This window comes from Mauremys mutica, chromosome 5, assembly GCF_020497125.1.
Source record: "Mauremys mutica isolate MM-2020 ecotype Southern chromosome 5, ASM2049712v1, whole genome shotgun sequence".
In the NCBI taxonomy this organism is placed as follows: domain Eukaryota; kingdom Metazoa; phylum Chordata; order Testudines; family Geoemydidae; genus Mauremys; species Mauremys mutica.
In genome coordinates, this window is record NC_059076.1 from 76,082,329 (window position 1) to 76,154,417 (window position 72,089).

The window sequence follows — 72,089 nt, forward strand, 5'->3', positions numbered from 1 at the left end:
CTGCTTTTTCCTGTAGACTACTTTTTTTTTTGGCCTGATTTACTTGGTGATATGACCAATCTGCAGTTTTTTTGAAGTGCCGAGCTCTGACCTCACTAGGGGATATCATCAGAAAGTGATCTGTGGCTTCTGAGCAATAGCACTGGCATTAAAATATATAAAAAAGTTAACTTCTGCTCCTCTGATATCTTCAGCCACATTGCTCATACTCTCTCACATGATGTCATTTTCTACATCACTATTTTTATTATTTTGCTTTTTATTTTAATATCCATGTTTCTCTGATTTTGTCCAGGGAATGGAAATATTCTCTGAACCCAGTGGCCTCACCTTCGCCTCCTCCCCAGCTCATCACCAAAGTCCCATCCCTTTATGCTGGGATAGGCATGGTGGGAATGAAATCTGCCTTGCATGCCTGTTCTGCAGCTGTTTCCTCCCTCTGCATTAGAGACATGACTCTGAGTGACTGATGCATGTTGCATCCTCTCTTCCTCTTGATGAATTTCTGGGGTTGCTTTCTTTTAAAGTGACTGGTTGTTCAATGTCTTGTGCAGTGCCAGGTGGCGAGGAGCCTGCAAGTGTGCCTGTAAATTCCCTGATCTCTGGTCTGCCAAGCAGTGGTTTTGTCATGAGCAGTATCTTAGAGCAGACTTAGTGCCATACTGGCAGTCATGATTTACCAGATCATGCGAGAACTCTAGCCATGTTCCCCATGTTGGGGACTGCAAACCGGGGGGAGGATGTCTATAAAAGGCAACTTTGTGGCAGTGTGGGAGTCCTCTTTTGAACTATGTTTCTTAAAATAATGTATTTTTTTTAGAACAAAATCCTAAGAGTGTTTCATTAAACTGTTTATAGACAGTTAGGCCTTGATTATGCAAACGTTTATGCATGTGAATAGTTCCACTGAGGTTAAGGTGATTGTTCACAGTTGGGCAGTCAGTTAAGGCCATACAGTCTATAGAATATTTACCATTTCCTATTAAATTCAGTCTGAATTTCCCATAAGGGAAATTCAACCATCCCATTTGGGCCTTGCTCCCTTGAAGACAATTGGTGAGGTGGCATTGATATCACTGGGAGGAGGACTGAGCTTTAAATGTGGGTCTAATCTGCAAAGGAATCTACAAATGGCCCAAAATGTAAACATTACAGGATCTGATATATATTTGCAAAACGTGCTTAGCAGAAGTCTTAAAACTGAATGTATTTTAACATAGGATCATCTTTGTGATAAAGAGAAGTCTAGCTTGCACAAATCAGAGGATAGCAAGGGTACTAAGTGGCCATTTTAATGTTTCTAAAGAGAAGCAGATGGTTAGCTTAACCCATTTATTTGATTTTGAGATTATAGAACATAAAATAATAGGGAATTGCAATTAAGGTTCAAGCTGAGTTTTTTTAAAGTGTTACCCAAATCTAATGACTCCTTTGTATAAATTACTCCCAGATGCTGACCTGCATGAAAAACTATGGGATATTATAACCCGATATTTAACCAGCACCTGTAACAGGTAAGATACTTCAGAACTATAGCTGAGGAATTTCGGTTGTATTTTTCTAACAAAATACTGGGAGGGGAGGAGTGGAAAGAGACAAGATAAAAGCCTAAATCTTGCCCAGTCTACTCCTTTGAGTTATCCCTCAGAAGTCAATAAGAGTATTTACATACTGGGTACATAGTCAAATGTAAGCACCTTTGTATCTATTAAATGCTAATTTTAATGCCGCATTTTCAATTTATAACAACAACAAAGAAATGGCAGTAATTGAACCCTGAATGTTGCAGTTTTCTTTTTGCTTCACTTTCCAGTTAATTTTGTTTGATAAACTGTGGCAGCATCACAGTTTCAAAGCACAAATCTCCTTGTGCTGAATTAATTTTGCCTGAGTTCTATTGATTCTGAAAAAGATTATCCTCACATAATGAAAAAAAATCAGAATGATTTCTTCAGAGGTCAGGAATTAGTTGTTAACACCTCACCTTGTCAGAAATATATGACATGCAATTTATTTTGTACACAATGACTAATAACTGATATTGGAGAGCATGCTTGCAGTAAGACACATTTTTTTTCCAGAGGCCAACAACACCAAGGATGCTAGGGCAAAAAAGCTCATTACTTTCCAGGGTGCTTATTTCTCATTTTTCACTTCTGTTTGTAATCGCTGTCATCTTTGTTTCTTATGCTTTGGCTAAAAAAGGTGATTCTTATATTTATTAGAACTGGGTTTCAACAAACATTATGCAATATGGTAGACCCAGGAATGATTTATTGATAATTTGTCACTTATATTTATGGAAGTGTAGACCCCGGAGCCCCAGAGCTGGTAAATCACATTATACAGCTACAATTTTTTTATTCTTTGCTGCCAAAAGGGCACCATGTAAACTGACTGCGTTCCCTCCCCACCAAGGGTCTGATAATGATGCACTTGCTAATACAAAAGGATGTGGGGGGAGTTTGGGGAGAAGACAACTAATTATGAGTTTATTTTTGTTTGAATAGGTTTGCAGTTTAAGCTAGAGTTGCATAAACAATAGATTGATAAAATATAATTAGAAGCAAGATTACAGCTTAACAAGGGGAAAGATTGGGAAAGAATGTAAATGGAGCAGTAGGCTGTGCAGAATTTTAAGCTGTTTATTTTTGTACAGCTGTACAACACTTTCACATAGTTCCCAGATGGAAGCAGCTGTTTGAACTTCTTTTTTTCCCTTATAGCAAAGGCCTTAGTTCATTTTTATTCACTTGTTCCAGATTAGTTATGTTCGATATGACACTTCACTAACTCACAACCAGCAACCACATCCGAGGTTGTCAAGATGGGCACCCTGTGTTCATTTGCCACTTTACCACTCACTTATCTCATCTGGCAACCTCTCAAACAACAAGCTGTTCCACTCCTTGTAATATGTTTATCTCCCATAGTGATGTCAGCAGAACTCGGCAAATCTAATATTCATGCTCAAACAGATTTGTTGGTGCTCTTTGTTTATGAGAAAAGGCTCTATATCACCCTTGCAGCTGCTTCCTCTTGACCAAGCTTTGTTTTTGTACGGTGCTCTTCAGATAGCACTTGGGAGATGTACAAAGCATATGCCCATCTGACTTTACCCTATTTTTGTTTTTCATAAAAAAAAAACCTCATATCTATTTTTCCACAGGCATGTTACGTAACCTACATTTCCCCCCAGTTTGTCAAGAGCTCCTATGCAAGAGAGGACATAAAAGTCAAAGAGAAGACTTTCTTCTTTAAAAAACAATCACTGGGAAAGAAAAAAATATGTAGACTTGCAAGAATAAATGATATAGATGTAGAAGAACATTTATCTTTCAGGGTGTATGTAGTTCAGCATTATGGGCCAGGATCTCCATTGCCCTGAACTGTATGTAGGTATTTACATCAGTGCAAAGTGCATGTAAATCATTAACCTGCCCATTTAGATAGACACTCTGCACTGGTATAAATGACTGTATAAGGTGCAAGGCACCATAGTATCTGGCCCTGTATCTGCAATATTTATACATTTCTAGTTTCCCATTTTATGACACATGGGAGTTTCAGCTGTTTACAAAGGAGCTCTTTAAGCAGGTTTGTACCAATTGTATTTCCATGGTATGTTATTTGTGATAAATCTCTTAGCTAAGCTGAGGGCACAATGTTCCATTTATTTATGACAAATCCCTAGCAATATTTGTGAACACAGTCTTTAAGGCCATTAAGAGATATACTGATTTTTTTCTATTTTGATTATATTTTTGCTATTGCTATACATTTTTTGCTGTTCACTCACACATTCAAATATGAAGGGACTTTAAGAGCCCAAGTCTGCAATTTGTTTTCCCTATGTGGAACAAGTTTCAGGATTGGGTCCTAACTAGGCAGCAAAGATGGCACTAATTACCTTATCTTGTCTTCCTACAAACTTTTCAAACAGTCTTGTCCCAAACCTCTTTGATAAGAGCATCTTTAAAAATATTGGTTGTAATCCTGGCCCCATTAAAGTCAATGGAACTTTTGCTACTGACTTCAGTGAGACCTCTGTTTCACTCATGGTTTCCAAAAATCCCTCCAAAGTGACGCACTTTTTAAATTTTTTTTATAGTTTATGAAATTCCTAGAAACAGAATTTTTCTGTGTATCCCTAGAAAAGATATAGCATAAGAAACAGCAGTAAAAAAAAAACAAAAGAACTCAAACTTCCCTATCAATGGGCCACCCACACTCCTGGATTTGGAACCACCTCTAGGCTATGAGAGAAGCTGTTCAGTCTCCATTCCTATACAGTCGTTGGCTAGTCTGCTGACAGGGATGCCAATTAGTGCCAATTATGGTGGGGAGTTTTATGATCTGGACACCTGTCTGGTTGGAGTTGGACTGAGACCACCAAGTCATTTCTCATCTATCTCAAACAGGCATCTGATGGCTAAATACAAGAAGTGCTGCTCCCATAGCATAAAAGCAGACGATTTAATGTGTTATATGTGGGGTCTTATTGACTGCTCACGTAGGCTGGATGGCTGCTGAGTATTTGTGAAAGTTTAATGTATTTTAATATGATCGATTGTTCATTCACAAATCTGAAGCAGAAGTGCAGGCCGTTAGGCAAACAAAAGAAGTGTGGTACTGTGGAGAGGCATGAAAAGTAACCGTGACAAGGTTTTAGACCAAAATAAACTAATACATATCACAACAACTAGGAATCCTGCCTCATATTTATAGACACATTTTGGTCTCATTTTTTTTAAACTTACCATTGTTAAAACATTTCAAAGTACTATTACCAAGAAAGATTAAAGAAAATGTGTCTTTTTTCTAGTTTTATTACTTTGTGTATCTGATAGTATTTTGTGTAGAGATATTTTCTCTGTTTCCCTTTTAATCAGTCAGTCCTTTTTCATCCTTTTGGGTGGATGGGTGGGTGGGTGTGGTTTGTCACACAGCAAAGAGGAGACAAAAACATTTAGGGTGGGTTTCTTCAGAAATGCTCAGCACTGGCCTAAATCTGACCCCACTGAGTTCAATGCTTCTGAAAATCCCACCCTTAAAAAAATTTAGGAAAATGTGACTGTTAAAAACTATTAAAACTGGCACGAGAATTCAGATATAGTTGAAGCACCTGAAATTACTTTTAAAATCTTTTTTTTTAAATTGATAAAGTTATTGGCATCCCTTTTACACACCAACATGGATGCAGCAAAAACCCTAGACCCCAGACGGACTCATGTATTTTCCATCAGACAACATAATATAATAATCCATTCTAAAAAAAAGTGTCAACAATGGGATTATATGTTTTTTAAAATACATAAAAGCAAATTATCGGTATATTCTATATAAAGTCAGAGGACTAATTGTTAATGCCTACCTCCCAGCCATGTCTCCTGACCCTCCTTTATACCAGACCAAAAAGTCTCATATACACAAAGACTGGGTCTGATGTCATAATTTGGAACCAATCCTTCCTTGCACAAGATAACATTGAAATTTACTGTGTCCTCTTTGCTGTTGTTTTGTCATTCCTCAAAGAACATCTCTATTTCTTTTTCTGCCCTATCTGCCTGTGTTTTTCCACTTGTCTCTTTCCCACTCTATGTTCCCTCATGTTCTGTCATGCTGTTCCCTATTCTGTTCTCTCTATTAGTGGTATGATTGCTCAGAGCTCCAGTATGAAACTGGAGAAAAGCCTGTTGAGAGTCTTTGGGTTAAGTTTAGAAGAGAGAGCAACAAGGATGATGTCATGGTGGGCATGTGCTATAGACCACCAGACCAGGAGGATGAGGTAGACGAGGCTTTCTTTGGAAAACTAACTGAAGTTTCCAGATCACAGGCCTTGGTTCTAATTGGGGACTTCAGTCACCCTGACATCTGCTGGGAGAGCAATACAGCAATGCACAGACAATCCAGGAAGTTTTTGGAGAGTGTTGGGGACAACTTCCTAGTACAAGTGCTGGAGGAAGCAACTACGGTCCATGCTCCTCTTGACCTGCTGCTTACAAACAGGAAGAATTGGTAGGGGAAGTAGAAGTGGGTGGCAACCTAGGAAGCAGTGACCATGAGATGGTTGAGTTCAGTTCGTCCTTCTGACAAAAGGAAGAAAGGAGAGTAGCAAAATACAGACCCTGGACTTCAGAAAAGTAGATTTACATTCCCTTAGGGAACTGATGGGCAGGATCCCCTGAGAGGCTAATATGAGAGGACAAGGAGTCTAGAAGAGCTGACTGTATTTTAAAGAAGACTTATTGAGGGCACAGGAACAAACCATCCAGATGTGCAGAAAGAATAGCAAATATGGCAGACGACAAGCTTGGCTTAACAGTGAAATCTTCGGTGAGATTAAACTCAAAAAGGAAGTTTACAAGATATGGAAATTTGGACAGATAACTAGGGAGGAGTATTAAAATATTGCTAGAGCGTGCAGGGATGTAATCTGGGAGGCCAAGGCACAATTGGAGTTGCACCTAGCAAGGGATATGAAGGGTAACAAGAAGGGTTTCTACAGGTATGTTGGCAACAAGAAGGTGGTCAGGGAAAGTATGGGACCCTTACTGAATGAGGGAGGCAACAGTGAAAGATGAGGTGGAAAAAGCAGAAGTACTCAATGTTCTTTTTACGTCAGTCTTCATAGACAAGGTCAGCTCCCAGACTGCTGCACTGGGCAACACAGTATGGGGAGGAGGTGAGCAGCCCTCAGTGGTGAAAGAAGAGCTTAAGGACTACTTAGAAAAGCTGGACACGCACAAGTCCCTGGGTGCAGATCTAATGCATCCAAGGACGCTGAGGGAGTTGGCTGATGTGATTGCAGAGCCATTGGCTATTATCTTTAAAAATTTGTGGCGATTGCAGGAGGTCCCAGATGATTGGAAAAAGGCAAATATAGTGCCCATATTTAAAAAAGGGAAGAAAGAGAACCCGGGGAACTACAGACCAGTCAGCTTCACTTCAGTCCCTCACAAAATCATGGAGCAGGTCCTCAAAGAATCCATTTTGAAGCTCTTGGAGGAGAGGAAGGTGATCAGAAACAGTCAACATGGATTCACCAAGGGTAAGTCATGCCTGACGAACCTGATTACCTTCTGTGATGAGATAACTGGCTCTGTGGATATGAGGAAAGCAGTGGATGTGATATATATTGAGCTTTGATACAGTCTCCCACAGTATTCTTACCAACAAGCTAAAGAAATACGGATTGGATGAATGGACTATATGGTATCAAGCGGAGTGCCCCAGGGATTGGTTCTAGGGCTGTTTCCCCCCCCCAACATCTTTATTAATGATCTGGATGATGGGATTAATTGCACCCTCAGCAAGTTCACAGATGACACTAAGCTGGGGGAAGAAGTAGATATGCTGGAGGGTAGGGATAGGGTCCAGAGTGACCTAGACAAATTGGAGAATTGGGCCAAAAGAAATCTAATGAGGTTCAACAAGGACAAGGGCAGAGTTCTGCACTTAGGACGGAAGAATCCCATGCACCACTACAGTCTTGGGACTGACTGGCTAAGAAGCAGTTCTGCAGAAAAGGACCTGGGGATTACAGTGGATGAGAAGCTGGATATGAGTCAGCAGTGTGCCCTTGTTGCCAAGAAGGCCAATGGCATATTGGTCTGTATTAGTAGGAGCACTGCCAGCAGATTGAGGGAAGTGATTATTCTCCTCTATTCGGCACTGCTGAGGCCACACCTGGAGTATTGCATCCAGTTTTGGTCCCCCCACTACAGAAGGGATGTGGACAAATTGGAGAGAGTCCAGCAGAGGGCAATGAAAATGATTAGGGGGCTGGGGCACATGACTTATGAGGAGAGACTGAGGGAACTGGGCTTGTTCAGTCTGCAGAAGAGAAGGGTGAGGGGGGATTTGATAGCAGCCTTCAGCTACCTGAAGGGGGGTTCCAAAGAGGATGGAGCTAGGCTGTTCTCAGTGGTGGCAGATGACAGAACAAGAAGCAATGGTCTCAAGCTGCAGTGGGGGAGGTCTAGGTTGGATATTAGGAAAAAAACTATTTCACTAGGAGGGTGGTGAAGCACTGGAATGGGTTACTTAGGGAGGGGGTGGAATCTCCATCCTTAGAAGTTTTTAAGGGCTGGCTTGACAAAGCCCTGGCTGGGATGATTTAGTTGGTGTTGGTCCTGCTTTGAGCAGGGGATTGGACGAGATGACCCCCTGAGGTCTCTTCCAACCCTACTAGCCTATGATTCTATTCAAGATCTCCTGCTTTATTTAGCATTTCTCTCTTGCCGTTTGTCCAGGGTACTTTCACTTCTCTTGCTCTTTCCCTCTGTTTCTTTCCCATTTTCCCCTCAATCCCATCTTCTGCACTCCTGCTCCAATAATCTATCTTGGGCCTGTCCCACTACCCAAACCTAATCTCTGCCAACATTCATCCTGTTTACCCAATTCTTCCGAATGAATTCTCAGACCCTAAATAAATACAATTCCCCAGTATCCTCTTTTCAGCCCCCAATCCAGTGGTGCACAACCTTATTACACAAGAGACCCACATACATCTAATCACAACCTTGTGTGGGGCAAACAGATTCTACATATTTTAACAAGATTTAAAGTCACCTGTGTTGATTTATATTTTAAGTTCAGCTTGTTTTGAATGTATTTAGATAGGCTGTTTCTATGTACAGCATTGTCTATTTACACACTTATGTAAATTAAAATCATGTAAACATGATGACAGAATACTAATGAATCAGCTGTTAGTATATTGTGTTGAAGCAGGGCCCTGGGCCTTATTAAATGCTTTGGTGGGTAGTTTACGGCCTGTGGGCCTTAGGTTGGGCACCCACTCCATCAATCCATCCTGTGATGCTGACCCCACTCCCCAGCAAAGCACAGTCCTCTTCAGGCCACAAGTTGACTGTTGAAAGTTAAAACTGGTAAGGAAGTATCTGAAAATATTGCTTCCAGTTAAGGCAGCAGCTAATGCACATTTTCATAGCAAGGGATGTTATTAGATGGAGCCATGGGTAGAGCATCAGACCAGCTATGAGCCCTGGGTTGTCAGTGAAGATGACCCATATTTAATGTGTGGAGCCACGGTAGCTCTGTACTCTTGGACAAGTGACTCAATTTCTCCTTGCCTTTGTTTCCCCAGGTGTAAAACTTCTGGTAACTTGCATGGTGTGCTGGGCTGAGAAAATGCAGTATTTGCCCTTTTAAAAATGAAAGACATATAATCAAATGTATTATTACAAATAAATGATACCCAGGTGCATCTGGGAAGGCCCCCTTCCCTTTTTTCACTGATATAGACACATAAAACTGAATTGCCAAATCATCTAGGATTCTAGTTAAAGTATTATATGAAACTTGTAATTGCTAGATTGATTTCCTCTCTTACTCATGCATGAAGAGTTGTGAGATGAAACACAGGAAATATTAAGTCTTTAGGAATTACTTTTGCTCTCAGTTACACTCTTGCAACATGGGGCTAGTTGAAGGAGGGGAAAATTTGCCCCATAACATTTCAGATTCAAGTGGAGCAAATTTGATCTATCTCAATGGTCCTCAGCCAGGGTACACGTACCCCTGGGGATACACAGAGGTCTTCCAGGGAGTACATCAACTCATCTAGATATTTGCCTAGTTTTACAACAGGCTACATACAAAGCGCTAGAAGAGTCACTACAAACTAAAATTTCATACAGACAATGACATGTTCATACTGTTCTGTATACTATACACTGAAATGTAAGTACAATATTTATATTCCAACTGATTTATTTTATAATTATATGGTAAAAAGGAGAAAGTAAGTAATATTTCAGTAATAGTGTGCTGTGACACTTTGTATTTTTATGTCTGATTTTGTAAGCAAGTAGTTTTTAAGTGAGGTGAAACTTAGGGGTACACAAGACAAATCAGATTCCTGAAAGGGGTACAGTAGTCTGAAAAGTTTAGAGCCACTGATCTATCTAACCATGTTGCATACTCTGGTGAGGGAGTGTTGAAAGACTATAGTTTTGCTTTGTTACACTAGTGTAATACTTTTGAAGTCATAGATTTCAAGGCTAGAAAGGACCATTATGATAATCTAGTCTACCTTCCTGCATAACAGAGGCCCAAAAAATTAGCCCAACATTTTCTGCATTGACTCTTTAACGTCTGTTTGACCTACAGCATATCTTTCAGAAAGATACCAGTCTTGAGTTAAAGATGGCCAATGATGGAGAATCCAGCATGTCCTGATGTAGTCAATAGAGTTACTCTTGATTTGACCATAAGGCAAGCTTCTAGTTTAGGTAGGTTTAATCATATGACGAGAGAGTGTGAGAAATATGTAGGTTTACAATAAGCCAGAGAGGTTTCTAAAACACTTGTTATTGCCTTTCTAAACATTTCACTAGAACCTTAGGCTTTGTGAACTTGAGCCAATACTGACAGATGATGAACATCAGCTGTAAGGCAGGGATCAGCCGGATATGCCTTTGATAAGGGAATAATAAAGGAGAAAATGGGGACAGGATCCAGTAAAATACCTTGGAAAATAGCCTCCTTCTAAACCAGAAGTCAAGTAGGTCTTAATATTTTTAATGTGTGAAACACTTGCATATTAGGTTTATTTATATAAAAATATTTATATATGAAAGAATTTCAGTCTTGCACCAGCATGAGTAGAGTAGATCACCTGTTAGTCATTTTAAATGCTTCCACACTAATCCAAACAAACAAACAAACCTCCACCATGCAACCATATAAAAAGTCATAACGGTTTCAAAACTCACCAGAAATGAAGATTTTCTTAACGTTTTCTTCTAAAGAGCCTGAATATCTGCCACTTGGCCTCAAGGCCATTTAGAACCCTGGAGTAAGCTGATATTTACCACCTCATAAAAATGCTTGTGTACACCTGAGTAGAGGGGAAAAAGTGACATTTTCTGGGAGTTTATAGGGTGGATCAGATTACCTTTCTTAAAAGTAAGAGAAAGATCTTCATTTCTGCATTTTGGGTTGGGAGAAAATAGTGCCTGAAATTTTTTTTTTTTTTTTAAATCGGGGAGGATGGCTGCAGAAAACAGCTTTTAAAAATAGCTTTGAACAATATAAAACAACCTTACTGACTTGTAAAATCCTCTCTTGGAAAAAAAAAGTATGTGTTTTGACTTTTATTTTCAATCAAAGGCTCTCCCGTGCATTCTTGAGAAAAGTAATAGCCACTCTATACTTCCCTTTATGCCAGTTTGGGGTTCTTTCAACTGCCATGTACTAAGAAATGTCTCAAAGATCTCTGAACGCTTTGTGTAGCATGCATGTGCTCTTAATGTCAGATTAGGAATCTATGTGTTGTATACCGTCTCTGCTCTACTCTCTGTTTTCCTCAAATGAATTATGATTTTAAATGTAAGCACAAAATTAGCACCAAATATTTAAAATATTTTATAGTTGCAGAGTTTTTCCACAGTGTCAGTTTGTTTTCCATTCCCTCCATGACATCTCACAACTCTAAGTGCTCAATGACAGCCTGTAGAGGTTTTGCCATAATCCACCTTTATCCATTAACAGACACTCAATCACTAAAGTGCTTACTAGACTAAACATATTTATCCAACCAAATCACACTTTACAATGCAAAACTGCCAATCAGACCCCAGCTATTAACGAGGAACTGCTTTAAGGGGATTTTGGTGTTTGTGCTGTGAAGAGCATGCTTACCTCCAACAAACCACTAAACCAAATTAACATAGCTGTATCCTCATAAAAGAAACCAGATATCCTGTTGTGAAAATAGAAAGCTTGGTAGGACAGGCCTCCTTTGATGGCTAACAGCGTGGCAGACGAAGGCTTCAGACTACAAATCTGGTTACCACAGGCTCATTACAAAACTCTAGCATTAAGCTTTTGCTAACTTTAAAAGCAAAATAAAAATGTATCATTTGGGTAACTCAGTAAGTCGTCAACTTACTAAGTTACTATAATAATTGCAATAAGTGCTGTAATTGTTGGATAAGGCTCCTTAATTCTAATTGCTCCTTTGTCCAAGATCATGTTGTAAAAACTCTTGCATTAGCCAAAATAAAATCCAAGAGACACAAATGTGGTAGTAATAATAATTCTTTTTATTAGCCTGGCAAAGAGGAAGAGAACAAAGCTTTAAAAAGACTTCAAAGTTCTGACCAGGGGGAAAAAAAAAAGTCTAGAATCGGAGAAACACGCATACTCTTTGCCCTTTTATTAGTCTCATACAAACTAAGTGCCATCACCACAACTTAGAGCTTGACAGCATTTCTTTCCCTGGCAGCAGGAAAAGTTACACCATCCATGTTGCAGAGCTAATTTAAGTTCTCTGTCAAAAACTACATAAAACAGTCCTGTATATTCTCACTAAGAAGCCTTAATAGTTTTAGACTTATTGGTATTATGCCTCCTTTAAATACCAATATTTTAAAGCTGGGTTTGACATTTGCTGGGACTTGGTGTATTTCCTCCCCCCACCACTTAACCACAGCAAAAAATAAAGTTTAACTCTAAGTAAAGTGGCTGATGGAGTAAGTTGAAATTCATGTTATTTTAAAAAATAGATTTTATCCATTAAAAAAAATCCTTTCCCTTTCCACTCTATTCCAAAATATTTCTGGCTTTGTGATTAAAATATGTATTTCAATCCTTTTTTATTTATCAAAAATAATGAGCGCTTTTCTTTTTTACTAGCTTTTATAAACACTTCTGGGGAAAATTTTATGAGCAGCTAGAACAAGTTTTACTTTTTGGAGCGCAAACTTCATGTTGGAATCATTTACAAAATGAGTAAACCACAACATGCACAGATTTTCCAAAGATCCGTAGAGCATGCTTTGTAAATTAGAGTTGAAACATATAAAGTACAAATTAAGTTGTCATGTAGCAGAAAATAACATAGTTTAGTGTGCTAGAGTTAGACAGCATACTCCAGAATAGTGACATTGGATGCATGCTACTATGTCTTTAGTCTACATGTGTTTTGAACAGTTAAATTTAGCTTAATATGTTAAATCTAAAATTAAATCGAAGTCCTAGTTGTATGTGGGTGAATATTAGCGTATGTTTTTCAGCTGAGGAAAACTAATGCAATGTTAAAATGTAATGATATAGCATTTGCCAGAGAGTTGTGTGTACATAAAGCAATGGTAAAAAATCTTTGAAAAACCCAAATACAGGGTAAAATATTAAAAAGGGAACAAAAGAACAGATGTTTTATAAATCTAGACTCAGTGTTGTTGATATAACATATAATACATTCTGGCATACCTGTAAATACACACTTGTATTTTATATTATACATTTTGTATATATTTAGTGAAAACGTTCAATGAAAAATTCTAAATCACAGTGCTAATAATGTCTGTTTTCCTAAAACACTGTTTTCCTAATTAAATTAACCAAGAAGGCTTCACCCATGTATACAATGTTGCCAGTTTTGTTCTGTACTACTGCTTTTGAACTCTTCATTGTTCCATGCAACATGGACTGCTCACTGCTTATTTTTAATTAGCGTTTTCTTTTTAAAGGTAACACATTTAGCGAAACACTGAAACTTTTCTATCAACAGAAAGTGGGGAGAAAATAGAGAGAAGTGATTCTGTAATATTTTGGAATGATTATTTAAATGAAAAACTACAACAACATGAAAACATTTTCTTCTAATCATCAAACTAATGTGTTATGGTTAGCCACTAGAGGTTTCAGTCAAATACAGGTAAACTGTATAAAAACCCAAGGCCCAAACAACAACCACATACACACAAAAGACCAGAATCTCCGTTGAGTTACTTGAGGCAACTCTATTCAAGTCAATGGGTTTTTGTAGGAGTAACATGAGAATCTGGCCCACAGTTCCTACTCTAAGTACCATCCCCCCAGTTTTATTTACAAGCACAGCACTACACCTAATCAGCTGAGTTCTGAAAAATGTCAAACTTTCCTCTTATTTTCTACTCGCTTCTTTAAATAGACATTCTTTATCCCTCAACATAACACATCCATCCAAATTCTCTTTATTTTCCACCATACGGCAGCACCAGTTGGCTTGTCTTTTAGAAACTATACGACTTACTCTTCAGGTATAATCCACCAAAAAGTTTCTTACAAATGCCACTTAGGCTGTGTGTACACTGCTTACCTTAGAGTGGCACAGCTGTGCAGATATAGACATGTTGCTGTAAGGTACGCAGTATAGCCACTCTTTGCTGGCAGGAGAGAGCTCTCCTGCCACCAATAAAACCACCCCCAATGATGGGCAGTAGTTTTGTCAGCAGGAGAACATCTCGCACTGACAAAGCGCTGTCCACACTGGTGCTTTTTGTTGTTAAAACTTTTGTCAGTCAGGGGTGTGCTTTTTCACCCCCCTGACTGACAAAAGTTTTAATGACAAAGTGCAGGGTAGACATAGCATCAGTGTTAGTATGGTTTGAAAGGGATGTAAGTTAGTAAATAAGTAATTTTTTAACTGTCTTTAAGCATCTTAGATTGACCTTTAACAGAAAGCATCCACTAGCTTTAAAGTATCATCCACATTAAGCAATTTTAAAACTCCACATCCTTTAGGAATCTGGCTAATTTGCCACAAATTATGTTACTCTAAAGGAAAACAAACGAGCTGTTTTCCCTCTTAAATTCTTTACAGTGATAATTAGCCAAAGCAGGTTTTGTAATCATTTATCTGAAGAGGGGTTCTAGAAGGCAATGACTATTATTGAGAGGTAATGTCTGTCCTACCATAAGCAGATATTTTACACAGGAATGAAAAACTTCAAACTTTCCTTTTTCTGTGCTGAAATTGGGAGAATATGTACAAACAGAATAAACAAACATCTAGGGATAAACTTAATATTGCCCCTGTTCCTTCTTAGTTTTCTACTGGACAGGCCCGCCCAGAGGATTCAGGGGGCCTGGGGCAAAGCAATTTCAGGGACCCCTTCCATAAGAAAAAGTTGCAATACTATAGAATACTATATTCTTGTGGGGGCCCCTGCAGGGCCCGGGGCAAATTGCGCCACTTGCCCCCTGCTCTGGGCGGCCCTGCTACTGGATCTAAAGGAGGTGTACAGACTTCCCCCAACAGTTCGATAGCAAATTGAATTGGAAGTAAACAGTGTTTTACATCAGCAGGATGTTCTGTCCTTACAAAGATAGAGTTTGTGTCCCTCCACTCTTTCTTCTAGCTAAGCTTTCTAGGAAACCAATTGAAGGAGAAATTCAACTGCTAAAATGAAATCTTTGTGCTAGACTATGTGCAGATATTTTTTGTGGATATTTGCTTAGACATGTGAGAACGTGTAAAACACGTTCATTTGTTCTGTGCTTAAGATAATTCAGTGTGATGCTGAAAGGATACAAATTGGAATCCACAAATACATTACCTAAAATGATCTCGTTTTAATTCAGTAACTATATTTTGTTTACTAACATGATACGGGTTACATTTTTTCCTCATATAAATAAGTGTGAAAAGCTTTGGAGTCAAATTTCAAATGTATTCTGAGTTGTACGCAGCATTGTTGTAGCCATGTCAGTCCCAGGATATTAGAGACTAAAGGTGGGTGAGGTAAAGTTTGTCTCTCTCACCAATAGAAGTTGCTCTAATAAAAGATATTACCTCACCCACTTCCTCAATCATTTTGGCTAGATACAATAAAATAAGGCAAGTTGTGGTATATTTTCTGTACTCCTCATTGACTGGGCCTAGTCCATGTGATCAGGAGGATCAACAGAAGCTATATCAATTGGTTTTTCAGAGGGGCTGTGTTTAAGTCTAAGTCCTGATCCAGACAGAACAGTCTTTGCCCCTCAAAATTAAAAAAAAAAATATTATATATATATATATATATATATCCTAATCTGTGTCTGACTCTAGCAAGCAATGGTCTAGGTTAGCACATTATTATTCTTAATTCCATTATTTTGCAGAAACTTGTTCTTTAACCTTATATGAAATATGTAACATGACTTTGCATCAGAAGAATTTCCTGATTCAGAATCCTTCCTCACCAAGTCACCAGCAACTGTTTGGACGCAATCTTCCTTCAGTCCCAACAACTTTGTGCAGCAGATGTCTTCACAAAAACCACATACTTGTTCATAACAAAAATATTAATGTCAGGAGAACCCTGCAGCTCAAACACCCATTTATAGCACTGTCACATAGCTGTTTTCCTTACTTGCTTCCATGGACCATAATAGTTCACATCTTTGTGGCAGTGATTGTATTAAATGTACACTTGGTATACCCTGGACATGATTTGTACCTACAGATGTTATTGCACATCCCTCCCTCCTCCATAATCTTTCCCTGTTCTCCACAGTTTTCCTCTTCATCTACTTCACACTCCTGTTCTCCATATTTATTTTAGAAAGTGACAGGATTTTTTTTATATGTTCTCTACTGTCTTCAAAAGATGTCCCCTCTATCCCTTCACAAAGACAAAATCCTCAGTTCCTGGCTGTGTGAAACCATACTACCTGAAATTTGTGTACTGGTTCAAGCAATGCAAACATGGACCTTTCTGAACATGTGCTGATGCATGTGACCTGGTTTTTACTCTCAGTTTATTTGTTCATGCAAAGCTTTATCTAGTTGATTGTTTCAAAATCCTCTACTGAAAGGTCAAAAGATGGAAAAAATCTGGCATCTGAATGTAACAGCCAACCACATCAAATTCTCACAGTTTCCTCCCACTATATGCAGTATTTGTCTGACACTGATTACACATATCAATGAATATATATGTATATATTAGTACATTTCTTACTGAAACGTCATGGGTAATGAATCACAATGACTAAGAGGAATAGGATTACCTTTTAAAATAAATTTGCAGTAATCTCTTCTTTAAAAAAAACAAATGAATTATTACCCATGATGTTTGCTGCACACAGAGCTCTGAAACAAACCCATTTATGAATGCAGGGTGAGTCATTATTACCCTGATTAAGAGAGGGGAGGATTACTTTTTCATACATTTATCATGCTCTTCATCTGTTGTGCATTTATTTTGGAACCCAATTCCACCTACAATACAGGATCTGTGGTTGCAGATACCAATGGAAACATACTGTACTACAATTTATACAATACTTCAGGAGGGAGGAGGGGAGGGAAAAGGAGAATAAGTCAGGCTATCAAGAAAAGGTAGGGTTTAAGATGGGATTTAAAGAAAAGAATGTTTCAGGAGCCTAGAAATTGGAAATTTCAGATAGATGAGACAGTGCAAATAAAAGGATGGGTCCCCAAAATCCCAAATGGGGAAGGCCGTAGAGGAGTAATATAGAAGTTTTCAAGACTGGAGAAGCTGATTCAGCTGGCAGGATATGGGACTAGTTCTCTGCTTCATTTCCTAGTGAAGACATCCTAAATTCTGCATATTTTCACATTTTCCCTTTGGTAATTATTGTTGCCCCTATTTGACAGACAGGGAAACTGAAATGGCTACAGAGGAACATGATACTAAATAAAGAGTTTTCACAGAGCTCTGAATCCCCACTCCACCAGCGATTGAGGAAGCAAGTTAGGAACCATACTCCCATCTCCTGCATAGCACCACATTTCTTTGTCACCAAATTCTCACACTGCCTCAGAAAATGATATTCAGAAAAATGCTAGTAGTTAATATAATGCCTAAAACTTTTTTTTCTACAAGTCAAAAGCCTTTGGGAAATCCTGGACTATTTATTTAAGGCAAATACAATTTTACTGTAGGAAATAAATGATGCACATGAGCCATCTCACCTTTCAGTGCAAACATTTGATACTGCAGCAGCTCCTTTTTGTTTTTATGAATGGTTATTAGTATAAAGTTATAATTTAACATATGGTTAAACAGGAAGAGAATTAGCAGTGGATTTGTTAATAGACTAGTGAGATCTCTCTCGTTCATTATTATTACACCCCCAAGTGCTTATCCGTGTAACAAAAATTGGCTCAAGTGCTAGGCAAACTAACTTTTGTGAGAAAAGCTCAAATGTACTAAAAAAGTATAACATGGCCAGACAGTACTAAGGGAGGATTAGTAACTGTGTACAAGTATTTGCAGGGTGTAAATACAAGTAAAAAGGAATTACATTGGTTGGCACATAAGGGTATAGCTAGAATTATGGAGATAAAATTAATCAAAGGAATATTTAGGTGGAATGCCAAAGACATTTCCTAACAGTGAAGATATTAGAATAGACTCCCACAGGAAGTAAAAGCTCTACCTCTCAAATCATAGGCAGAAGGGGAAAAAAACACAACAGAAGTTAAGAATGCTTACCAGCTGGAAGTGAGGGATATGCAGCAGACTGTTACAAAATGATCACACTAGGTTACAGCTGCTTGGTGCTGCCAAATTTAAAGGGACAGCCTCCAGAAAAGCATGCTGGGAAATTATGGGACTACTCTGTCCTAATAGTGGATCTGAGCAAAGAATTAACTTGAAAAAGTTTATTTTGACAAAAATATATCTAATCTGAAGAGTTCAGAACTTTCTCTACTATCTAGCCATTTGGGAAAAGATGCAAGATGGTGTTTGTGTATCCCCTTGATAAGAAGAGCATGGTTTAATTTAGTTAACTGAGTATACGTATAGAGACACCTTTTCACTTCAAATTTAAAATGTACAAGTGTAAATTTTCAAGCAGAATCATTTCCCGCCCCCCAATTGTTTACCTGCTTCTATTTTCAATCTTCTAAAATGTTGTGGGGAAAATATTGAACGTTCAAAATGCAAAATCATGGCAAATGAACCAGTGAAAAATTCTTCATCAGTTTTTATTAACTAATAGTATCTTTCCCCATTTCTAATTTTGATTTCAATGTTGCTTAACCACAATGCTGCCTTTTTAATATCAAAAAAAGTATTTGGACCATCTCCTGAATAATTTACATCCTATGTAACTTCAAAAATTAGTTTCACTTTGTGGAAGCAATGCCTTTCCTCTGGACTTTTTATTTCTGAAAGACACACAGAATAATGCATGTATAACAGGGCAATTGGCCACACAATCAGCAAAAGTGTAACAGTAAAACACCTAACATGAAGCAAAGAATGACCATTCGTGGATATAAAACTTGGAACATCTTCTAAAAAAGTGAAAGCTGCCTCATTACAGTTTTAAATCATACCAAACTAACCACATTTATTTCACATATAATCTATAAAATTACTAACCTTGGCAGCCTTATGGGTGACACATTATTTAAGAATAGCATTTTGTCAAATTCTCCACTGTATTAAGCACAGATTTCTGCCATTCTTTCTCTGAATACAGGCATTTTGATAACTTCTCATTCCATTACTATTTTCCATTTCATGTAAATAATACAAAGAAACCATTCATTTTTCATTTTACTTTGAATTCCTCTCTGCCTCTAACAAGTCTCACTTGAACCAAATTTGATTTCAAAGACAGAGAATCTAGTAATGTTTAGGAACTTACTATTTGCACTTCCAGTGTCCTCTCTTATGCACTAAATTTCCCTTATTTATTCTTGGAGAGGGAAAGTTCCTTCAAATATCCATTGAGTTAGAGAGTGCAGTGGATTCAGCACCTGAGGTGTTGTAGTGCAGCAGAATTATCAAATTTCTGTTCATATTTTTAATCGGAAAAGAAATAATTTCCTGACCAGCTAGTTCTGTTTTTAAAGAATTGCCTTGTGCAAAGATGCACAGCAGAAAAACATCACACAATGTGAAAGTAAATCTACATGTGTCTTCTGTGTTTTAACACAAATCAGTTCTAAAGTATAGCTGCCTTCGGTTTCATTAGCTGACATGTTTAGTATTTTGAATGGAGCATCATGAAGTTAAACACAGTACTCACAGGACTGTGGGACTTTTCATTCCTTCTTAACATTATTCATAAAGCAAGATTACTTTCTTTCAAATGCTTAATGGTTTTATGAAGTCCACATAGGGCCAAACCCTCTACCCAGGGCTTGATCCAAAATCCACTGGGGTCAATGGGAATAATTCTGTTGACTTCAAAGGGATGCAGATTTAGATTTTAGGGTGCATATTGACAGACCAGCTGTGGGACTTCATGGGCTTGGGTAAACCTCCTGCTCTTTCCCAACATGTCCTCAACTTCCCTGCATGAAACGGTGGAGGGAAAACCTGTAGAGAGCTGAATATGGCACCTCAGTACAGGAAACCCAACTCCTGCATCTCTTTCTACAGCACAGTAACAAAAATTTTAATGGGTAAGATCCATCCATGGGAATGGACAAAATCTGGACTTTATTTAGTAAAGAAACAATTAAACAATTAATTCCTTTCATTTTTTTTCAGTGTTTAAACTCAATTATTCAATCACATTTCTTTAAAAGTTCTTTAAGGCAGTAAAACAACTGCAACTGCTTATTGCACTGGCCCAATTAAAACCAGGTCCAATTATTGCAAACTTTAAATAAATCCAAAACACATTTAGAGTTGGAGAACATGTACTATCAATGAGCACTGCAAAAATTACAGCTAAATGTTTTTGATTATATTAGCTTAGTATTTTTGCTGAAAGTCACTCACTGGATAAGTCTACATGTGGCATTTCCTTTTAGGAAGTTAACAGATTCTGTTTCTAATACAAATCGGAAGGCTTCCAGCCTATGCTTTCATACTGTGACTCCTGCCATCAGAGTGAGAGTTGTGGGTGCATATCTTTGTGACATATATTGTGCCACATTTTGTTAGAGACATTTTTATAGCACTGGCATAAAAACAGTTCATATCTAGGCCCCCAGTCCCACAAGCTGTTCTCTGGGGATGGACCCCTGCACCTGCACAAAGACCCAGAGGGTCAATTTGTTCCCTATGAAGGAAAATATCACAAAATAGACAGGGAACTCTGAGAGTTCCGATTCTGAGTCAGAACCACACTCTGGTACTTTGTGATTCAGAGTTAACTAACCTCAAGGAAGTGGGAATTTGAGACAGACAGGTAGGAAGAAGGGGTGCAATCCACAAAGGTACTTAAGTGCCTAAGTCCTGTTTTGTTGTTGCCTAACTTTGTAGGCACCTAAACTCACTCAGTGCCTAAGTTTTTGCCTCTGGCTATGTGCACTGCAGCCTCACTCCAGACACCTGGGTGCCTCTCTCCTACCTGAGCATATGCACTGATCATAGATGTCTTATGAGAGGTGTCCAAATGCCAATCTCCAACCTATGCCCCAGTGTGATTACCAGGAACGATAGGCATTGGAGGGTCTGATCCATTAGACTTGCTCAGGGGCCACCTAGCAGGTCGGGCTCTTCTGGTGAGTTCACACAAAACAGCTGGGGGAAAAGCTGGCTTACCTTATGAACTTTAGGCTAGGATATAGGAGTCCCCCCCCTTCTCTTGAGGGGGAGAAAAGATTTGAAGAATGAACTGTTATCTCTCAGGTGAGTGCTTGAATCCCATGTCTGTAGAGTCATTCTAACTCTTTCTCTAGGCCTATTAATATTTATCCAATTAGTTAATTAAAGAGGAACATCTTTAATAAGAGAGATTGAAATATTCTGATGTGGGTTACTTCATAGGCTGGTGGCTAGGGCATTCACCGAAGAGCTGGCTGAGTCCTGTTCAAATCCCCTCTCCTTTCTTGGGACAGGGGGGAGGGAGGATTTGAACTGGGGGGGGCCTTTAACATTCTGGGTGAGTACCCTGCCCACTTGGTTGAAATTTATAAGGGATATCCTCTTTCTCCCCCTGCCTGCAACATAGGCAGCCAAAACACCTATCTTCCCCCAGTTTGTGGATCGCAAGCAGAGATGGATGCAACTCTTCAGCCCAGACTTTGTCACTTATCTCCATGAGAAGAGTGGGGGTTAGCGCATACACCCCTCTGATCAGCATCTCCCATTGGCTAGCTTAGGTGGCTCCTTGCTTAGTGTGCTGGCATTCTAGATTGCTTTGTAAGGCATCTATCTCTCCCCCTTCATTAGCCTAGGTGCCTAACTCAGGCTTTGGGGATTGCATTAGTGTTCTTGTGATTTTCTAGGTGCCACAACCCAGGTCACTAGTCCATTCTCTGTCGCCTCTTGTCAAAGGCTGGAATTGTCAACATATCCCAACTCTAACGCCTAGCCTCTCCAAGCCATGAGAGAGCCATCTGTGCTCTCATTCCTCTCAGCCCAGTTAATAAAGGGAATCACCTGGGTGTTCCTTAGCTTACTTCTTGGAGACACCAGTATAGTAGCTCTTTTAACTATCCATGAACAGGTTATCTCCCACTCACATCCAAATATAGTCAGTTTCTTTGCTTGGTCTAAATCACATATGCTGAGTCTTTCCTAGAGAAGCAAATGTGTATTTTTAACCCTTAGAAAGATAAGGTTGGGGAGGTAATATCTTTTATTGTACCAACTTCCACTGGTGAGAGAGACAAGCTTTTGAATTTACACACAGCTCTTTGAATTGGAATAAAACCAAATTTCAAAATACTCCATGAAACAGAATTAGTTTTTCCACCCCGTTCTTCAGTTGTATACACAACACACATTCCAAAATCATAGCCACAGTGGCTGAAAAGGTTTGCTGTATCCAGTCCAGTTGATGCACCACACCCAGCCAAATGGAACAGTTCTGGAGGAACACTAGAGACCAGGGTCTTTCTTTTATGTTATTTATTATCTATCTTGGCTCTTCTTCAATAGTTTCATCATCTTCACGGGGATTGTATTTCCCTTCAGTGTTTTTCACCATCCATAGGGACCATTAAACATTTATGCCTGCACTCAACAGGAGAAATTAAAGATATTGTACGTGACCCTGAAGCTGATTTCTAAGGTCATGGATTACTGAGGAAGTCATGAAGTTTTGGCAGGTTTGCATATTTTACTTCTAAGGGGAGCTATGACATTACCAAAACCATGCACTCATGCTCATATGTATCCACATCAACCAACGGACTGAATCAAATCTCTCTGTATATATAGTATATTAGGTGTGTATCTAATCAATTGAACAATTATTTATATAGCACCACTGATGTGCATGGAATTTTACTGATTGTCAGCATACAGGTCCCTGCCATGAAGAAGTTATGGCCTGAGGGCTTATTGCATAGTGCCCACTTTTCTTGACCCTTACTCACATTGGTCAAAACTTTCAAAAGTGACTGGTGATATGTGGGGAGGGAGCAAACAGACATCTGAGAGAGGCCTAATTTCCAGAAGGCAGGTGATCAGTGCTTTCTAAATATTACGCCCCTTTAAGGTGTCACAAGTTGGCACCCCAAAAATCACCAGTCACATCTGAAAATCTTGGCCACTGAGCAGTACCTTATTCCACTAATGGTCCCATTGAAGTCAGATCAATGTAAGCACTTTTTCATTAATGAATGACTTTTTCTGAAAGGAACAGGAGCTTTTGTTAATAAGCAAATTTCACAAGTGACAGTCCCAAGTAAATCCTACATTATATTTCTTCCCTGATGCCCAGTTCCTAAAGAAAATGTGTCTCCTGTCATAGTCAACACTAAGCTCCAGACTGCAATTTTCCCCCTTACCTACTGCAGTGTAGTTGCTCTTTCATGTATAGTACTTGAAGATAAAAATGGGTCTGATAACATTTTCTTGTCAATTAAATGACAAATTTAGTAGCACAGCAGCCTCTCTTACATCATGTAAAACATGCATTTACACATGCAAATCAAGGCATTGAAAATGCAGTTGCCCGTTTAGAACATGCAATAATCTGTTTGTGTAAGTGCACACGTGCATTTTGCTGCATCCGAGTGATCACACTATAAAACTCTTTTCTGTGTATTTATGTCAGACGATTAAGTAAAAGCATTTTGCTTTGTGCAGCATGGGAAGAGTGGATGTCCACTATGGTTTTGCTTAATTTAATCCTGTTTATCTGTCCTATTGTTTTTCAGAAACATTCTGAACGTGGTGGAATATCTTGTTAGTGCTAATGAATTTCCCTTAGGTCAGGGCTGCTTCACTCACAGAATGGAGGTCCACATTTCATAAGTTTAAAGGCCACTGTGACAGAAGAATGAAAGATATTGGCTGTAGTGCAACAGCAACTAACATGTCTACATAAGGTATGTGCCATGTCTGACCAGTCCAATATATTAGCAATACCCTAGAAACTACAAGGCCATTATGAAAATATTTTGACTTTTTATTTTTAACTCCCAAACAACTCACACAAATGCACATCTCTCGCCCATAAACAAACAATACTTAAGTTGTAATGATCTATGCAGACATGGATTAGTATGCTCTTTCATTATAGAGAAGTAGGATAAATGACCAGGAGTCGATCTGCAAACCTCTCATTTGACTTCCACATCCACCATCTGTGTGGGTGTGAAGTGTTGACTCTACTTAGCAGTATACTTCCATCAAAAGATGTTGGCCCAGTTTCTCAGCCTCTGTATCAGTGGTGCAAAAGGGATGTAATCTGGCCCTTGATGTGGCAAAGGTGAATTCTTAACTGGCTTCAAGCCTGTGGAGCCAGCTCCTACCCTGACCTCCCTACCTTCCACAACATAAAAGGCATGTTAGGGGAATGGGCATGGGGAAAGAGGGTGTCGTGGAAAGGAACTCCCCTCTGGACTTATGTATTTAAGAAGCAAAACATCTAAGCATTTTAGTCCTAATACTTTGTATCTAATGGAAGTCCTTCAATTAATTTCAATGAGTTTGGATCAGGACCTTAAAGTGAGAAAACAAGCCATTAGCTTCTGTGTAAAGTGTTATATGTTCCCATGTCTTCTGAGGTGAATTATTTTATAATAATTATACAATTAATGAGAATTAAATCTCAACAAGTCACTCTGGCTCATAGAATTTAGAACTACAAATCTGATGCAATTTGAATTCTTCCAGCTATTCATCAGAATCTCCATCCCAGAAATAGTATTATTTCCTCTCATGTTAACCTTCAATTTACCTGAGAAAAGAAGCCCAGATTCAGCTCGTCTGCATAAAAGGTTGACATTTTCAAAAGAGCTTTAGTAATTTGTAAGTCAGTAGGACTTGTGCTCCTAAGTCATTTAGGTACTTTTGAAATTCTGCCTGAAAGCTTTTTTATTGTTACAAATACATATTGCTTGGCTTGAATTCCTGGATATAGGGTGGGAAAAAAATATTCTAAACAATATATAAGATCTATCTTTCATGACTTGGCTGCTGGTAAAATACATTCTATGTTTTGTATTTCTCTAACAGATAATAGTTCTCAAAACATCAGTCTCAGCTGATACAGGTGGGTGGTTAGTAATAAAATAAGTTGGCTCCTCATATTTATTATTAACGTTTATTAAGCTAGTGCTAATGGTCAAACAAAAATGGTGCTCCATTGTGCTAGGCACTCAACAAACACTAAATAAGAGACAAACTGCATCTTTTAAGAGGTCTAAATTAAGAATCCATGGAGCCAATTTCTCTAAGAAGCTTGGAATATCTTCTGCTCCTTTGGTCATTTGCAACATTCTTATAAATATTTGTATAAACTCTGTGTACTAGAGTCTATTTTATTCAAAATGGCTTTAGCGTCCTTCATTGTAGCCATTAATATTTTAATTAAGTATCCAGCCTTTTTATCCTGAGGTTGTGTCACAGCTTCTGTTGATGGAGTTTATTTTTAAATCTGCTTCCTCAAGTTTGGACTCTAGCCTGCTCTCTCTGGAGACACTTATTTACATTTTGGCCAGTGCTGTCAATTTATTTCTTTTACAATGCCTGGAAAGGGTACTGCATAATCTGATGTTTTATTGGCTTTACTTATTGTAAGTCATATGAAGTGCTCAAACAAAATGGCAGTTGTGTAGCTATAGCCTTCTGATTCAGTGTTTAAAATTTAAAAAAGTCATTATATGAGTTCTTTTGTTGCCGGGGATTTTATGGTCATGGGGACAGTATTCTTCTGTCGATGAATCTTTTGCTCCACAGAATTAATTGTGGGGCACGTTTCTGAAGATTAAAGCTGGAGGTAATCTCAGCCACATTTGGTCTCCTTGCAAACTAGCCCTTCCTTCACCCATGAAGCACCATGAAAACACTATACTTGAAAACTTGCACCTTTTACAGAAGAAAATTTAGGAAAGACAAGCCAAACAAACTCCTGTATTCATTATTCATGATGAGGTAAACATTCTAAGTATATTGCTAAACTCCTGCTTACTACATTCACATCTCTACTACATACAAACAAGACGACTATGGTTTTCCACAGACTAGTCTGATTACAGAAACAACACACTACTACAATAAACTGTTTGTATTTTGTGATAAGATAAAGACTTTTTCCTGAAGGTTTTTTCTGGGGGGTGGGGGAAATCTCGTGATAGTGATAACTCACTGAGAGCCTTTCTATTGTTTTCCTTCATCTGCACCAGGCTGCAGAGAACTATTTAGATTTATTGTGGAACCTAATTAACTTTCAGCTTCTTTGAAATCAGAAACTAGTGCTCATGTTCATATCAGTTTCACCAGCAAAACATAGGAAACTAGAACTTTTCCTGCTTTTAGCCTATGAACTGCATTTTACAAGCCAATGGACATTTGACATAGAGAAGAGAGACAGGGTTACTGTGATTATTTTCAAAACTGCTAATCCCATGTGCAAAGAGTAAGCCAGGTTTGTGATCTATATTGATATTTCTCTCACCACACAAGAAACAAGGAGCAAAATCCTAATGTACCATTTACCTCATATAAAATACATCTCTTCCCACTTAACATCTGTTAGCAGAGCTTTAAAAAGAGTAAAAATTTCCATTTGTAGGAAGGAAAGTAAAAAAATGCCTCCTTTTGTAGGCAGTGTTTTTAACATGATTTGATTAGTTCTCTGAAATATTTATACATACAGACCAGAATCTCTATCTTAATGATAATCATCTCAAAAGTAATTCCTATAATTTCCACTATTGTGAAGACTCAACTTTAAAAAAAATCTCTCTCAGAAAGGAGAGATCTGGTGCCTTCTCATATAACCATGAAGCAGAACAATTAAATGTAGATGATATATGCTATTATTTACTTTTCTCCTATAACACTGTATGCGCTAGACATGTTTTCCTAGCCTGAAAAATTAGGAGAAAAGTCTAACTTGTTATTTTAAAAACAGACCACAAAGCTGCTTGAACAGGCTTAGCTTTGACTCCTTTCCAATTAAAATAGAATAGAAATAGTTTGAAAGTCCTTAAATATTTTAAACACCAATCGTAAAGGCACTGTTAAAAATCATTTAATCTGGCTGTAACTTCAGCTTTTAAAGCTGTCTGGTTTTAATTTTTCTCCATATACCATTGGTAAAGGAGGAAGCTTTCTCCACAGGGACAGATGAAAAGACAACATAACAGGAAATAGGAAGAGCTTTTAGAACGCTCCTATGCCAACTCCTTTCACACCTTCCTCCTCACCTGCCATACCTACTTTATTCACCCTATTTGTTCACCTGGTTATTTGTCTTTTCACACTCCTGCTTTCATGCTCCAAGTTCTTCCTCCAAACACTGGGCTTCACAATTGTTTTATAATAAAAAAAACAAAACCCAAACAAGCGACACCACAATGTAATTATTTTTAAATTGCATGCTTCACTCACCTAAGTGACCATATGATCTTGCTGTTGCTGCATAGTCCTTTTGACTCTCAACCCCTACCTTTGGGGCAGGAACTATCTTTTTTGTTTGATGTTAATACAGAGCCTAGCACAATGGGGCCCTGGTCCATGACTGGAAGGCCTTGGTGCTATAGCAATACTACTAATTATAATTAATAATATTTGCCATCTTCTCCCATTCTTGCCTTAATTTAGGCTTGGATTCTCCAGTCTGAATAACTCTGGCAAACATTTGCACTTGTACAGAGCCAGTGGGGCTCTGCATAGGGGCTTGCCTGGGCAGATCAGAGCCTTAGGGTATGAGCTCTTCTGGGCTGGGACTCCACCTTTATTTCATGAAGCACCACGCACATTTATGGAGCTATACAAAAAATAGTAACTTTTCATCGGGCAGTCCTCTCCCCAGAATATGCTGGAGCACTTTCACTGCTCTCAAGGGCCATACTAAAACTAAAATTTTAGGCAAATCCAGGATTCTGAAACTAGCAACAGAAAACAGAGCTGACTTTGTTTTTTGATTTAAGTCTTTCAAAATTTGTACTCCATATTGTTCCTGGAAAAAATGCACTTGCACCACTTATTCCTAGGCTTGTGCCAAAAGCTCAAATGAGGCAGCAGCCATGATGGTCTCCCACTAGTGCAGCCCATGAAGCAGTCATGCTCTCCTTGTTCTCATATGCGGCCTTGTGCTGTTCCTGCATGCCAATGAGATATCAGTTGGTCCTACCCTCCCCCAAGACTCAGCTACTGCTCCATTCCACTAGTCCGTCTATGTGTTGGGGTTGGAAAAGCAGCAGCAGCTTTGCCCCCATTTCTGACATCATGAGAGGTAGACGGCAATACAAATGATGGAAGGAAGATGTCACAGTTAAAATATTTGCCCACCATAAAATGGGCTTAGCTTCAACAAATCAAACTATTTCCGTGTTATAGCTAAGTAAATAATGGTGTTCTTATTTATTGCTTATTATCAGATTAATAGGAAACAAGCCTAAGTTGCTCTGTTACACAGAGAACATCACTTAAAATGTGAAGCCACACTATTTTGCATGTGCCTGGTTTTTGATAAGTACAGACATTTGGTGTTTATTATTATAGCTATTTGTTAGCTATTATGGGCAAATTCTTCCACTGGATGCTTAAGGACACAGTTCCAATATAAGACTGTTGAATGGCAGGAAGCACAAACAAGCACATTTAAGTGGATCCACTCCATTTTTTGTTCTCTGTAGGGTTCAAAAGCAGAAGATATTTACTGCAAAATGTGTGAATATTATATCAGGAAGGAAAGTACAACATAATTCATATTTACATAAATTTAGTCTAAATCAGGTGGGTTTTTTTCATTTACAGGTTTCCAAAATGTGACTCAGACTTTTGGCACCGTAAAAATTGCACAATATTATTTCTCAATACCCCTCCTCCCCAGTCAGGATCCTGGACAGTTGAAGTCTTGTACCCAGTGAAAACAAGATGACTGCAATGTCTAATGGGCAGAAGAGTGTATACTTTTACAGAAGTTTTATAGAGCTGAGGTTGAAGGAAGGACAGCACATCGTCAACCACAAATGAGGTTGGAAGATGTAATTTTGAAGGATTTAAGAAGCCTAAATCCTCCTGTATTGACTCTTGCTAAAGGAAAAAGGCTTTCAAGAAACGGTTCAAGATGGAAGTCCATTCTGTGAGCCATCATGGCTACAGCATAGCCCTCTGAAGCTGTTGCTACTTCCAATTAGTGCTTCAGTTACCAATATTTTATTAAGCTAAAAAGAAAATCCTAATTGAGCTGTTTTTCACTGAATGAGATTTATTATGATATAAAACTGGTCTGAAATGAAAATATTTTACTTTTTGAATCTTTGGCACTTTTGTACTCTTTCTGGTCTTACACACACACACACACACACACGTGTGCATTTGAAATATACAGCAAAATTTCCACTGTCAACATGTGCAGAGACAACTTATTTCATCAGAAGGCATACAGTAGCTGTGTAACACCACAAGTTTAAGGTGTAAGGAAAAACTAAATTAAGCATGGTGGCATTTAACCAATAGGTTTCAATTCACAAATGAAATAAATTAGAACATTTCAATAACCTGCTAAAACAGGTGTCTGATTTTGCTCTAACAGTGATTTGGTGAATTTGTCCTTGATTTCAATGGGGACAAAGATTAGGACCCTGATAACACCATTATGTTCCCAATATTATGTTTTACTAATTACTGTTTCATGAAATCAAACTGTGGGTGCAGTTTTCAATGTGAATGTCATAACAGGACCTGCATTTGGATGCACAAGTGAGAATTAAGGTATATAAATACCTCTTTTGCCTGCCAAATGTCTAAATCAAATATAAAAAGTCACATCTTTTTTATATGCTCAGGTTTGTATACTCAGTCTTTGAATTGTCAGCAATTTACACACATTTTATTTTGTAAAAACAAATAGCTAAGAAGATTAATACAAAATTAGGATGCGGAAGAACAGAACAATATTTTTGGACCAAATCCTTCTTTTGAAGAAAAAAAAGCATTGATGAACTTCTGGAGTATCTTTCTCCTTTAAAAATTACAGTGAGTTCATATTATATTGTTTTCAATTGTTGTGGCAGAACTTCTTGTCTGTGCATGTGGTACAACTTTGTAACCAAGTTGTATCTGAGCCACCGTCAGACCTTGCTGCTGCTGCCGCCACCTCAATTTCCCCTCCTTGACATCATCGTACTGCATTCAGACTTTTGTAAGTCAAATGAAACTTCCTCCTGGGATCTGACACAGCCCAACTATCACTTTACATCAAAACAAGTAATTCCCTTACTCTACAGTTTCTTCAGTCCCTTGGTACACTCAACAGCAATTTCCCAAAACCAAGTTTTACTGCCTGGTATTTCTTCATATTTCTTTCTCTTAAAGAGAACTACCTGCCTACCTCTAACCGAGTTGCTTTTTAGCCTTTCACCCAAAGAACAAATGACCTACAGATTATCACCTGATCCCAGGCATCAAGCCTATTATCTGGGAGGTAGCTAATTAGCCACAAGTGAGGTTAAGCCCAGCTCCTTTTGTGGGCCATCCCATCCTATGCCACCGTGATGTAGAGGGAACACTGGCAACAGCCATGGGCATTCTATGTTATCTGTTATGGTCAGCATCATAGTTCATGGTAACTACATCTGAATTTCCCTTTAGTGGCTCATCAAGGTCACCCCCCTCTCAGGTTTCCAGCTCCCCAGTTTTACCTCTCTTGGGTGGAGACGCGTTTCTCTTTCCTGATGTGGGTATATCCAAACTGAACAGTTCCCTGCCTTCACTGCATTATTCCCAGCAAAAAAAAAAAAAAAAAAAACTAAGTGGGCCTACTTGCTTTCTCTTCAAAGACAAAGAGCATAATTGCCTACAGTTCTAAGTTACCACACAGTTCTTTCTAATCAAGCCTGTTTTATTGTTTTTACTGTATTCTTAAGGTAAAAATCACTACAGAGAAAAAAAGAATCTACAGACATTCCAATAAGCTTACCAGTGGCCTTTGGCAGGAGCAGTCCTTCAAAGCCCCACCCAAGGGTTTTCCTGTGGTTTCAAGTTCATCACACTCTTTGCTCAGAAGACGAGCATAGTCTCATGGGGCCTTAGTAAGCCAAAGTCCTTCCAACCCTTCCATATGGACTGGGGCCATCCACAGACTGGAGGTCTCATCCATTTGTTGGATCAGAACAAAAAGCCCTGAGTCAGTTTACTGCCAGATTATTTATCCCAACATCCGTTCATTGTCTTCTGGTCTTTTGAGAATCCAATTGAACCTTTGAAGAGACCATGAATAGGTAATCAGCCAGACTGCTGGTCCTCTCCATGGGGCAAAGCTTCACAGGGCAGATAGCATGCTAAAATAATTCCTCCAGTTATCTCACAACAACACATAAACAATTGGATTTTAATGCAATAGAACCCAAAGGTATTAAACTTAATTCAATAAAGTTTATCCAGCATAGTGAGTATCTGTGACAGTCATCTTTGCTTTTCAGAATGTTCTGAATTTGATCTTTGCGTTTTTGAAATTAATCTGTTAAAGCATGGAATAGGGGCCCTTTCCTATTCACTTGTAGGGAGCCTTGTTTATATTATCTGCGCCCTTGTAATTTAATGGTTGTATGAATACCAATAAAATAAGTCAAACCCTTCATCTGGGAAACAGCTAATTAATCACAGGTGGGTCTAAAACCAATAAAGAGCCATCCTACACTATGACACCCCTTTATTCCCCCACACACCATATTAGGTATTTAGAATACAAATTCCTTGCAGAAGGGTCCTGGTCTCCTTGTTCGTAAGGCCTTTAGCACACTTTAGGCATGGTGCAAATAAATAGTAAATAATCCCTTATTACATTCTTCCAGAGATGACCCCTGCCTGCTGATAGTGGGAGGGGTGGGTGGGAGTGCGGGCAGCCAGCTTTAGAAGTGTTACTGAGCTTGCTCAGTCCACATGAGACTGCTTAGTACAAACTGAACAGCAAATCAAGGGGGGCACATGATTCCACATGTCTCTCTTCTCCCCCCTCATCCTCCCGTGTTGCCTCTGCATTCTTCCTTTCACATACTGGCCAGTAATCTCTCTCATTGGCCATATGAATCAATTCTGTTAGCTCAAAATTGTAGTTATGTCCCTATAAGATTGCTCACTGTTAGTCCTACAGACAGTTATGTATGAATAACTGGAGTAAGACCTTAAGTTGTATACTCTGCAAGGCAGGAATTCTCTTTATTTCATCTTGTATAGGGCTAAACATATTATCAGACTTATTACATAAGAATATACTGGCAATAACATTATCTGAAGCACAATTATGTTTCTGCAAAAGTACCAGGCTTCGTAATCAATGAAACATTGTTATTCCATCGTGGATCACCCCTGAGCATGTATATCAAGAGGTTACATATTGCAATAAAGCCAAATATTATGTAACTCATATCTTCTCTTCATGACATTCACGCTTACTGGCAAGAAAAGGCTAGTTTTGAAAAGAACAAGGGTTTTAGCATTTAGTAGTATGCATGTTAGTGAAATGTACAGCATTGGCATATCATACAGCTACATGATGCCACATGATATCCCTTTCACTTTTGCAGTCTGTCATATACTTGCAGCTCTCTCACAGTTCACACAGTCAATTTCCATTCAAATGTATTTGCTCATACACAGTACCCTGAAAGAGTTAAATACCATGAATAATAGTTGTAACGTATGTTAATATGCTTGGATTATGTGACCATATTTGGAATCTCAATAGTGAGAGTCACCATAGCATCTGAGTCCTTTACAGGTAAATTAGATCTGCATAGCAAAGTCCCTAATGGACTTCAGAATGTTCATATTCCTTCTCTGGTTATGGGAAGTTCAATATGGGAATGGAAGATACATTTTCCCCCTTTTCTTTTCCTTCCTTCCTTCCCCTACCCCCTGGTTAGGGTGGTTGTGCCCTGATTTACTGGGAATGTTTTATCAGCAGGAGGCTTTTGCAGCAAGCCATAGGTTGATCAGATTGTATCATTTCAATCTTCCCTGGAACCTCTTTCCACAGATGACCCTCTAGACTGAGAATGTTTTCTCTCTGTGTCTCTCACATCCTTGGCTCTCCCACCCCACTAACTCCTGACTTCCGTCCTCTGGGTTTTATTCCCAGGTCTTTCCCCCCAGTTTCACCTTTACCTCAGATTAATGTTGCATAAGAATATTAAGTAGCACATTGTTTTCTCCTCCCCTCCCGAGTTATGGAGCAGCAGCAGCAGAAGAAGAAAACTCCTCTTTCATCCCAGGTCTCCAATATGTTCACTTGCTGTGCTTCACTTACTGGGGAAGGATCCAACAGGAGCGGAATGAGAGAGAAGGAGGAGAGAAAACTATTTGCTACAGCTCTGTCCTTTGGGGAATGAAATAAAAAATTGTAGAGAAGAAAATTTCCTCAAACTCATCCCTCTTCCTGGCAGGAAGCATGGTACACGGAACCCATCAGCAACTCATTTTCCTCTCCTGTTCCCTTCTCCTGGAGAAGTCCTCTTGTGGTTCACTTGTCTAACTCCAACCCTTGTATCCTGAACAGGAAGCTGGAAAGCCCAGTACCAGCTTCTTGTTTTCACACACTTGCTCCAATTCCTTGCCTTGGCAGGGAGTGAGGATACTCAGTTTGAGAGCTTGGCTAAAGTATTGGGAGTCAAACAGAAAAAGAACAGTAGTGTAAGGTTCCTGAACATAGAACAATGTGCTTTCACTGGCTCCTTCTCTCTTTTTGCTTCAAGCCTGAGCCTCTGCTTCACACAAAATTCTTGTCGCAATGCCCCACCTACTTACAACTTTACTGTTATATGTTTTTTCCTTCTCCTCTTCCCACTCCATTTGTTCTACATAAGCCTCCTGTTTAACCGCTCCTTTTGGGTCCTATTAATTGTTGCCATGCACCTTATGTAGTCACAGTATAATATGCTATCAATTTGGAATGGTAGCATTTTGCATCAGTTATACCCTCACTTGGCACTGGCGGAAGTAACTATACAAGATGGAGAGCAAAAATGAATTGGACCCATTGTATCCTTCTCCACTCATGTTTCTGTGATTCTTCCATGCTGCTCCCAAAGTGTGGAGCCATCTTCCATCTCTTGTGCACTATTCTGTCTTAATTGTAATAACTCCTTAAAATGCACATCATCCATGAAGCTGTTATTATTTATTTGTTAAGTGGTGATGGTGTGGCCAAGACATACAAATTAAAGCCCTGATGATCTTACAACCTAAAAGACAGGGACAGAGCTGGAAAAAAAAAACCCACCACACTGGAAGTCTCACAGCAATGTGATCTGAAGAGTATGGGAAGGCCTCACCTAAGAACACATGCTTGATAACAGCTTTATGGTTTACACTCCACAAAGCAACTTAGATGTCTCAACTCCAGAGTTAGGCAAGTAAGTCCCTGTGTGTGTACCATTGCAATCCATGAAACTCTCACTTGGCTGCCACCTAACTCTGTAGGTGCCTACACTGATCCAGTTTTACATTTTCACTGTAAAAGTTCCCTACCTGCCTAAAGTTTAGATTCTGGGACATGCACGCTTCTGCTTCCCTCCTGGTGCCTATCTCCTGCCTCAGACCTAGAACAATTCACAAAAACAGGGAAAGATAGGCATTCAGCTGCACAAGTCTCATGTGGGGCCTGATCCAGTAGGCATGCCCAGAAACTGTCTACTACATTGGGTCTTATTCAAATTCTACCCAGAGAAGCCACACACCTCATAACTTTTAGCCTTCTGGGTAGAGCACTCATCAGGGATGTGAGACACCCAGGTTCAAGTCTCCTTTACTGCTAGAGGGCAGAAAAGATCTGAACACAAGAGTATCCTGCTGTGAATACACAACCAACAAAAAAAAAATCTAGTTTAAGGATCCAGTAAGACAGCAACCCGAAGGTCTCTTAGCAACAAAACTCCATAACTAATGTGAAGCAGCTGTGGCAATTTTAGCAAATGGTTCAAACTGTTGAAAAGCCATTAGGAGGTTGATATATAGAGAATAAAAAGGTCCATTCAACTTTAAAAAGACTTCCCAATATGGAGTGTTATGTTATTTTATAACCAAATCTTAGTCACAGTAAGTTTACATGCTACAGAATGCTATTTATGACCTTGTGGCTGGACTTTCTGCGGAGTAGCTGGAATTCCACCACATACCTGAAATTCCTTCTGAAAAGAAATTGCCACAGTCCTTGGCAAAGTATACATGTTTCTACAGTAACCTGTGCAATTGCAAAACTTCACTGAAGCTAATGCTGTTTACGATATGATTTACTACGTGCACTAGGTACAAGACCCTAAATAAATTAGAATCCACTTCTTTAATCCTAAAACTTACAGACCCTGTTGGAAATAACAAGCCATTTGCTTCTTCAGGCTTTTCATATGGTTGATTATTAAACATTTGCTACTGGTTCCCTAATTACTAATTTTGAAACTGGAGATTCCTAATTGTCCAATGAATGTCATGAAAGTCACTAACCATCCTTTGAAAATAGTGATTGGGATAGGCAATCAGAAGCTGCATGACCACCACCAGTATGGCAGCTTTACACTGCATGTGACTAAAGGTGATTGATGGCTTAGAAGTGATTATTGTTACTACTCGGTATTATTTTACAGCTCCAAAAACAGCCTAAGAACCCTGGCATACTGATATTGGCCCCAGTTCAGAAAAGAACATAAGCACGTGCATAACATTAAAGCCTAATGGCTTCAATGAGGCTTAAGTGCTTTGCTGAATCAAGGCCATAATAAATATTATTCATTTTATCAGCTAAGGGTCTTGATTAGACAGGCAAAATTGTTCATTATGAAATTGGTATTCTGTTCCACAGTAAGGAAAGATACTGATCAGTACCCTTCACAGTACTGTAATGTGAGTCACTGCGGGCCTGATTTAACTCTGTTTGAAGTCAATGAAAAGGTTCCCATTAGCTTCAACTGACTGTGGATCATGCTTAAGTACAGCAAAGGTGTTCTTTAGTATCATCTATGGAACTGTAATGATTCTTTTGTCAGTGCTCGTGAACACTAATTCAATGCATTAAACTTAGGACTGATGTGATTAAGACTCAAAGCTACTCAAGAGACTGCTGGCAACCTCTACTTATCAAGCAAAATCTGTCTGGTAGACAGTTGAGAAGAGCAGCTGAAGGGGCAATCTCTGGAAATGCTGGTTCACAGGAGACTGAGGCAAGACATCTGTTGTGGCATAAATGCTCACAATTACTATGCAAGCAAAGATCTAGTCCGCTTTCAAGAAAATAAAGTTATGAGCTTGCAAAGTCAGTTACAGAGTAATAGCATGATTAAAGGAGGACCAAAGTAGAAAAGTGATGTAAACATAGCTCTCAACTCTGACAGAAAAAGAAATTCCGAGGCACAGCATATAAAAACCAAGATGACCAAAAATTAAGGTCAGTTCTTGAACAATGAGTCCTTGAAAACTCAATATATTGCTTTTTAGTAGCTTCAAATAAATAAAGGATTAAAAGAAAATCTGCACTATTTCAATACTGTACTGATATTCACTTCTGTATTTTTAGATCCTAATTTTTGATGACTTTCATTAAAATGAGGTTGTAATATCTGATACAAAAATAAAGATAAAATATGGACAAGAGAAGACCATATCAGATTTTAAAATGTATTTTGACTGGTTTTTTAACTTGAGTGACTCATACTCTCTGTTTAGCTTAGATAATAAATTTAAGAACATGAAAAAAATGAATCTACACTACTGGACAAATGTAAGCAGATTTGTGGGTTTGTTTGGAAATCATGTGAAATTCAGTGGTTTTGACTCAAAGCCAGGTAAAAGTTGGTCATTTTAGCTGAGTTTCACTTTGAAGTGCTGGATTGAGACCCCCCCAATGGAAATCAAGTAAACAAAACAAAAGGTTTCCATGAATCTCTGAAATAACATCTCCAAAATTCACACATCTTGAATTTCACAGAGCTCCACAATCCCAAATCCATCACTACCCTCAGAAGTAAAGTAGAAGTAAATAGCTCTTTAAATCCCGTTATATATATTTTGCTTCAAATCACCTTCATCAACAATGTATCAGTTAAAAAGTAAAATAAAAAAATGCCCAAGAACAACTTTTCTTTCACAATCTACAAGGTACCTACCATCTACAAAGAAGGCCAAAATCTGCTCTTGGTTATATGCAGGGCTGGCTCCAGGCACCAGCGCAGGAAGCAGGTGCTTGGGGGCGGCCTATGGAAAGGGGCTGCATGTCCAGGTCTTCGGTGGCGGGTCTCTCAGTCCCACCATTATAGCCGAGAACACAATTTTGTTTGCCTTTTAAAACTGTAGAGCTACATAATCCAATAAATTAAATAATGGGTGGGAGCAGTAGGAAGAAAAACAGGGGCATTATCCTCTTTCAGCTGTTCATTTTTTCTAGTAGCCTTGTCAGCTTAATTTTTCTAGACATGTCCTCAGTTGACTCCTCTGGCACCTCGGGATAATCTAAACCACTTTTCCTTATCCTGCATGTCTGCTATGAATTTAATAAGTCAACTGAATGGCAGTGACGTATTACAATATCCATGGAAGTGGTTAGCAGTTTGTTCAGAATCCTTCTTGTTCTGTTTGCTTGGGAGACCAGTCACTGTCCAGTATCAAAGCCAGAGGAGAAATTTTGCTGACAAAGTTGGGTGGACAAAGACCTTCCTTGACAGTACCAGGAGGCCTCCAGCAGTATAAATGTCCTCTTACCATTTTACCCCAAATTAGGCCCTCTTATCTTTTAACACATTTTTAGTCTGTCCTCCTGCTCCTTGTTCTTTTACCCTATTCTCTCTAGCTCCCCTAATCTTTTTCCCCTCAGCATCCTCTCTGTCATATCCCATTAATACCCACACACAGTTTAAAACCTACAAAAGGGACCTATTTAGGATTAGTCTTAGTTCTGAATGAAGGTTCATGTCACTTCTTATTTTTTTTTTGAACTGGCTCATTCATCTTTTTTCTTGCCAATATAAATAATAATAAACAAGCTACAAAAAGAGAGTGCACATCTGGCAAGTTAAGCCAAGATACACTGTTGCTGGAGCACCACAGGAATTTTGTGGATGACTGTGGAGCCAAAACTTGATTTTAGGTGCCTAAGTACCTTCATGTATCAGGGTCCATGCTCTTTGGAAGTTGTTCAGCAACACACTGCAGCTCTCAAGAAGGCAATTTGAAAGTTCCTTGAAGCCCACTTCTGTTGTATACAATATAGCACACAGCAACTAGTACTAAAAGTTATATCCTGTCACAGGCCTGAAATCACTAGAGGAAGAAACTTGTCATACTTGGCTGCTAATTAACTGATTAACTTTTGGAGTAGTGCAGTTTCAGTGTAATAAAAGAATGAGAGGCCTCTTTTGGTATTCCTGGGCAAGTGATACAGTGGTTATGAGTTGTATTTCTAGTCCTTTCATGCCTTGAAAACATATTCACAACTGTCCTGTGGAAAACCCATAACTACAATCAACAAATTATTATTTATTTAGGCTGCAGTAGCCCCTAAGAGCTCCAGTCATGTACCAAGACCATCATAATTTTATGAATACAGACATCATGGGACTTCACCCTACCAGACTCCTGCTGGTGGAAAGGGCATTTGATCCTCCTTGTGAAGCTGCATGGAGCTCTATAATATGTGCATCTATGCTGCCCTAGCATTAATCCTCTCTCCTGGATCTTGTGTCTATATTTTGCCACCATGCATTCAAGTTTCATCTTGGTATAAATCCTCAGAAAAGCTGAAGATTATTTTAAATCCTCTTCAATTAGTTTTTGGTGTATCCTCTTAACTACTAAATTAATTCATCACTTCTGATCTTTCAGCTGATGAGGCTTACACAAATAAATGTGTCTTTAACAGAAACCTGCAAAACATACCACAATAAAGGAGTGTTTGAATGAATTTAACCAATTGACTTTCAGCTCTAGTTTAATATGCTACTGCCATGTCTTTCTTTGTAGACAGAGAAAATACAAGACCTATAAGTCAAATGGGAGAGAGGATAAGCACTCCAAACTACCAATTTGATTAATATTAATTAAGACAAACCTAGTTTAGTACTTCATTAGTTTGTCAGCAATGATTTAAAAAACCCCAGCATTAACAAGGATGACACTGAAATGCTGAACTTTTAAAATTCTCACTGGCATTTTATTATACATGGTTGCACAGCTCTCAGCCTGCCAAGGCCCAGATATTGGAAGCTATGTGAGACAAAGACTGAACATGAAAGTCAGGAAAAGCAATAGGGAAGGAAGACGATTTATGATGGCAAATAGATTTTTCACCTAAATAACATATTCTGCAACTCCAGTGTTACTGTTTTGCATTTTGTAATGCAAATTTACAGCACCACAGGTGAGAGAATACCAAATGTGTATGCTAGAGAGAGGCATTTAGGTCTTACAGTAAGAGCCACAACTCTCATAATGAGGTATAGTTAAGAGCTATGGAAATGCTACTGAAGAGTTGGAAAAAAAAAGATTTGATAAGTGAACTGAAGCTTCCAGTCCTTATAAAGGCAAAATTATCACTATCAGCTGCAGATTAAACCTAGGCAGCAAGAGCTGACTTGCTCTGCTCAATTGTACTCATGAGGAAGAGACATAGAAGGAGGTGCAATTACTCAAGTCTCATTATCTGAGCTGAGTTTTAATCCGCTGAGTCTCATCCAAATATAAATGTTGGCTAGACGATAGGATAGCTGAGAGACAGCTCACAATGAGTCAAATGAACAGGAAAAAGAAAACTGCATATTATCAGCATACAGATGGTACTATAGTCCTCTAGAAACCTCATGAGAGGGAACTGAATCCTATGGTATGCTATGGGTGGAGCCCCACAGTTGAAGTCAATCAAGTACCCACAATCACTTGCAAAGTCCTTTTTTCTAGAAGCACCTCATCCCTCCCCAGTAGTGACTACAGACTCATCACTAACACCTGAGGGTCAGTGATATCACAGATCTAACAGCAGTATTAGTCCTGCAAATGGTTTTATACAAGCAAACCCCCGTATGCATGCAGAGATCTGTTGACTTCAGTAGGATACCATGAGGGCACAGGGGTCTCCCCCATTCACAGGGTCATGATCAGCAAGGACAGTTTTTTTTTAAATTATCCATTGCTGGAAGGAGACTATCAATCACATTAACCAGGCCTGTTCCAATAGGATGAGAGGATCTAAAGTCTTTACACTTAATATATTTATAGCTCCAGGCTTCATGATTTACTCCAAGGTTGTTTTGGAGCATATTAAAATGTTAAAAATAAATTGAATATAAGAGCTGAACAGTTGAAGTAAAGGACACAATCCCACCAGCCTTACATAGACATAACTCCTTCATTTCAGTGGACCTAGAGCTGGTCAAAAAAATTCAGTGGAAGTTTTTACGGTTGAAACTGATATGTTGTGAGGAAACATATCAGTTTTGACCAAAATTGTCAGAAAGATTCCCCCTGAATAGCCTGGCGGTTAGGATACTTGCCTGAGATGTGGAAGACCTGAGTTCAAGATGCTGCATCAAATCAGCAACATCCTAGCTAAATACCCTAACCATCAGGCTATAGAATCAATCTCTTGCTGGCCCCAGTGAATACTTAATTATTTATCGATGTGAAATAACTCCAACTGGGGAGATTGAGAGTAAAAACACTTGTGTACCCAGCAGTTAATACATTCACATGAGATGTGACAGGTTTAAGTACTTGCTCTGAATCAGGCAAAGTAGGGATTTGTCACGGAGCCTTCCAAATTCCAGGTGAGTGCTTTAGCTACTGGCTATTCAGGGGTGGGTCTCTTGGTTGTGTTTTTTGTGCAAAATTTCAGAATGTCTTGTCCCTATTCTGCAGGGGAACAAAAACAATTTTGAAACCTCAAGGTAAAACAGAAACATGTTTTCTGCCCAGCCCTAAACAGGATCACAGACTCCATAGTGGGGATTCCAAACCTTTGCAGGTCTACAAGGCTACAAGCTACTACTTGTGGAAGGTGTATTCAGTAGAAAGTCTGAGAAGCTGAACTTGTAGAGTTTTCTGCAGACTTTTCCTCTTCTTGGAGGTTTATTTTCTGAGTGGGATGTTTTCATTTTTAACAAAACTTTCCCCCTAATAATGATAACTCCTTAGATACTGCTTTGCTAACTATTTAAAGTAAATCCATCTCATATTTGGAGCAACATTAGAGGTTTACTTTTATCAGGGAATTGTTATATTTATTTGGTATAACTAAAGTAAAATCAAGGTTTTTCTTCAAGGAGCCAACTTCACTACATGTAGAGAAATAAAAAGGAGCAGTCTTGTGTATTTATGATGCAGAGGTAAAAATTAATAGCTAAGTGCTATGTTATACTTTGTCTAGAAAGGCTCATTTAATTTTATAGCATGGGGTTTGCATCTGTTTTCTTTTTTCCAATGATATTTTATAAAGGTTTAGGCAACAGTTTTCAAAGTCATTTTTATATAATGCAAAAGACTTAAAAAATGTGTAAAGAGTCTTTGTGGAAAGAAAATAATCAATTTCCTGGTGTTCTACAGTAAGCATCCTGTATGTGATTGGGAGATCCTTTATCATAGAGGGTGGTCCAGTAGTAATGTACAAAAAAGGATAGTGTACAAAAATTAAATTATTATTTGACCCCACATCATTATATGCCACATAACTAATTAAAGCACACTATAACAATGTAGCCTTAATGTGCCGTCTGTTACTTGCATGACTCACTCATCTTTCAAAAAGAATAAGTGATTTGTATTAGACAAGAGTTGTTAAGGATGTTTTTGCGGCTAGCAATTGCTGTCATTGCTATGTTAAATCACAGGCCCAAGCCTGGGATAGAAAGAGACAGGCTTATCATGAGCCAGGAAAACAGCAGCTCAGGACTGATAGCTCTGACTTAGGGCCTTGTTTAAAAAGTTATGACTCAGTGCAAGCAGCCAAGGTTCCTTAGCCTTCCTCAGTTCAATCCAAACCAGCCACTAAGAGCCCTAATGTTCAGGTTGCGTGCCTCACTCTGATTATTTTTGGGAAATGGATCACAGCAAGTTTCTTTCCTTATGCATTCATCTTCATTTAGTGGATAAAGGGACTTCTCAGTGAAAGCTCTACACATTGGGCTGGATAATGGGCATTTCAGCCAAGCAGTGCAACTGCTTGGATTCATAGACTGAGATATTTTAAAAAGTTGTAAGTGCACACATCATAATAACTACACAGTATTACACTGATACAACTCCTCCCGCAATTATATATATATATGAATGAAAATCCATGATGATGTGAAACTGGACAGAGGTCATTTTGCAGGTAATTTCAAACGAGCACCAATACAATCATTATTTCACTATCATGTATTTTGTATATGTCTCATAGTGTGCAGAAATCCAGCTGTAGAAACAACTTCAGGAGTTTGTTGTTTGTTGTTCTGTTTTCCATATTTCTTCATTCCTACCAACAAGCTGCTTTAGCATTGTGAGTTCAATTTGAAAAGGCTCACAAGGAGACTATTACAATTAATTAAAACATCTCTAAAAATGTCAATATTTTAAAGCCCAATATCTTGGGACATTCAAGGGCAAAAAGCAAGTGTTATTCCTTTGAAATCTAGGAATGTCCCTTTTTTCCTATGATATTATATACTACTATATACTTAAATTATAGGAGTATAATGTACAATTTTTACTGTGAAAAAACAGTGCTATCCCGGCTCTGACCAAGAGTTGCTTCCTAACACTCGTGCCTATAGAGAAAAAGTTTCTGTAAAAGATGCCAGCATACCTAACTTCCTTACAACATACCAGGGTGCTATTGCAATCCAGTGCCCAAAAGCAATATCTGAGACAACACAAGTGTCTTAAAATCTGCCAGCCTAATTTTCAAAGTTTATTATAATTTAGGAGCACCACTGAAAACTCACAGGTCTCATTACCTTTATAATTTAAAATCCATTCTGCAGTTAATGAGACATGAACAAATACTTTTTATTGAAAGGGGGAAAGCAAGAAACTTTTCAGGGAAAGTACAGTAAGATGTTAAATACATTTCCTTATAAAACAATTTAATTCTAGAAATTTGGAAAGTTTGTTGTTAGAGCTTGTTGAAAAATGGAAAAAAGTTTACAAAAAAGTCACAAATGTGGAAGTTATTTTCATCCCACAGGTTTTGAAAATGAATGATTTTTTTGATCAAATTTTCTTGAACCTTTTAATTGAAAATTTCACTTTTTCCAGTTTCATGTTTTTTTTCTTTTTTTCCCTTTCGCTCCTGTTCTCCCCTTCCCCAACTCTTGTTTTTTCTCTTCTGCTCTAACACAGAAAATGGGGTAGAAGAGAAGAGTGAAAAGCGTAGGGGGAAAGGGTTTGAAAAAGGAAAAATTGATTTAAAACCCCTCTAAAATTTGCATTTTCCCGTTTTGTCGAAAATATGGAAAACTTTTGTGAAAAAAAGCTAGGGGCCTGTATCTCCACCACCTATTGCTTATAGACCAGCGTCTTATCTTGCCTATACCATTCTATTCATATTTCCAATATGAGCTAACACAGCTGTCCTCATCTGGAATTAACAATATTTACTGAGTGGTGAACCACTTATTTATCTTCCAGCCAAGCAGCTGCTGACCTAAAGTGGCCATTTTGTGACTAGTTTCTGCTTGCTGGAGTTCCCTCTTCCTTGGCTGGTGAAATTTATTAACTCCTAATTTGCAAATACACATCTCCCTGCTTAATTGCTTTCTTATTGCTGTGGAGATGATGCATATCCACACCAACTATATTATGATCTGTTCTGACATGCTCCCAATAATAGTAGAAGAAGCCTCCATATTTGTGACTTAAATTGGAATAGTGTCTGCAGGTTCTATTCTCATACAACTGAAGACCATATTGTTGGAGTTCAGATTTACCAGACAGAGTTAAGTATTGTGTATAAACTCTTTGTGGAGGGGATGTGTCTTTAACCCCAATAGATGAAAGTTTGGTGGATATATAGAGGATATATGGAATTCCCTGGATTTTTAGTTTTTAACGTATTCTAAAGGTGTGAGAGAGAAAATGACCTACCATATGATATACAGTGCATATAAGAGATGTTTAATTGCATGTGGGAAAACATTCATTAGGGGCATCGTTCACACCATACATTTATCTGTTCCTGTGGTATACACCAGCGTGTCAGTAGTGCACATGGTGGTAATGTGAGAAACTCCCAATACCAGCCTTTTAAAATTTACTGTATCCCCTTCTTAAATGTGTTTAATTGGATGCAGAAACAAAGAAACACACCTAAGTAAACAAAGGGTCATAGGGAATGTGAGTAACTCTAGACTGCCAGAAAGCTGGTAGAAATATGAGTTTAAGAGGCCATTGAGCCCTGTGAAATATTTTGGTATGCCACAATTGCTAAAACACCTGGGCCAAATAAACTTGGACAGATCCATCAGGACAGTTTTTTTTACAATGTACACTGGCCCTCAGGATTGCTGACCTGTAGTGCAGTATTAAATCAGCTTGGCTGGCTCCCCTTTGCAGCCTAATTCTGGTGGCTGTTGTCATGGGCCTAGATATCCTGGTGTGATGTGGCATTGCAGCATTTTGTGATGCAGCACAGTAGGGGGCAGAGAATGGAGACAAGAGCAGGAATGTGTCAGAAAGGAGTTCATGTCTGCAAGCAGGGCCACTGCCAGATAATCATGAGCATGTATGTGTGGGTGACCTAATGGGGAGCTCTATAGGTACACATCTTCCTTGAGTCCCTCCCCTATTTCAGCCAAGATGGAGACTCTGTATTGATGTAAAAACAAATAAAATTGGGTCTGAGTGCAGAGACTGATGCCTGGAAATTATTTAAATTTCCTCAATCTTCAAAGACCTTTCTATAGAGCCATTTTGTATAATGTCTGTCTGTTACGTATAATGGAGTTGTCATTCCCTCAAAAGGGAGTGGAGTCTCTAGCTCTTCCCACACCCATCTTTTGCTGGTAGAGGGGACAGAACTTTCTGAAAAGCAGCAGAGGTGGATGCAGGGTTCCCATTTGGGAAACCATTCTTTGTCCTCTTAAGTGGGACTATTACTAGCATCTGTGCTGGAAAGCTGAAATTCCCTAGCCAGGTGCCGCTCTTGATCATGCTCCCACTTCACACTCCTCTGTCTGAAGAGTTTTTGTTTTGCTAGCCATGGAAGAGGGCTATCCCTTGAGGATCAGAGATCTCCTGAACCCTGGGAACAGAAGTTGTGCAGGAGTAGAGGAGCACTCTTCTATGCTGCTTACTACTTTGAAGGGGCTGCAGAACACATGGTCCTAGATCTCCAAAAGGCCTCCTCACTTTGTCTGCAAGGTATGCCTGTGCCTTTTGACTTATCATTGGTCAGTCTTGTTTAAATACATTTTAAATCTGAGCAAAATAGCATTAAAGACACTTATGTAGTTCTGTAAAGTACATGGTGCTTTACAAACCTAGATTAAGCCACATTCCCTGCCTCTAATAATATACAATCTAATTTGTAAATTAGGTTTAGAGTGATTTTTTTTAACTGTTAAAGAGCACTGGAAAGATGGAAAACATTAGTCAACTTGTTACCACATCATTCTGTTTCCAAGCTACCCCAAACTTAAAACAAACATGTGTAGTTGTATGGAAGGCGCACCCATGGGAGGGTGGAGGTGGAAACCCTTGCAGGGTCCTAGAGCCCGAGCCAGAATGTCTACACCACAATTAAACAGCTTCTCAGCCCAAGCCCTGCAAGACCAAGACAGTTGGCATGGGCCTGCCATGGGTTTTTAATTGCAGTGTAGACATCCACTATGAGGCATTCCTCCCTAAGGAGGACAGGGTTTGCCTGTAAGTAGGACCGTAAATGTGTCATTGTACAAACAGCACACTTTGCATGTCTTGGCCAGGATATTATAGTAATAAAGCCAAATCCTAGCTCCAACTCGTGTGTATCCCTCAGACACATTGCAGTAGTCAGCCATAAACCAGTTACATGGAATTTAATGCCCTGAATTATTAGTTGAGGCTGAGAATTGCTTTTCCTCAAACCCTTATTTCCAAGTTCTTCCTTAGGGCCTGTTATTTGACCTTTGTTCTTTATCTCAGGATATGGTTCAGTAAATTTATCTTGGATATAATTTGTATACATCTCATGCTGTTTATTAAAAGAAAACATGTGACTATTTTCTGGTTTGGAACTTAGTAAAAAAATATCCCAAACCAATTCTGAATCACATGTTTGAAAGTCTAGAAATAAGAACATCTTAAGGAGTTTAAACCATTTTTACTGGTTAATTAGTGCAAAGAAATGTGGATTTGAGCAAACAATTTGAAAACCAGCTAAGCACAAAAGGTTTTGAAATGGATGATGTATTATTCTCTGTACATATAAGTTTAGCAATCAAAGCAGTGTGTGTTTTCAAGCAATTTCAAAGGTAGTCATTGGGTTGTACCACAAGGAAGGGCAGTACTCAGTTATGGACACTCTTAAAATAAAGGCAACTTTAAGATTTCAACTGGGTGGGTAGTTCAGAAGTTATGGAATGTTTTCCCAGCTCTGGCTGCCCCAGCAATCCTGGAATTCTGAAATTAGCTGAGTGTTCCGCATCAGGGATTTCCAGCAGGCAGATTTCACATGCGGTTGTGGTACCTGGCTACTGGTGGGATCAACAGTTGCTAATCCAACTGTTCCTGTGCTGTTCTTGGCCCACAGTACTCCCTAGAGGTACAAGTTGCTATGTGCAAACCTGCTGGTGCATTCAATATATGAAGTAGTGATGGTACATTCAGAGAACTTTATTCAACATTCCACCATCCACAAGAAATCAACTCTATACCATATGCAATAAATGACCAACCACAGGTAACCAGGAGATGTTTAAAAGAATGGTCCCAGCCCATGCAATTACAGAATTTAAGTAAAGCACTGGCTTCAGGAAGGCAGAGGAGGAGGGTTCTGCCTGATGCATTGAAGGGTCAGCTGGCCTGGCTATACCAGCCATGTATGTTCCTAAGCAGGTAGGACTGGGCTAAAATCTGAAGGAAAATTCATAGCTTTTTGTGACACTAGAGCCTACTCTACCAGATGGGCACTTCCACATATTAGTGCCCATCAGTCACTGGCGGACACAGACGTGAGCACAGGTCAGGAGGCTCTGTGCTGAAGATGCTCAGAAAAGCTCGTACTGCTCAGTTAGAAAAGCAATTATCAGTAAAATAAAGGTTTTTAAAAAATCTGTTTAATTATGTGGCAGATATTTCTGATGGGGAGTTAGCAGAGCAGCTGTGGACATTTTTCAAGGGCAGAGAGTAGCATAACCATTGGTTAAGGGAAGGGGAGTGACTAATGAGATTTTTTTTTTTAAAAAAAAAGTCTCTCTCATTGGCTATATGCAAATCAGCCAATATTATGTGGGGGAATAATAGATTTGGCAACCAGAGAATAAACACAATATATGATGTCCTATCACAGAATACATGGAGGGACATGTTTTACCAGTAAAGGGCCAAAAAAGTCTGCTTGGAACTTACTTTAATACCCTATTGTTCATCCACTCTCTGCCCTAGAACACAGTAAGCATATATTACTGACAGCCACGTAAGATGGTACTTTCTTTGCTGAATGGCATGCAATAGCCTTATCAAACATCTGCATAAAGCTACTTTGAGGGCCCAGAAATGTGTTGAACCTCATTTAGAGCATGCCAGCTCTGGTACATCTAAGGAAATTTAATCAAAGAACATAAATTCAACCCTTTTTAATAACTATGCCAGCATTCAAAACAAAGAACTATTTTTTTTTTATTTAAAGTTCCTCCTTTTACAAGCTTTCTCCTCCCTTCTCCTTCTTGGCAGCAGTTCTTCTGCTTCTGAGAACAGATCATCTAAAATTTATTAGCATAATCTGCATGGGGAGATTTCCTAATACCACAAATAAGTTAAACTGTACTACTTCTAGGACATGGATGAACAGCAGTTGAAATGAAAGACAGAGAAGAATGTTCCATGGGAAATAGCATTAGTGGGTTTATTGCTATTAGTCAAAATACAGCAACATCCAATAGTATGTGGTATTATCTATGAAACTGGCAATCTTATCTTAGTAAAAATATAGAGCCTTAAAAAACAACAAATGTAACAGGGTGGTCTGTTCTCTTTAAGGGCGGTGAATCCTGGGCCCAGGATTGGCCCTTTAAGAATAGATGTTCCATTGGAGGACCAGCAGTCAAGCTAGGAGCCAGATGCTTTAGTGAGGTGGCCATAATACTCAGCCGATAAAAGATGGTGAAACTCAGTGAGGTGAAACTTAGAGTCTGGAGAAGGGCTCCTTGATGAAGGTGAGCTAGGGAAGCTAATGAGGATCACAGCCCAAGGGAAGAGGGCTGTGGAATTCTGTTCAAAGTGGAAGAATTTTGAGTCCTGTATCAAGGCAAGGGAAAGGACCGGAGGGAGAAGACACTCCTAAGAAGGCAGGCTGGTACATACGAAGAGGTTCTGAGAAGGGAAGAGCGAGTTTGGGTCTGAGCTATAGGATTGGTAGCCCAATTGTTTTGGGTTCCCAAGGCTGGTAGAGGATGCAGTGACCTCTGCTATTAAGAGGGAGGAAGGACTAGGGACTAACCAGAGCCCACAAAGGACTGGAAGCTGACCCCAGAAAGAGGAAAACTGAAGACTGTTGTGTGCTTGGCATAAGTCTGTGATGGAAGATTGGTGTCCTGTCTTTTGGATTTTGATTACGATGGAAGCGATGGGCTTTTGTGATTTAGCAAGAGGGCTAAATCACCTTAGCAACTGAACTGTTCTGGAGGCTGAGAGAATTCCTGGAAAACCCAGGAGCTAAACTGAAGCTGGATGACTTCAGTGCTGGCATCTTTTGAGGGGGCAAGTGTGCACGGACTGCTACAATGAATAATGTAAAGTACTGCATCTGGAAATGAATTTTGGGAAACTGTTTTCTGTTTCAGATATTAAAAAACAGCTTGAACACTTAAGCTTTTATACATATTTGAAATATATTCATATTAGAGCAACAAATTCAGCATTGATTTACACCCAGTACGTCCCAGTTAAATCAACCTGTGATGGTGATGGGTGTAAATCAGTGCAGAATGTCTCATTGCATTCTGCTGGACAATCAAATCACATGATAAAGAAGACATGCATTAATTACATATTTTGAGCTTTATAGTGTAGCCTCAAGTTTACCAGCCTGATCACAAAATCTCACAATACATACTTTTCATCCTATAATTATGATACTGATAATGTCATCCTTGACACTTTTTAAAAAATTGCTCAATGTGCCTCTGTGATTTTAATTCCAGGTCCAATCTTGGCATTTTCTAGACCCACTTTGGAAGTGGCTTAAATGGCAGAAGTCTTGCAACTTCTGAAGGTATAATTTAGACCTAAAGATTTAATTGTGCATAAAAAAGGGGGCAGCTCAAACTATAGCTGCATTTTCAAATGCTTTCTGGATCCTAGTCCTGATCCCCTTTAGGTTTGGGCCCTGCATAGAAATATTTCTTTGTAATTTATTCCGAACTGACATTTTATTTCTTGAGGAGAAATCAGTGCATATTTTTATGCCTTATGCAAATCTTATGTATATTATTCCCAGACCTGTAGGGATGACAGAACCTAATATGGAGTCAAACTAAAATTCTCATGAAGTGGACTCATTTAATCCAAATGAGTTTCACAGCAGAATGCTCTTCTGTTGACCCCAGACATTGGGCAAAATGTTCCAGGAATAAAACTCCTACAGAAAAATGTATTTGCATAAATCTGAGTAGAAAGAACAAACATACCACTCATCTTTTGCATAGTTTCTGTGCGATTGCTACTGTTAATAGCTTTCCTTTTTAGGGACTAAATCTAATGAGAAAAGGACATTCCCACTTACATTACTCCGAACAAGTGCTGTTTCCTATGAGTGCTGATGTTAGTATATAACAACCATCACCCTCTAATCAGAAATATTTCTGCTGTCTCAGCTCAGAACACACATTTTTTTCTAAGCCTGAACTATGCTAAATTCATTGTCATCTTTATTAATAAAGTTCCACCCCAAAATTTGCCCACATGTTAATTATTTTAAGTAGAAACTCAAATTCTTTAAACTATTTTAAAATTTCCACCATCTAGAGCCAGTTTTGTAGCATAACATCTTAATACAGTTAATGTGTGACACTCAGTAACAGTTTGTCCTCTGATCTTAATACCCCCCAACTGAGAGAGTATTCATGTTGGATGTGAACTGAAACACTAAAAAAGGACATTGGTGGCAAGCTGATAAAGTGGAACAGAGGCCTACAAAGGGAAGTTTGGACTGTGGAGATTTGTAGCACTGTTTCAAGTGGGTTTGATATTCGAGATGTCTTGCAGACACACGGGGCCAGATCTTCAGCTGTTGTTAATTGACGTAGGTTCTTTGCCTTTAGTAAAACTATGCTGATGTACATCAGCATAAGTCCATTGCTTTCACTGAAGTTATGCTGCTGTACAGCAGCTGAGAGTTTGGCCCAGACTTTCCATCTCTGTAGTGATAGTAAGATACTAACTCAGTGGGAATTCTGTTTTTGTTTCTTTTAATTCACCAGATTCTGTATACTACCTTTGTTTTCCATCTGATAGCATGTATGGGTCCAGACAGTTAATTGCATTTCAATCTTGATTCAGTGCCCTGCCCTCTCTGATTGCATTGTCTTCTTCCATATTATTGTGGCAATATTGAAAACAGCCTCTGTTCCCCCATCAAGTCTGGAGACATTGAGTGAAAGTAAACATGCACAAGAAACTGCAGCTGACAGGAGGGTACAAGAAGTTAAGCCAGGTCAGTGAGTCTGTGCCTGATCTGAGTGTATTATATCCTCAGCATAACTAAGCAGTCTTCCCAAGTGGAGGTCATCCCAGCCCATTTATAAAAATAAAAAACAGTCATCATTGGTTAGGGACCCATCTGCAGCTCCGATTATATAAAAAAGATTGAAAAGGAGATGGGGTGATGGAGATGCCAAGGCTATCAGAGTGAGGAAAGCAGGAAATACTGAGCCTGGAAAACGTGTGGTGGCTCAGTCCACCTATGTGAGCTGGTTCACTGGCAGCCTTCCTTTCCCACCAGGAGGGATAGTGGTGTGAGGGACAAATAGGTCCATTCCACAGCACGTCCTCCCACAAACAGGAATGAAAAGAAAATGGCAGTGTGGAGAGAACACTGGGCCCACTCCCTAGCAGTCAAGATATTCAGACTCATTTTGGATTGTCACCTAATTTGATGCTGTCATCCAGCATGCCTCCTTTCTTTAAAAGGGCTATTCTCATACAGGTAAAATTAAATTAAATAATCTGTTTTTATTAACATCTGTTTCAAGTTGTTTTTGTAGTAAGTTTGAAAGTATTCATGCCATTTAAAGAGACATATATTAGCATGCATATGTTATATTTTGTGCTGTGTATCGTTTGTGCACATATTAGGACTGGTCAAAAATTTTCTGTCTAAACAAAATTTTTTAGAGAAATTGTATTTTTTCTGTTGAATTTTTGATTGTTTTAATCAGAAAACCAAATGCCTGAAAACGAGAATATTTCAATTCAGATATTCTGCCATGGTGCCTTAGGGAAGCTGTTGTTCAGTTTCCTCATGTCCCCATTTTCTCTATGGGCTGGCCTCCCCAGACAGACTACACCACCCATAATGCACCATGGCCAGGGACTCCAATTATGCAACTGCCTCTTCTTATCAGGAGGGGACAGCATTGTGCATAATGGGAGATGTAATCCACTCAGGAGGTCAGTTTATAGAGGAGAAAGGAAGTATGAGTCACATGAACTCATGAGATACCAAAGTGGTGGTTCCAAATTGAAATATGTAGAAATGTGGCCCAAAATATTTGTTTTCAAGTTTTTTGCCAAATCAGCTTTTTCATGGAAAATTTTGATGGTCTAATCTTTTTCATTTAGACTAATTTTTTTGCACAAAACCCCCTATTTTATGACCTGGTTATGTGTGCATAATTTCTTAAAGTTTTGAATGTTGCATTTGATATTTGCCAAGGTTACTCTTTAAGTCCAACTAAGGATTTATCAGATCTCTAAGCAATAATCCCAAAAATGCATCCCGCTCCATTCTCATTTTAACTTACTGAGTATACAATGAGTGAAGTGAAGGGGAATGTTGGACCATATTAGTTAGGTCACCTTTGTACTTATTAATGAGTGTCTACCAGAGTCCTGCACCTTGCACCAAATATGGGTGGTAACAGTCTTATTGTAACTAGTGGTACCTACAGGGGTTCAACATTGGTCTTAAAACCTTTCAATACCAGCTGAATAAAATGCGTACCTCACCCTCTTAAAGGGTGTGGCAATTGTTACTCCTGCATGAATTCCTCCAGGCCCCATTAAAGCATATGGCCTCCTTCACTCTCCTGTAGACACAATATCTCAGTAGATGGCTCTGATACTGTGCTTCTCTATTTACCCACATTGCTTGAGTGGCTCATGCTACCCATCTTCTAGCCAACAGTGCAAAAACAAAGTAGCGTTTTAACCTCAGATACGCACACAGCTCCCAGTTACTTGCGTGATTTCTATAAGAACTGCATAGCTGTACATCAGTGAAGTAGTGGACTTGTAGGTTATATTTTTTTAATTGTTAAATTCTTTTTGTGCAATCACATTTTTTTTTCAAAAATCTGGGACAGTTAAACCAAATCATAATGTTGATTCAGAAAGATAGGCAGTAAAACTTTAACAAATAATGCCTCTGTAAACCTTAAGTGGCGGTTGTACTGCCTTCAGGCATATGATAAAAGATTCTGTGTCAAGCAGATGCATGTTCATCAATCAAACTCCATAACAGACAAAACTGGGAAATGGGGTATTGGGAGTAAACAGTTCTAAAAAGAGGTGAAACTTTGTGACAGGCAGCCTTAACAGACCAATCTTGTTTCTAAATATAGAAGCAATTTTAAGGCCTCTCTTGAGGCAGAAGAGACAATTATTGCCTAAACAAATAAACTAGTGTTTCTGTACCCCAGGCATACACTAAAGTTAGCTTGGGACTTGAGACTTGAATAGCATTGACCCTGCACTGAGACTTGAATAGCAGTGTCAGACACTGTATATTAGCCCATTAACTTTCATTGAACTCTAGATGAATGTCCTTTTAGTTGATGGATTAGTTAACCTGAAACAGAATGGTGAAACTAGAGGTGTGCTATAGTTTTAGCACCAATTCTGCTGTCAGCAAAAATGTTCTCATATCAGCTAGGGAAGGAGGAACAAATGTCAGATCCTGAATTTCAAACCATGTGAATGAAGAACTTTCAAAGTTCTTAAATTGAATAAAGCTCCTGAAATTAGTTTGTTTGGAGTCTGTCCTTCTAAATCTGGCTGGCTGGCTGAGTAGGAACTTGACTGATAAAATTCAAGGCCCAACAAGGTTCTCCAGGCCACTTAAGCTCCATAGTGGGGCTGTGTACAGAGGGGCCTCAGAACACTCTGTTCACAATAGGGCGTATCTAACACCAGCCTCATATAAGTCAGTATAGAGATGGCTGGCTAGGAGAAGAGGCCACAAGATCTATCTTTGTATGTATCCAGTGGTCCCAACTCGCCATAGCAGACATATGGAGGAGCTGTGGACACTATTCAGGCCTCTCCCCCTCCCCAATCCCCATGGATTTCATTGCACAATCATGATTATTCAGAAGAGACTAAGGAACCGAAGTCCCTTTAGAAGTCCCAGTTCCACGCACAGGGCCAGGTAGGCAGGCAGAGCTTCAGAGTCTCAATGCGTGGATGAGACGATGGTGTAGAGAGGAGGGGTTCATGTTCATTAGGAACTGGGGAAACTTCTGGGATGGGAGGAGCCTATACAGGAGAGATGGGCTCCACCTAAACCAAAGTGGAACCAGACTGCTGGCACTAAACATTAAAAAGGTTGTAGAGCAGTTTTTAAACTAGGAGATAGGGGAAAGCCGACTGCTGCAGAGGAGCATGTGGATCGGACACAGACTTCTCTTAGGGGAGAGTCTGATGATAGAGAATCTCCAGGTTATACTCAGGAGCAGAGGACTGAAAAATATAATGTAAGGGCCGGATCAGATGATAAACAGTCACATAAAAAAGAATCTGGCACATCAGAAAAAGGCAGGCTAATAAACAGGGACAAGTTTTTAAAGTGCTTGTACACAAATGCCAGAAGTCTAAATAATAAGATGGGTGAACTAGAGTGTCTTGTGATAAAGGAGGATATAGATATAATAGGCATCACAGAAACCTGGTGGACTGAGAGCAATCAATGGGACACAATCATTCCGGGGTACAAAATATATCGGAAGGACAGAACAGGTCGTGCAGGGGGAGGAGTGGCACTATATGTTAAAGAAAGTGTAGATTCAAATGAAGTAAAAATCTTAAGCGAATCCACATGTTCCATAGAGTCTCTATGGATAGAAATTTCATGCTCTAGTAAAAATATAACATTAGGGATCTATTATTGACCACCTGACCAGGACAGTAATAGTGATGATGAAATGCTATCAAAATTAAGAACCCAATAATAGTGGGGGATTTCAATTATCCCCATATTGACTGGGAACATTTCACTTCAGGACGAAATGCAGAGATAAAATTTCTCGATACTTTAAATGACTGCTTCATGGAGCAGCTGGTACGGGAACCCACAATGGGAGAGGCAACTCTAGATTTAATCCTGAGTGGAGCGCAGGAGCTGGTCCAAGAGGTAACTATAGCAGGACCGCTTGGAAATAGTGACCATAATACAATAGCATTCAACATCCCTGTGGTGGGAAGAACACCTCAACTGCCCAACACTGTGGCATTTAATTTCAAAAGGGGGAACTATACAAAAATGAGGGGGTTAGTTAGACAAAAGTTAAAAGGTACAGTGACTAAAGTGAAATCCCTGCAAGTTGCATGGGCCCTTTTTAAAGACACCATAATAGAGGCCCAACTTCAATGTATACCCCAAATTAAGAAAAACAGTAAAAGAACTAAAAAAGAGCCACCGTGGCTTAACAACCATGTAAAAGAAGCAGTGAGAGATAAAAAGACTTCCTTTAAAAAGTGGAAGTCAAATCCTAGTGAGGCAAATAGAAAGGAGCACAAACACTGCCAACTTAAGTGCAAGTGTGTAATAAGAAAAGCCAAAGAGGAGTTTGAAGAATGGCTAGCCAAAAACTCCAAAGGTAATAACAAAATGTTTTTTAAGTTATCAGAAGCAGGAAGCCTGCTAAACAACCAGTGGGGCCCCTTGATGATCAAAATACAAAAGGAGCGCTTAAAGACGATAAAGTCATTGCGGAGAAACTAAATGGATTCTTTGCTTCAGTCTTCACAGCTGAGGATGTTAGGGAGATTCCCAAACCTGAGCTGGCTTTTGTAGGTGACAAATCTGAGGAACTGCCACAGATTGAAGTGTCACTAGAGGAGGTTTTGGAATTAATTGATAATCTCAACATTAACAAGTCACCGGGACCAGATGGCATTCACCCAAGAGTTCTGAAAGAACTCAAATGTGAAGTTGCGGAACTATTAACTAAGGTTTGTAACCTGTCCTTTAAATCGGCTTCGGTACCCAATGACTGGAAGTTAGCTAATGTAACGCCAATATTTAAAAAGGGCTCTAGGGGTGATCCTGGCAATTACAGTCCGGTAAGTCTAACGTCGGTACCGGGCAAATTAGTTGAAACAATAGTAAAGAATAAAATTGTCAGACACATAGAAAAACACAAACTCTTGAGCATTAGTCAACATGGTTTCTGTAAAGGGAAATCGTGTCTTACTAATCTATTAGAATTCTTTGAAGGGGTCAACAAACATGTGGACAAGGGGGATCCGGTGGACATAGTGTACTTAGATTTCCAGAAAGCCTTTGACAAAGTCCCTCACCAAAGGCTCTTACGTAAATTAAGCTGTCATGGGATAAAAGGGAAGGTCCTTTCATGGATTGAGAACTGGTTAAAGGACAGGGAACAAAGGGTAGGAATTAATGGTAAATTCTCAGAATGGAGAGGGGTAACTAGTGGTGTTCCCCAAGGGTCAGTCCTCGGACCAATCCTATTCAATTTATTCATAAATGATCTGGAGAAAGGAGTAAACAGTGAGGTGGCAAAGTTTGCAGATGATACTCAACTGCTCAAGATAGTTAAGACCAAAGCAGATTGTGAAGAACTTCAAAAAGATCTCACAAAACTAAGTGATTGGGCAACAAAATGGCAAATGAAATTTAATGTGGATAAATGTAAAGTAATGCACATTGGAAAAAATAACCCCAACTATACATACAACATGATGGGGGGCTAATTTAGCTACAACGAGTCAGGAAAAAGATCTTGGCATCATCGTGGATAGTTCTCTGAAGATGTCCACGCAGTGTGCAGAGGCGGTCAAAAAAGCAAACAGGATGTTAGGAATCATTAAAAAGGGGATAGAGAATAAGACGGAGAATATATTATTGCCCTTATATAAATCCATGGTACGTCCACATCTCGAATACTGGGTACAGATGTGGTCTCCTCACCTCAAAAAAGATATTCTAGCACTAGAAAAGGTTCCGAAAAGGGCAACTAAAATGATTAGGGGTTTAGAGAGGATCCCATACGAGGAAAGATTAAAGAGGCTAGGACTCTTCAGCTTGGAAAAGAGAAGACTAAGGGGGGATATGATAGAGGTATATAAAATCATGAGTGATGTTGAGAAAGTGGATAAGGAAAAGTTATTTACTTATTCCCATAATACAAGAACTAGGGGTCACCAAATGAAATTAATAGGCAGCAGGTTTAAAACAAATAAAAGGAAGTTCTTCTTCACGCAGCGCACAGTCAACTTGTGGAACTCCTTACCTGAGGAGGTTGTGAAGGCTAGGACTATAACAATGTTTAAAAGTATCAGAGGGATAGCCGTGTTAGTCTGGAACTGTAAAAGCAGCAAAGAATCCTGTGGCACCTTATAGACTAACAGACGTTTTGCAGCATGAGCTTTCGTGGGTGAATACCCACAAATTCATGGTGGCTAAGTCCATAAATGGCTATTAGCCAGGATGGGTAAGAATGGTGTCCCTAGCCTCTGTTTGTCAGAGGATGGAGATGGATGGCAGGAGAGAGATCACTTGATCATTGCCTGTTAGGTTCACTCCCTCTGGGGCACCTGGCATTGGCCACTGTCAAAGGGCCGCCCAGAGGATTCCGGGGGCCCGGGGTCTTCGGTGGCGGGGGGCCCTTCCGTTCCTGGACCTGCCACCGAAGTGCCCCGAAGACCCGCGGCGGGGGCCCCCCCGCTGCCGAATTACTGCCGAAGCGGGACCCGCCGCCGAAGCGCAGCCCGGTCTTCGGCGGTAATTCAGCGGAGGGGGGCCCCGCCGCGGGTCTTCGGGGCACTTCGGCGGCGGGTCCCAGAATGGAAGGGCCCCCCACCGCCGAATTACCGCTGAAGACCGAGCTGAACTTCGGTGGCGGGTCCCGCTCCATCTTCGGCGGTAATTCGCCGGCGGGGGGTCCTTCCGCCCCGGAGTGGAAGGACCCCCCGCCGGCGAAGACCGGGAGCAGCAGAAGCTCCTGCGCCCGGCCGCACAAGATTTTGCTGGGCACCCCGGAGCGAGTGAGGGACCCCGCTCCAGGGGCCCCAAAAAACTCTGGTGGGGGCCCCCGTGGGGCTTGGGGCCTGGGGCAAATTGCCCCTCTTGCCCCCCCCTCTGGGCGGCCCTGCACTGTCGGTAGACAGATACTGGGCTAAATGGACCTTTGGTCTGACCCGGTACGGCCTTTCTTATGTTCTTATGTTGAGTCAATGGGACTCTAAGCAATTTAGATGCCTCTGAAAAGTTTACCCTCTATACTTTGTTGTGGGGTAGGGTTGAATTTCACTCTACATCATCTCCCAAATTTAGTTGATTAGAATTTTATGTAAGGCTTAGTGGATGAGCAGAACTCCAAGAAACTGTGCTACTGGAAGAAATATAAATTGGTAGCAAATCATAGTAGCACTTCAAGCGGCATGATTTTCAGCTAGTGTCAGAGCTAGGGTTATAATATATGGGGATGCTGCATTGCCGTCTTGTGACTTTTCATCAATATTTGATGATGAATCACAACAATGCTACATCAGCATTATCAGTTATGACAGCATCATAACTCAAATTGTGTTTGTGATGCAACATCACAATGGCATAAGCTGGTGGCTCTCTGCATTTGAAGATAAGGATCCATTTGAGGATAATGTGGCTTTCTAGCTGTTAAAAGTTAAATACGTCTGTGCTACTGCAGGGTATCTTCTTTGCTGTCAAAGGAATTTTAAATATGAAATATCTCAACATTTCTGGATCTGACTCTCCACTCCACTGCCTTGTGTAGTGCTTTTACACCTGTGCCAAGAGGGTATAACATGCTACCAGCTTAGAATGGTAGTAATTTACACACACTTTGCACTCAGTTTGCACAAGGGTGACTGGCCATGCAAGGGGCATAGCAGCAGAAGTTCAGGTTCACAACTTCTTTCAGAATTGTGGGTGGGTTGCTTCTGGTCCTGGAATTTTTGTCAGTCTTTAATTTTTCTCTCATATCTATCTATATATCTATCTATATATCTATCTATATAGATAGATAGATAGATAGATATCTATCACCAATACTAGTATGATCTTGATCTCTTTCAGTATCTCTTCCTTCCTTCCTTCCTTGTGAAATTTATGTCTGTTTCTGGCCTCAGTCCCATATCCTCCTTAGTTAATTTAATTTTTTAGCAATATCTATAGTGCCTCTCCTTCCATTGTGTAGAGATCCTCCTGTCTCTTTCATTGACCTCTTGTCCCTTATGTAATTGTAATGCTTACTATAATTTTTCTTAACCCCTTGTGAAGGTGAACAGAGAAATTAAGTTTGCCCTTTATTATTTTCTAATCTCAATTCTTTTTTTATAATTTTTCAAGAATCTGACAATTTATACCCATCAGATGCCTCCTGCTTGCTTTTCCTATATATCAAACTTTCTTGTTTTTGGCAGCATGTAACATATTTACGCGACACAATTATTATGAGGCTACATTATTCATAGGAATTAGTGCACACTCTATATGCATTGATTCTGGAATGTATTCAGTAGCCCCACCTGCAGATTTTAAAAGCATAATACCAGAACGCAGCAATTTCTACTTGCTTCACTAATAAGGAAAGCTAGCCCTGCATAAAAACCTGAAGTGGTCACAATGCATTAGAATCTAGCAAACAATATAGTGCTCCATAGAACAGTAAACAATAGAACTTCAGTCAAAAACCTTAGGCCTTAAGAAACTCTGCTAGATCTTGGAAAATTCAGTTTTTTCATTAAAAAATGTTGTTGTGCACTTTTCTTCACATTTTTGATGAAATTACTAATTTTGCATCAAAAACATAAGTGTGAAAATCCTGTAATGCAGTTTGGTTGTATGTGTAGAAAAAACAAATCAAAACACTTCACTGTAAGATGGTTCCCCTGAATACTGCAAGGACCCTGTTTTACTAATTTATACTTACAGATTTTCTAATACACATTATTTAATTAACAAAGTACAAAATTTCTTAAGTTTGGTTGGCTCTGTTTGAGTATAGTCAGGAGACTTCTAAAAGGCTTATTTTCACCTTTGCTAAAAAAGTCTGGTTGGAAAGTGGCTTTAATTGGGTTGGAGTCATTTCATGAATTGATTTTCACATTGTGTTTTGATGGTTGCTTCCAGGTAAAACCAGAATGTACAGGGGCATGTAACAATTTAAAAGAAAAAAATAGTTCACATGTGTAACTTCACAAAAGGCGGAAGACATCAAAGAAGAGTTCAGATCAGGTCTAATTTTATTCATAAAGTTTGTCACTCCTTGGAATTATTTACTTCATTGTGACTCAGAGAGGTCTTATGGAACTGCATGAATAAATGGTATGACTGTATCCCTTTCCCACAACTTGTTTGTCTGCAGTGTGGGACTGCTTTCGCTTGTGTATGGACAGTGCCTAGTACTGTATCATCCTTCTTCTGTGTAGTACCACTACAGCATTGTCAAGTGTTTATTACTGAGAAGGACATAGCTAAAGAAGGGCAGTAGGTGATTATGAATTTAGCAGTTAGTCTCGGTACAAGTACAAATTACAAGTGGGGCTGACTTTTCCAATTAACTGCTCAATTGACCTGGTGCAAGGAAGGTTAAAGTCCCACCTAATACATGATCATTAGAGCTTTTCATGTAGCTATGCAGACAAGGCAGTCTGGGAAAACCCTGAGACAACACCATCTTTGGTGCCAGACTGATAGAGCATTTAGCGTTTGTCAGTTACAGGAGGGAGACTGGATAATAGTATATAAATCAAACAAATACTTCAGTTTGAAAATACTTGAAGGGATTATGTTACTTTACTTTTTTTTTCTTTCTAAAAATGGTGTCAGATAACACAATTAAGAGAGAATTTTGACAATGATTTAGTAGAAAAACTGGTGCATTACCTCAAGGCATTGTAATGTCTTTTTAATAAATGTAATTAAGGAAGCACGGATCAGAATTTGGACTATGCAAAGTGCTTATTTTGCTGTGATTTAATCCTGTATCATTTCTCTTGCAGACATACTTTGAGTAATCCTATAATGGCCACTAACAAGGACTATTGTAAATGATATACTTTTATAGAAATGTACTTCTCTACAGTTGCATCATGCACACCTTTATCCAACCTACTAAATTTCTATTCTGGGAAAGCTCTCAAAACAAACTACAGTATAAGGAACTCTAATACAACAGTCTCCACTGAAGTCTATCAGAGAGGTCAATTCTTTCTTGCCCAGATCTATTGGTGTTTGCTACTTGATGAACTGTTCATCCACACGTCTTTCATTATGAGAATCCATGAACAATAAGCAATGAATGATTTCTGTGGGGAGCAGATAAACAGCTCACAAGGCTGTGAAAAAGGTTAACATACAACCCAGGACCCAGTTGAAATCTGGGTGCTTTATGCCTTTTGTGTTCTGTTCTGTCTGCAAACTTCAGCTCTGGTACTCGCAAACTTGTACAAAGTCCTTGCTGGCTTTGGGGTACAGGAGCTAACTCTTCTTCAGGATTCCCTCCTTATATTACATTACGGTGTATTCAGGGAGAGCCTGTGATCTCTTCCCTCTTAATCACTACTAAGCAAGGTAGCCTTCTGTAAATTTGCATCTTCATGAGGTGCCAGATAGCTGCTTCTCCACCCAGCACCTTCCCTGATGTGGCTTTTACCTCCCCATGTCCATATAGTGGTCTTCTGTGTCCGAGTGAGTGGGCGGACAGAGAGCTGGTGCACCTACCACTGTATAGGGCAGTGAAAATGGGGAAATACTTCTGCTCCCATTGCCAGCCAACTCTCAGCCACTCTGAAAGAGATGCATAATGAAAGAGGCTCCATAACCCCTAATATTCTATGTAGTTGCTAAGAAACTCATGTGGGTTCCTTAGTACATTTCTAGGGATTATAAGGTTTCTCTATTCCACTCTGATAGTGGAGGAAACCCAGGGCACTGTTCTAGGGATTATGAGGTATCTGAATCACTTCAGTACAGAGCTGATGGACAGCAGGAGTGTTTCCAAGACCCTTGAATTAATTAGGGGAGCTAGTGGCTACATCAGTTGGTCCCTGAAGGAGGTCCTGGAGGCGAGTGATGCTGAAAAACCTCTGCTCTGCGAGCGGAGCAAGTCCAAAAAGTTAAGGACAGGCCAATGAGCTCTGCCTGAAGACTTCAGACTATAAATCAGAGGAGAAAGCAACAGCATATGGAATTAGGAATGTCCATTGATGGAGGTTACTTTGGAACCTTGGATGCCTATAGAAACCAAATCTCCGGATGACCCTACAGATCACCGAAGACAGACCCTGTAGGACTTAAATAAACCTACTAATGATCACAGCCAGTTTTAGGTGAAATGAACATAAACATTTATAATGACCTGAAGCTCCAGAAGATACTCTGAACTATTTCTGATAGGCCTGTTCACAAATTTTAAAACCATAATTGTCCTGTTGCTTTAAGACTCAATGAAAAGAGGAATACAACATATTACTATAAAGTGATGGAGATAGACATATTATATTAGGTTTCTTTCAGTTCTGAAGAGATTGTGAATGTTTTCATTATTTGCAGATTCCTGTAAGGAATCTCTGATATTGGGATAGCATTACATGTTCTGCTTTGGAAATGATTTGGGATAATTTTTCAGTGAACATTAGGGGAACAGGATGTCTTTTTAAAAGGTACTCCCCTTCAGCCACACATTATTGAACTTGATGTAGGTATTCCTGGATAAACCTTTATGGCCTATATTGGATAAGACATATTAGATTATTCCAATGGTCCCTTATGGCCTTGAAATCAATAGATTTCATCAGATGAAGTATTTGGTGGTAGAGGTTGGGCTATTCTCCATGACATAGATAGTTTGGTCTTCTTTTGATTTCTTCCACAAAGAACCAACTGTTCTGGGGTATGACAGATAGTGTACCTTCTCACAAAACATTTCCAAAATGGTTATTGGAGTACAAATATTAATAGAAATAAAATAAAAAATTCCAAGTAAAATCACAGCTGAACTCTCGAGTGATGTACATACATGATTGCATGCTGGATGTGAATTTTTAATGTGTGTTTTGTGGTGATGCATTAGAAATACTGTACATACTGATCACATAGATACCTTTATTGTTGTGTTTTTACATGCATTTGTTATATTTTCTTCTCTGGGGACATACGCACACACATACAGGTGAATAGTGACAGTGCTTACCAAATTGGGAGCTAATCACTATTCGTTTTCATTCTCCATATATAATTTACTGCACACCATCCAGTCCCTGCACTGCATGCAGAATTAATTTCCTTATGGGCTTTCACCATAGTACAGCATTTTAGTGCTTTACAAACATCAGTGAATTTATCTTCACAACACCCTTGAGAGGTGGTGTCATCCCCATTTTACAAATGGGATTCTGAGGCAGAAAGATAAGCCAAAAGTGTCAACTAATTTTAGGTGCCCAAGTTGAGAAGCCTCTAGTATTTCGTTTTTCAGAGTGCAATACTTAGCACTTTTTATAGCACTTTATATTTTCAGAGTAGAGCTCCCATAGACTTCAGTTGCAGCTCAGATCCTCTGCAAATCAGACCTCCAGGATCTCAAGTGAGGAACCCGGAAAATGAGGAATACATATTGGCATGATATGAAATTTTTTTGGTTTGTGACCCGCCTAGTATTCCATAGAAACTCTGTGGTAGAGGCAGGGATAGAATCCAGTTCTCCAATGTGGCATTCACCTGCCTTAATCACCAGGCCATCCCTTCTGTTTTTGCAAGTCTTTGCCTCATTCACTACACATTCCAACTTCTGCAACAAATGAGGTCCGGGTCATACAGGCAAAAGCCTTCTATGCTACACAACCCTGATTCAATCCCAGAGCATGGTCCATCCTGTGGTCTGAATGATGCTGGGGTCCTGTGGAAAAAATAATATGTGATCATGTAACTGAAAACTGTATCATATGGACAAAGGGGCTGAATTAAGGTTGTACAGGAAACTTGAATTTTGTCATTTCCTAACTTTTGTGTGTATGACTTTGCAACTTTAATTTTCTTTTAATTGTTTATAGGATGTAATTTACTAAGATTTTAAAAAACAAACTGAAAAAAACAGAAGTTGCATCATGTGAAATCAACTAGAACCCCACATGGCTCATGTACAGGGTTGGGATTGTTAGATCTATAGTGCAGTCATCTACCACTTGAACTGAATGACCAATGGTAGTAGAAAGCTGTTATCTTCTGTGTAGACCTGCCACTAAAGAAGGCTGAGATGCAGAGTTTGCCAGTGGGTCTCAAAGCTATTTGTTGTTTGAGATGATCAGGAATTTTCTAACTAAATTTTTTTTATCAGAAAAATGCATATTCCTCCAAACTGAAATTTTTTGCAGAAGAGTATCAGTTTTGTCTGGAAGTTTTCTTAGGTCCAGGATGGAATTTTTGATAGACACCTCCCAGAATAGCCAGTAGCATAGCAGTTAGGATGCTTACCAGGGATGTTGGAGACCCAGATTCAAGTCCCTACTCCAATTCAGGTGGATAAGTGCCCTGGCTGTTTGTTGTTTGTGTGATCTCTATTGTTTTTCATGAACATTTTGGAAGTCTTGGCTTCATCCCAATGTGGAATGGGGAACTTTTTTTTTTAATCTTAACATTTTTTGTGGGATGAGAAAACTGTCCTGCCCAGCTCTGTTTGTTACACAGTGGAGGAATATTGAGCGTCTGGAATCCAGGGGCGGCTCCAGGCACCAGCACGCCAAGCGCGTGCCTGGGATGGCAAGCCACGGGGGGCGCTCTGCTGGTCGCCGCGAGGGCAGCAGGCAGGTTGCCTTTGGTGGCATGCCTGTGGAGGGTCCGCTGGTCCCGCGGCTTCAGCAGACCTCCTGCAGGTGTGCTGCCGAATCCGCGGGACCGGGGACCTCCCGCAGGCAAGCCGCCGAAGGCAGCCTGCCTGCTATGCTTGGGGCAGCAAAATACCTAGAGCCGCCCTTGCTGGAATCCTGGGGTCAGTTCCAGATTTTGTTGAGGAGAATTCTTTAGTGCTTATAGGCCTCTCTGTTTCTGTCCCCCTGTCTCCTGTTCTTTGGCTATCTCTCCCTGGTTCCTGCCTCCATGCCATTTCTTCTGCTCTTGCCCCTGTCTTCAGCTTCTGCCCATGTTGCCCCCAGGTTCCTTTCCCATCACCATACTCTGAATTTGTCTCCCTTACCTCACCCATTTCCCCCCTATCTACATTACCTTCAGACTCTCTGCTCCTTCTCTTCCTCCATGATGCCTATGTGCAAGGAGGGGAGGGGCCGTTTCCCTGCTCTGAGTTTTTGTGCCTGGTGCTACAGCCTCATTCACTGGTGACCTTTGAGAGTAATTGCAAGGGAAATACTGTTCAGCCCCAGAATGGAGCATGTTCAGTTGCTCTGTGGGGATGGTGTATGTATAGTCTGGTGGGCAGGGAGGTGTTCTGTGCCTATGGAATCTTTGGAGAATTTAGTTGCCAACCTCTAACAAGTCTCTTCTAATTATGCGTGAATTGCAATTTTTCAGGCTGCTGGGGAGCCCTGCCATGCAGGCTGTCTCAGGACCCCAGGCTTGCATGGTCTGGGTGAGCAGCCATACCCATAACAGGATTTCCAGGGTTGACATTCCCCTGGTGTTATCCAGACCAGTGATCTGCTAGGTCACTCCAATCCTCGACTCTGGGAGCCAGCCTTACCCTGCTCTGCTGTGAGAACCCCGACTCCTGGGCTGTTCATGCACAGCCTCTGGCATACAAACTGCTCCTTGGATTGTGCAACCGAATTACACTAGCCAATATCTTCAGTCCCAGACACAACCCTAGGAACCTTCATTTTGCAATGTCCAGTTATACTTGCTGGACCCTGCAAGCTTATATGAGTTCATCAATTTAACAAAGAAATTGATATGTACCAGGCTTGTTATCCCAAGGGGAGTCTCTGACACACTTCAAACCAAACACACTGCTTCAGGTAGAATAAACAAACAGATTTATTAACTACAAAGATAGATTTTTTTTAAAGTGATTTTAAGTCAGAGCATAACAAGTTGGATTTTGTCAAATGAAATAAAAGCAAAATGTATTCTAAGCTGATCTTAACACTGTCAGTGCCCTTACAAACTTAGATGCTTCTTACCACAGACTGGCTGGTTGCCTTCAGCCAGGCTTTCCCCTTTGACCAGCACTTTAGTCGCTTGGTGGTGGTGTCTGTAGATGGAGGTGAAAGAGAGAGAAGAGCATGGCAAACGTCTCTCACTTTTATCATGTTCTTTCTTCCCTCTTGGCTTTGTACCTCACCCCCCCAGAGTCAGGTGAGCATTACCTCATCGCAGTCCCAAACTGACCAAAGGAAGGGGGTTGACTCACTCAAGAGTCCAACAGATCCTGTGTTGTTGCCTAGGCCAGTGTCCTTTGTTCCCAGGAGGCTCTGCTGGGTTTGTCCCATACATGCCCGGATGAGGTGTGAATTGCCCCTCTGCTCTTAGAGTTTTTTTGCCTGGGCTTACTTTAAGCCATGAGGACAAATTCTCAGCCTTATAATTATATACATGAAATTACAGCCTATAACATTACTATAACAACAATTACTATAAAACAATGTTTAGTGCATCATGAACCTTCTGAAGACGCCTGACATGACAAACTTTGCATTAGATACCACACAATCATATTATAAGGATGAACATGGGGGTGCTGGGTGTTCCCTCAAGGTACAGAATATCACACAGGGTCCCAGCTCTGGAGCCAGGAATTTGGCAATCCTAGGAGACCTGGCTTGAACCTGGGCTCTTGGGACTTCTAGGCTCCATGGTAGGCAGCTCTGGAGCCCTGACTCTCTAACCGGGACTCGGCTTCTGGTTCTGCAACAAGGAAACTTGAAATCCCTGAGGGTTGTGGAAGTCCTGGGACAGTCTCCCTGGAAGCCCTGCCATATGGACTGCCCTGGGCCAGAGTCCACAGGGTTTCCAGACTCCTGGCCCAGCTGGGCCAGGAGTCTGAGTAAAATTGAGATTCCATCAATAGTAGAGATTAAACTCATAATATCAATATCATTCAACAGCTGCCAGTTCTGAAGAGCAAATTTTATTTCTGAAACTATTTTTTTTTTTTAATTTCCAGTATGAGAAATTTTTTAAAGATTTGGTTTCATTATGATTCAAAATGCAGACATTTCTCATGAACTGAAAATCCCTATTTTGGCCAGGTCTATTTACTACGTTATCTTCCAACTTCTGTGAATAAGGTAGAGGTTTTACAGGCAACAGCTTAATTGACTATACAACCTTGTAACGAGTCAGGAATCATGTTAAAACATTAATAGCTGATCATGATGCCTACACAAAAGGAGGCAGAATTAAGTTTGCCTAGCCATCTGTAATTCTGGCATTCATTTTGCACTGTTTGGTTTTGGAATCTTAATGCTCTTTTAAGAAAGGTTTTATGGAATTTCCTATATTTTTTTCTAAATCTGAAAAAGCAAAGAAATTCTACAATGTACAACTGTAATGATCCCATACACGGGTTATTAGGAAGGCTACCTTCATAGCCACAGCACAGACATTTACCACTTGAAGTATGGTTTAAATGTTTTAGGTGGTGGTGGTGGTGGTAGTAGTAGTAGTATGCTATATTCTTCTGAGAAACAGCTACTAGAGAAGGATGTGAATACTACCTAGATAGCAGTAAATGCTGGGAATCAGGATTTTGAGGTTTTATATTCTTTACTGTTGTGGGAGGGTGTAGGCTAATTACAGCATTCTTGAGCATTTGTTAATGATTCATTGCATTTAGACAGTAGTTATTAGAGCTTATCATAAATTTGTTTCAAACTTTCAACAGAATGTCTTTGAAATGGAAACTTGCAAAAAAGTTTTAATTTAAACATTTTAGATTCAGTGTTTTACAAAACATTTTTGAAGAAAAGTTTCGACAAACACAGATCAATTTTTGTCACTTCTTTTTTGCAAGGGGAAAAATAATTTCCCAACCAGCTCTACTGCTCATTCACCTATGGTTCTGAAAGTGGGTATGTAGGAATAGCCCCATTTCACAGTCAGCCTAGCTAAGGACATAGCTTTGACATAGCAAAAATGCTTCAGCAGTTTCTGAGAACAAAGTTAGAGAAAAACACATTGTTATGCCCATGTTAAAAAATTCTTACAACAGTTTTATTGAGAAGTTCAAGTGTCTCCATGCTTTGGAGGTGGGACTTGAAAATTGGCAAGGGTGCCAACATAGTGACTACTTCAGGGATCTGTGTTTTGTTTTTCTTTTGGAAAAGATCCCCAAATGTAACAAGTTGTAAGCATTTGCAAAACATTTGCTTGTGCATGCTCAGTAAAGACTTAGTTTGGCTTCTAAATTCTACAACTCCATCCCCAAGAGCTGCAAGGGATGCACGGGGCTTTCCCTGCAGTTGGTACTCCTGAATGCTGTGGTGCCAGGCATGGGAATGGAAACTAGTGTGATCTTTCCAGGGCTCAGTGCTTCTTTTGCTGGTGCCTAGGCAGCATGGAGTAGAAGGAAGAAACTACTGACATGAGTGTATAGGGGATAAGAACCAGATATGGGGTGCATGGCTGCACAGGTAGAAGATCGGTACAAGAAGCCTGGGGTGAGAGGGATTGGGGTGGCAGAGACTGGGAAAGGCTGAACCAGGTGATGGGCTGGGATGAGAAGCCAAAGGAGATGGGAAGGAGACTGGGATGAAAAATCAGGATGGCTGATGGGACAGAAGGGTCTGTGATTAGTAGAGAGCACTCTTTTCCAGTGCCTGGAATGTAACCCAAGATTCCTAAGTCTCACCATTTTCTTGCTGTCAGCAAACATCTGTGAAACCCACTAGCAAGGTGTGAATCACATCCCTTCTAGTACTGGTACAAATAAAAGATGACAATTATACTGTTAGCTCAAACACAGAGGAATGTGCTGTGGATCTAAATATCTCAAATCAGCTGATATCCCAAGTATAGTGTAGATGGAATTTTTTTTTCATTTTGCTTTTAAAAATCTTAGTAAACTATCTCCCCAAAAATACATTAAAAGAATATTTAGGTTGCAAAGTTAACCTTAATTTTCACATTTTCTAATGCTTATCTGCAGCCTAAATTCAGCCCCCTTGTATGTATCATTATGATGCAGTCTTTAATTACATGAACATATACTATTTTTTCCCACAAGACCGCTGGGTCATTCATTGCACAGGATGGACCAGTTCTGGGAATAAATCAGGAATATGTAGTGAATCAGGTTGTTGTCTATAGGAACCCTGCTTCATTTGTTGCAGAAGTTGGAAGGTGGTAGTGAATGAAGCAGGAGACTGAAAGGATGGTCTCATGGATCCAGGTAGTTGAATGCTGCCCAGGAGAATTGGATTCTATCCTTGCCTCTATTGCATAGTTCCTATCTGATGCTGGGAAAGTCAATTAATCCAAACTTCTGATAGGTAATCATTACCTGAGTTTCTCATTTTCTGGGTGCCCAACTTGGGATCCTAAGGTCTAACCTACCGAAATGGTGAATATTCACAACAGCAACTGAAATCAATGGGAGCTGGGCTTTGAACTTCTAAAGGTCTATGTAATGCACTAAGTAGGGATGGTTGAAAATTTTTCCATCAATTGTTTTTTGACAGAAATTTGGATTTTCACTAGATTAATTTTTGTGAGTGCTGCAGTGCCTCAAGGGAGTTGTATTTTGGTTTCCTGATGTCTTCTATAGGCTCTTTAGTCATTCTACATCTCCCAGGATACATCATGGTCAGAAATTTCCCATGATTCAACTATTTCCCCTTGCCAGGAGGTGAAACCATGGTGCATTATGGGAGATGCTGTTCTATCAGAAGCCTGGGCTATAGAGGTGAATGGGAGCATGAAGCACCTGCACCGCAACTCCCTATGAGGCAAAATGGCAGCTTTTTTATACTGAAATATTTCAGTTGTCTATCCAAAAAAAGCAGTTTTTTATTTTTCTGAAATGTTGAAATTTTCTGCTGAAAATTTTATTTTTCAGTGTAATACTGGATCAAACCCTAATAAATTTGATTGTGATAAGGACTTTAAACATGAACTCAAAATCTTGGGTTCAGCTAAACAGTGCTTTTTTAAACTTGAACAAAATCCCATTTAAAGGAGACCCACAGAATTATGTTCCTCCACTAATCCTAGTTAAAAATGATTAACAAGGCATGTCCCTAACTTATGTATATTTTCAGCAGATTTGCAAAACCCAGTAGTTTGTGCTCAACTGCAACAAATGTGCCACTAGTATCACTGGGAGTTAAATGTGCATATTGAGAGAAGAATACATCTCTAATCCTAAAGGCAATATTCCTCGGAAAGGGCCTAATCCTGTTAAGGCACTCATCCACTTGTGTATACACACACAGATATGTCATGTCTTTTACACACACACACACACACACACACACACACACACCACTAGGGTAAATACTGTGTTGGGGCAGTATGACCTAGTGGATACAGCAGTGGATTGGGACTGGGGAACTGAGTTCTATTCCTCAGCTCACTGGCCTGCTGGGTGGCCTTAGGGGCAAGTCACTTCATCATCTCGTGCCTCAGTTTCCCCATCTGTAAAGCAGGGCTAATGAATGCTTACTCCTTTGTAAAGTGCTTTGAGATCTAATGATGGACAAATGATATAAGAGCAAAGTATAATTATTAAAAGAACATTATTATGATTGCAGAGTCAAACACTCAAAAGTTAGGAAATGCCAGAATTAAAGTTGTTCATGCAAACCTAATCCAACTCCCTGTTTTGTACATTTTGACAGTCTTTAGTTACATGATCAGACAGTATTTTTTTTCATAGAACTCCTTCCTTATTCAGTCATGAGATAGACAGTGCTCAATGAACGGGAAGCTATTCAATATTTTGTTTCATCCTCATTATTCAGTAGTTAGCCCCATGTTTTGTTTGTTGTAGGCTACTCAGAACCTGCCCTGAATACAGAACTATTAATTGTCTTATGGGCTTTAATATGGTGCTTGTCATTATAGCGTCTGAGTCTTTCACAAACATTAATTTATTTTCACAATACGTCTGTGAAATGAGGTGCTATTATCCCCATTTGAAAGATGAGAAACTGAGGCACAGAGATCTTAAGGTCAAATGCCTTCCCTGATTTTAGTTGCCCAATCTGAGACACTTAGGACCTGATTTTTCAGATTACTTAGCATTAAAGCTGGTGAGAAAATAGTGGTTTCAAAGAGAAAATATATAACTTAATCAAAAAGTTGTTTTTGAAAACAGGGATTTTTATCTTTATTCAGTCTTATTATACTCTCTAATAAGATTTATCATGAGATGAATAGTTCTGTTGCAAGATTCCCCAAGTACACAGTAGTATGCACTGGGGTTTGTTTGCTTTATTGATATGCATCAGCAGTAAGCGTGAGCTTCAGCAAGTTTATAGTGACTATCTTTTTCTCTACTTCCTGGAAAAAAAAAAACTTTAACAAGTTACACCCGTCATCTTTCTCTGGTGATCTCAGGTCAAAAAACTCAACACACTGCTTTTCTGTAGGATACTAACCTGTCTATGCTGATGCCGTCTCAGACTTGGACTGTGTAAACGATCACATTGTGTTCCTATGAGTTCATAATATTCCAGTTTAATACCCATCAAACATAATTCACTCAAGTATGAGGCAACCCTGATGACTCAGAACCTTTAAAGGTTAGTGATGACATAAGTCCCGGCCTTGGAAATGTTGTTGCACTTAGCAGCAGCACATGCCTTTATATTGCCACACTGTACTATGACATGTATTGCTTTATCAGAATTGCTTTTCACCTTGCCTTTACTGTATATGTTTACAATGCTTCCCCCTCATCAATTGAAGGAGACACCAGGGCTTAGAAGGCTCATGCACAGGTTTTATAGGTTGTCAGAACAAAATGATTTTTTTATTGAGGAAGGGTCAAACAACTTGTGCTTTTTGTTGTGTCACACTAAACAATATAAGAACCATGTTAAAAAAGCTCTGGACTCCCACTAGAAGGCAATGGCTATGAGCAGTGATTTAAGGCTACATTATCCTGTTTCTAATTCCTTCTCTTTCTTCCTGCGGAAATGTAATTGCAAAAGGCTCGGAGAAGGGATTGGAGCATTGGCTTCTATGTCAGCCTTGAAGAAAGTCATAAAGTCTTTTTTTATGAGTTTCTCTCTAGCCTAGTCCTACTTTTCCAAATTAGAGGAGACAATATGACAATCTTAGCTAGCTCTGATCTTACATCTTAATTTGGTAACTCAACAGCAATATCAGTACTCAATTTAAGCTGCACTAAGAGAACATTTTTGAATTTAACTGATTCCCTATTGAGCTGTAGTAAAAAGTCATGCATGTAAAAGTATGCAGATCATTTTAAGGGT

The 72,089-nt window shown here is 39.5% G+C and overlaps 2 long non-coding RNA genes across 2 annotated transcripts; both read left to right on the forward strand.

Annotated features, from left to right (window-relative positions):
• The first annotated feature begins 24,484 nt into the window (after positions 1-24,484).
• LOC123372018 lies at positions 24,485-29,120 on the forward strand. Its single transcript, XR_006580049.1, has 3 exons — positions 24,485-24,620; positions 25,131-25,167; positions 28,881-29,120. It is a non-coding gene; the product is annotated as an uncharacterized LOC123372018 (long non-coding RNA).
• Positions 29,121-40,772: 11,652 nt separating this feature from the next.
• LOC123371581 lies at positions 40,773-51,404 on the forward strand. Its single transcript, XR_006579850.1, has 3 exons — positions 40,773-40,870; positions 45,277-45,440; positions 48,258-51,404. It is a non-coding gene; the product is annotated as an uncharacterized LOC123371581 (long non-coding RNA).
• The last annotated feature ends 20,685 nt before the right edge of the window (positions 51,405-72,089 follow it).